Below are 51,762 nucleotides of genomic sequence, written 5' to 3'. Positions count from 1 at the left end.
TTTGCAAACACAGGCTTCACTCAAGTGGCACTAAAACGAAAAGAAAGGATGGTTGGGGAACAAGCTGTACAAAGAGAAGAGTCATTCTACCATGAGTGTAAAACAGAGATTTGTGTTTTGGGGATTCTAACACTTCAGCCAAACTAATATAAAGGCATTATTTTGAAAGGTTTCTAGAAGCTGATTTTGTTTCATTTTTAATTAACATTTTCAGGAACATCAGCAGCTCATTCATTCATTGTTTTGTTTCAGCACTGGAATTTTGTAGTCGTGGAAGCGTTCTTTGGTTTGAAGCCACCTTAAATTTGTAACGAGAGGGTCAGGCATTTCATACTTGGTTTCCAAAAAAAAAAAAGAAAGAAGAAGAAGAAGAAGAAGAAGAAGTAGAAGAAGAAGTAGCACTGAAGAGATCATCCTGGAACTTCTTCAAAGTTCACAGCTGCTGATAGGGAGCACCTCAGTTCTCAAATGAGGCAAGAATGAATAATCAAACCAGAACAGGTTTTCTTTGGTTGTTATAGACAAGTGCATCTTGAAGAATTGTTACACCTGCTTGTTTTGGCCAGGGTATGACAGAAGTTAAAATAAGCTGTTTGCTCCTACTGACTTTTTTTTTAACTTCTAAAAAATGATGTTTCTCTTTCTCACCCTTTTGCTTGTGGTTTTTAAAATGAGTATGATCGGTCTGTCAGTTCAGGAGCTGAGCATCTGTCCCAGAGGATACCAAATGGGGAAGGAAAATTCCTCTTGCCTTGGTGAGTGAAATGAGAACTTAAGATATCCTCAGAGGCTTATTGCATTTTAATTAGTATTTCTTTTCCATTTCTTTTATTTAACTGTGTCTGTTTTGATTTGGTAAATGCACAACATGTATTATAATAATCCAGCTAAATAATAGCAGGTGCTTCTAGTCTTTTTCCCATAGTCTTGTCAACAAAATAAAAGTGACCATGAGAAATACTTTAATAAGTGTTACCAGAATGAGCTGGAAAAATCAGGATTGAAGAAAATAGAAATATAGGGAACTCTAATTCTTTATTACTTTGTGGCGGTGGTCCAGATTTTTGCAGTCCAGATCTGATACAGACTCAATAAGATGTTAGAAACTGACTACTTAGTACTGATTATAAGTGCCGAACTAATACTACTAGATGTGACTTGAAGTAGCTGAATAATTATAGTGTAGCTGTTCAAAAATCCAAAGCATAATCTATGCTACAAAGATGCTTTGCTTTTTATTTATATTACTTTAAGTGTAGTTGCTTCTGTCAAGGTACCTGACCTGAGAAATATAATTTGGCAAAATGACTTCACTCTTACAGGTGTTTAGTCTTCTCCCAGAGACTGGAGTAGAGTTCTCAAGTTTCCTCAGGAAGATGGTATGGCTGTTAAACTAGCAACTTGCATAGCAGCTTCTCCACCTGGTATAGTTCTTGTAACCTCTCCAGCCTGGTTACTGGCCAGGCTACTTAAGCATTATGCTTGAGGATTATGGGAGCAGTAGTCACACACATCAAAGGCAACAAAACAAGAAGTTTTTATATGTCTAATGTGTATTTAGCTTCAGTCTTATGCACACTTAATTGGAAATAAATCCCATGAACCCTGTGGGACTTGCTCCTAGATTGCTTCAGTGGAAAGTGTCCTAAAATCAATGCATTTTCATCAGATGAATCATTATTGTAAAATGGTTGCAGTATGTTTTATTTGTCATTGTTATTGGGGGGTTTTCAGAGCCAGTGTCCAGTAGCCCCTCAGGTTTCTCTGTCTAAAGTTGGATTTCCATGACCATTTTGTTCATTATTCATTGAATTTCCTAAATTCTAAGGCCCTGTCAGCATTAGTCACAGAAACAATTCATCATTTACTCCAGTCCAGTACAGTGGATGCTACACAGTAGTGACATTAGATCATTGTTTCAGATGTTGTAGCAATCTCTGGCTGCTTAGTCACACACACTCCAAGTAATCACCTTGTGAGGCCTTTCAAACTTCCTCGGCTTTTTAAAAATAATTTTTATTAGAAATTTTCACAGAGATTAACATGAAATACTGTAAGATTAAAGAAAAGAAAAAGAAAAGTGTAAGGTGAGAAATTAGAAGAGTGATTAAAAAATACAAATAGAAGAAAGAAAAGATATATAAAGAAGCGACTATCTAATTTCTTTAGAGCAGTAACAAACTTATCCTTTTTTCTCCCGCATTAAAGTTATATCATAATTCTCTTCTTCCCATATTCAACCCTTTTTAATCAGCAGATCCATAAATCATCAATTCATTTTTTTCCATTTTCAGCAAAAAGTCCATAACAGATTTCCAGTCTTTAATAAAAGTACTTGTTGTCGTGTGTAACCTCCTCTTCTATTATTGCCAAAAGTTTGTAGTGTGATTTATTGCTGAAAACGAGAAACCAATGCCATTTATTACATATTACATAGCTCTACGGATGACTGGAGTTGGGTTATTGTTGGGTTTTTTTTGGTGGTATTACTATTACTATTACTATTACTACTATTACTATTACCATTACTATTATTATTATTCCTAGCTCTGTTTAGTTTCTGGAGGGGAACTTCCAGCACATCACTCAAATACCAAATAGAAGTTTCACCCTCAAATAGGTTAAGTTCCTATTGTAGAATGAGAGGTTTACACCCACATCATCCCCCCTGAATTGAGAAGCCCCTGATTACAATAGAATTAATTATAAGCAAAATAATAATAATAATAAAAAAAGGCAGAATGTGCCACAGGCAACTCCTTTTCCCAAGAATCCTAGAAATTCCATTTTGTCAAAGGTATCTTTCAAAGCTGTGCCAAATGTTTGCCCATTTTGAAGCTCCTGTGTTTATAAAGAAGAGAGACTGTGATTCACTTTGCGGTACACTAGTGAGTCTCCTTGCCTTCATGCCACGCATACTAATGTTTCACTTTCTGTAACCGGGACTTTGCTTTTATTCCTGGTAAATGTAGTTCCTTGTGTTTAAGGACTCTGAACTTTACTGCCTGCTTTGCAAAGACGTGATTCATTGCTTGGACTCATTCTCACAGGCTGTCTCTGCTGAAATGGCATAAAGAGGCTTTTGAGCAGAAGCTTATTCCTTCATTCACTGCGCCTGTCATGATTTTGTAGTTAGACTTTATTGGCAGCTGCAGCTGCTTCGCTTTAAGAATAAAAGAGAAGCAGGTGATGTTGTTAAAAATACCTTGTGTTAACATTTAACGATTTGGCTACTAAGAAATAGCTGCCCAACTCTGAAATAAGAAACAATGAGAAAACCATACTTTCTTATTGTCTGAAATGGATGTTTCCAGCTATGTCAGAAGAGATGATTTTCTTTTGGGATTCATCAATAGACAGTTGGAAAAGAGTCATGGAGCTTTGTTTCTGTACATGATAACTGCAGTGAGATTATGCACAAAGATGGAAAGACTCGACATTGCCCACAATGGAGGAATGGATGGTGAAGATGGCCAAAATGACATCTTTGATCAGAGAAAAGACATTTACCAAGTTTAATGCTGACCCTTATAGGCTTTTTGAGTGAAACAGAAACAAATGAATGTATGATATATGGTTTTGATGATTAGAAAAAAAATAGATTATAGAAAAAATGAAAGTCATGCTGTAACCATAGAGTAAGAAGTTAATTTGCATTTAGACATATAACTGCTATAAAAGAAAATTGAAAGTTACTTCTTTATATTTTCTTTCTTTTTTTCTGCACTTTTGGCTTTGTCCTTCCTTCCTTCCTTCCTTCCTTCCTTCCTTCCTTCCTTCCTTCCTTCCTTCCTTCCTTCCTTCCTTCCTTCCTTCCAAATACAGTGGTACCTCGGGATACGAACTTAATCCGTTCCGTGACTCTGGGCGTATCCCGAGTTGGTCGTAACCCGAAGGAAATTTCCCCATAGGGTTCAATGTAAATCCGGTTAATCCGTTCCGCCCTCCGAATTTGGTCGCACCCCAAAGCAAATTTTCCCATAAGGTTCAATGTAATTACCGTTAATCCGTTCTGGCGTCCGCGGACCACGCGTCAGGGGCGGGAAAACAGCTGGGCGCGGCGGAAAAATGCCCGGGCGCGGTGCGAAAACGGCTGGGCGCAGCGCGGCGCGGCGGAAAAATGGCCGCGGACCACGTGTCAGGGGCGGAAAAATGGCCGTACTCCGAGGCGGAGTTCGCACATCAAGGTAAATTTTTGCGGCCGGAGCTGGTCGTAACCCGAAAAGTTTGTTAGTAGAGGCGTTCATATCCCGAGGTACCACTGTATTAGTTTCTCTTAGTTTTTATCTTTCTGGTTTAAAATTTTAATAATAATAATAATAATAATAATAATAATAATAATAAGAAGAAGAAGAAGAAGAAGAAGAAGAAGAAGAAGAAGAAGAAGAGATGATTGTGGAGTTTGGGCATTTCCATCTGCAGAATGATTTGGAACCAACTTGTTCCTAGAAGGAGATCTGGTTTGGTCTCTGCATTGGATCGGGGCTACCCCTTAGACAGAATGAAGCTCTCACCTTGGGAAGTGGACCGGGATAGGTGGGGAAACAGGTCTAGTACCCATGCTGTGTCCTTCTAATCACCTGATCATACAACATGCATTACTGTGAAATGATTTTTTAGAGAGATGTATTATGAATATTGGAATAATATGAGAAATGCATAGGCATTTAAGGAATGTTTAAAATAAGTACTCTGCAACTTTGGTTCACAGGAAACTATTAAACAATAGATACAAACAATGTAAATTTTCCATCATAAACATGGCCAAAGCCATCTTGCTGGATCAGAGCACTTGCATAAAAAAGGATGGCTTTGCTCTGGAAAAATGTCTGAGCTCTATTTTAGACTTATGCTCAATTGCCATTCCCTGTTTTTTGCGCAAGGTGCCATGAAAGTAAAAATCTAAAATAATCACCAATGCTATTTTAACTAGAGGTGTTGAAATGCATAGTCACTAGTTAAGGCACTGACATCATTATCTGATATGTATGAAAACATTTGTAAACTTCAGATTTCTATTATGTTCTGATCTATAAATTACTATTTTTCAGATATAGATGAATGTCTGGAAGGTGGAATTCACATTTGTAGCCAAAATTGCTACAATGTTCCAGGATCCTTTATCTGCTCTTGTATGCCAGGCTATTCCTTGGGTGATGACAAGTGGTCTTGTCATGGAATCGGTAAGGTTAGTCTGTTGTTTTTGACCAGTTTATCATAAAGGCTGTTCATATAAAAGGAAACACTGCTTCCCTCCCTCCCCAAATTTGCATCCTTCATCTGAAATGTGAAGCTGGTGATATTTTGTATGTCTTTGGCACATCAGCACCCAAACTCTGGAAATTCTTTCCCAGGGAAATACGAATGGTCTTCTCCTTTATTTGGCTAGTTACACTGAATGCCATCTCTAAATATATTACTGATCCCTAGTTTTATAGTACAATTTTCCCCCATTGTCTTGCTTTGCTTTTTGTTCTTTACTTATTGTCCTTTTTAAGAAAAGTATTCAAAAGTATTTTCTGTGGAAGAGGGCATGTAAACACCTTTTCACATTGAAACCAGATCTCTCGACATGAGTGTGTCTGTCTGTCTAGGAAGCATATTGGCACCAGTGAATATGCAGTGCTGCTCCTCTCTCAACATTCTTTGAATGTGTGAAATCTTGCATATAAATGACTCAATTGTATCTTGCATTTAGCCAAAGAGCATTCCAGTTCAAATTTTGGATTCACTTTTACTTGAATAATCTAACTTATAAATGAGGAAAGAAATATTAAGGGGATAATTACATAGCGGATTTTAAAAACCATGAATATGGAACTCAGTTAATTGCAATAAAGTTGGTGTAAGATCTTAAGCTAAATAGCTAGAGAAAATGTATGAGAATGTAAAGAAAATAAGAACTCAAGCATAGAAAAGCCTGAAGAGCTGGGGTGTAGCAAAACAGAAGAGAGAGAAAGGGAAAGAAGAAAGGAAAGGCATTTGCAACATCCCCTCCTCCCCAGCACTGTGCCCCACTGAGACTTCACTCTATGTAGCTATAAGGGGAGTGGTGAACTTGGGGTGCAAGAGATTCTGACTGATAGCAGTGGACACAGAAAAACTGTAGGTATCATGCTTGAAGGCTGCCCAGGAGCATTGGCTGGGGGTGAATTGTGGTTTGGAGGGCAAAGAAGAAAAGCCAAGAGGAGAAGTTTGGAAGTCTAACCCAGAAGGAGGAGATGTCAGGAGAACTATTACATGGACTTTGTGCAAAGGCAATTACAGTACCAGTGAACATACAGTACTTGTCAAGGGAGAGAGGACACATGGATTATTTAACTATGGATGATGGTCTTAGAATGCACTGCACCTTTAAAGAGTTTATTCAGGGGTGGGTGTAAGGAACAAGACTGTAGTTGAGAGTAGACCTCCGCATAGAAGACTGGAGGACTCACCCCCACTATAGCTTAATGTTATGTTTCCATTATACCATGTTACGCTGTTCATGTGTCTGAATACTGTTTCCTAATTATATAAGTAAAAGCTGTAAGAAGTTCAGAACAAGAAGTGGAGTGTTTTTTATTAATGGATATCCCCAAAGGGGAGTGGGAATTGCCCTTAAGAGCCCCTTGCTTATGTGAGGTTTGGCAGCAGATTTGATAAATTCTATTTGTTTTATACTAGAAAGAAATTCCCCCATGGGGAATCAGCTTTTGACCTCAAGAGCAGGCTCTGTATTTCAGCAAGGCCTGCATGTTTATTGGGTATTAGATAGGGAGTTTTTTCATGGCACAATGTGCCAGCCCTGCTGAATAGTTTTGATGTGTTTCTGATTTGGAATGGAAAACATGAATGCATAAAACAAATTCTTTCTATTCAGCAAAATGCTTTGTACTAAGTTGCTGAATTTGGTATTTGTCATACTTTAAGTGGCTTGATCATGGGCAGAAGGAACCTGGCTTCAGAAATAATTGTTAGAATCTTGAAACTGATTAAGTTAACATAGAATAAAATTAGAGTATAAGCCATATATATATTCCTGACTTTGTCAACTCATTGTCAAATGATGGTGTATTAAGTCATTTCGTACATACAGTGGGGCCAACATTAAAATAGTTAGTTGACAGTGATTAAAAACACCATAATTTACTGAATCTTGCCTCAGATAGTAGATGTGGGGGTATATAAAAAGAAGGAAAATGAAGAGTTGGAAGAGGAAGTGGGGTAGCTAAAGTGGAAAAAGAAGGTTAAAAAGAATGTGAAGGATGGTACTAAATAGGTAGTACCAATGATACTTTTGTTGACGTTGCAGATTGCAGTGCCCTGCCTTATAAACTCTTTCTAACAGATGTGTCTAATCCCTAATTCTAGAAATCAGGAAATATTGATGGTTGAATTTTTCCGAGTTTGCAGATCCATGCAACAGTGACAACTTTATCAGCCAATGTTCAAATCATTAACTTTAATGAGATGTGATGGGTTTAGTTAGTCATTGCTGCTTTTCTAGGTTTCATGAGATAAAACTACCGTATTTTACAGCATGACTACATGAATTTAAAATATCTATACTATTTTTCCAATATACCAGATCTTTATACTACCCATTTTTAGAGGAAACAGTAGCAAGAAACAGTAGCATATACCCGATTTCATAATACCAATAGGAAGAAAAATGACTTTTCTCACAGAATTCATTTGGTCCTCTAAGGACTAGAGTACTGGAATGAAAATTTCCATGTATATACAACATAGTAACTCAGAGTCGATCACATGAGTAACTGGAAAAAAATTACAAACAATCCAGCTGTCAGATTCTGGAGACAAATTAATTTGTTGCACTTCAGCATGTGTTTATCACTTACACACAATGTCCAGATGTTTTAATAGTGCAAATAGGAGAAAATAGTATCCCATGATAAGCCTTGTTATAGCAGTCATAGTGGAAAATGGCAGCCACATTCCTCTTGAATAGTTATAAAACAAGACTAGCTGCAGGAGAAGATGAAGCAGAGAAAGAAGATTTGGTACTGAAAATATGGATGAACTTTCATTCTCAAAAAAGGTAAATTCAGCTGAGTATAGATTAGCCACATCATATGAATCAAATGTTTTGAACTGAGATTGCAGGTTTTAACATGCATATTTTAACCCTCACTTCTACTAATCCCAAATGGGTTCTATCTCTTTGCTATGTGTATGTGTGTGGATGATAGATGATAGATTGATGATAGATAGACAGAACATGCTCAGAGTGATACAGAACTGAACCCTTTATATGTTTACTCAGATTCAAAAGCCAGTGGTATCTGTGGAGTTAGCTCCCTGAGAAATGTATATAAAACTGTAGCTAAACTTTGATAAAGCATGTTTTAAATCAAGCCCTGAGTTATGGGTAATTACTTCTATTAATATAAAATGTTATGCCTTAACATTGAACATTTTATTTTATAGTACATACATTTGCATCTTTTGAATGGAATTGTTTGCTATATTTCATATTTTTGAAGGGTGCATTAAATCTTGAATTTGAGGGAATCTATAATGCAGAAAACAATAGTATAAAACCATTCGCTTTGAAGAACAGGCATTTTTTTTCACTCCCACCCCCCTTTAGATCCTATACCATTCCTAGTTTTCAGCCAAGGAACTGCCATCTATAGAATAGATATAGAAGGAACCAATCACCAAAGACTTGTAGCTGATGTTGGTTTATCAGCATTAATTGATTTCCATTATGAAGAAGAACATCTTTATTGGGTGGACAAGGAAAAACATCTTCTCCAACGTATACATTTGGATGGCTCAGATCAAGAGGTAATGAAATAATAATTTTCAAAATTCCTCCTGATAGTATATAAGAAGGGACATTTTTACCAAGAGAGTATCTCTGTGTTTTCTTGGAAATGCAGTGATATGGTGACACAGTTTGTCTTGGGGGTTGATGAAGTTAATGCAGTTTATATGGACTACCTCATGATTTTTCCCTATTATAAATATCCTATTTTAAACTTGAGGAAAGAAGAAGGAAGTTAGTGTCTATATTAGGGTTTTGCAAATTTTTCTTCAAGAACTTGGTGAAACTTCTGTGAGCGACCAAGGGCAAACAACAACCAAAAATGGTCACTCAAATGTGGCCAATTTTCTGTCTCTAGAGCAGTGTTTCTCACTCTTAGCAAGTTTAAGATGTGTGGATTTCAATTCCCAGAATTTCCCAGCCAGCATGGGAATTGATCCATACATCTTAAACTTGCTGATGTTGAGAAACACTGCATTAGAACTTTGCTTCTTGATCAGGGGTTCTGGGACTTTTTTTTTTTTTTTCTGTGATTCTGTGGCCTGAAAAAGTTTGAAACCTCCTGGTCTAGGTCACTAAGTAGTACATTTTACTAGTTCCTTTACTATGTATGATGTCATATGTAGTATACAGTATAACCTTTATTTTGCACATAATAGAGGCTCAGTTTTTAAAAATTTAATAGCCCATTTGTCATGCCTTAGTTAGGCTGCAATCCTGTGGTTCATGGAATTGTGTCCCAAGACTCCAAGTTAGATAAAGGGGAAAGAGATCCATGGACAGAGGCAGTCCCTCTTTTCAAGTTACCTTGCGGTGGGAATGGAAAGTTCCAACGGTGTCATTTCAGTGTGGCAATGACAAAACTAAACATTCTAGAGATGTTTAGTGGCTGAATCAAGGAAGTTTTGCATTCACCTGATTCTAAGTCCTTGGGCTCTCCAAATATATATTCACAATAGGAGTGTGTGGCAGGAGACGTGGGCCAGTGGGAGACAAAGACTGGAGAAAGATGAAAGATGGCCTGTGTTCTTGGATTTTGCATATCCCACCACCAAGAGTTGTCAGCCCAAAGCATGAAAGGTTTTATAAAAGTACAAAAAACAAACAACCCCTCAGATTTGCACTTCAGGAGTGATAGTTTATGTAGTCCTTGGGTTGGTTTTCCTTCTTCTGTTAAATTTAATAATAAATGCCTAAAGACATCTCCTTAAATTTTAATCCAAGGAAGCTTTCATCATAATGAACTGTACAACTCATTATCTAGTTAAGGTTCATGAGTTTCAATGCCTTAATAGTGATAGCCAAAGGATTGGTTGCCTTTTAGTATAACAATTTAGTTTTTGTGTGTGGATGTGCTTATGTTACAGACCATTTGCTCCATAAAAAAGGACGTTACTGGATTTGCAATAGATTGGATAAATCGAGGCATTTATTTGGCTCACTCCCAAATAATTGAGGCAATCAGCTTGGATGGAAACCATTCCCGAATCCTTATAAGGGACAATCACAATCCTACAAGTATTGCAGTTGATCCAAGTCAAAGGTATTTCCACCAGATATAGTCACTGCAGAAGCAAAACTCAAAGTTTAAATGGCATACAGTAATGGTTTGGAGAAAATGTGATGGGAAAATGAGCCCAATATTTCCCCTCTTCCCTTATATGTTCAGCTTAGTAAGTAAATGCCTGGTTTAATCAAACCATAATTTGCTTTTATATCTGTCATACAGTGATTTCAGGAAGCCTGTAATCTGAGGATTGCAGATATGTTTCTGCATATTGCAAGTACTGTAAACCACCTTGTATTTTGACAATAAGAAAGGTGCAGAAATATTTTTGGTAATTAATAATTAAGCCCTAGGATGAAAGCAAAATAAAGAATACTAGATAATGAATTAGTTAATAAAAGAATCTATGACCTTTTCAGTTGCTTGGATAATTGTAGAAGCAGTGATGATCATTGTTCTTATTGGCAGGTTTTTATTTTGGTCTACTGAAGGGACTTTTGATAGCATCTATCGAGCAGATCTGGATGGGAAAAAGAGATGGAGAGTTCTAAGGAGCACAGAAAAAATCAAAACCATTTCCCTGGACTTTATCAATGTGAAGCTGTTCTGGATACAGCATGATGCCATTAATGAAATTTCATATTTTGGAACCTGTGACTACAATGGTCATTTTATCCATCTATACAGACAAATGGGACGGTATGTTTATGGCTATACAGTAAAATGGCAAACAGTTAAAAAAAAAATCTATGGGTGTAGACTTTTGCCAAGGTGTTGAAGTGGATGAGTAGCTATCCCTCGTAATGTTGTTGCATTCATCCTCCTTCTTCTGAACCTTTTGCAGTTCTGTGTACATGGAAGTAGTAAGAACTCTGACAGTAATGCTGGTTAGTTTTATGGGAAGAAGCCTGTTCTGTTCCTAATATTTGTCACAGCACCTGAACCTCCAAACAGAAATTTTAATACTTTTAAGGTTCATGAGATGAAATTAAAATCAATGATTCATAAAAAAGCATTTTGACTGTACTGCTAAAGAGGTTTTTACGACACAATGAAATGGTAAAGAAGAGAGTCATGATCCCAACATACCATAATTTGTAGGCATTAGATAACAAGACTTTTGTCTGAAGGATTGTCCATATTCATATAGTACCCCTGATCAAGATACTACCTCCAGAGTTAACACAGAGTAAACCTCTGTGCAAAAGACTGTGTGATTACTAATGGCTTGGTCAAATGGGTTATCATCCCAGCCACCTCTGTCACTTTCTGCATTTAAAAAAAAAAAAACTTTTGGAAAAAAATCGGTGGTGGCTCAGGGATTGCAGGTGGAGTTGGAGGAGTATTGCCCATCCATGTTTCTTTTCACATTCTACACTTTCCATTGTGACATAGAGGCATGAAATGAGAAATGAATGGAGAGACAGAATTCCTAAAGCAGTCCTATGTTTTCAAGGCCACTCTAGAACTTTGTTTCTGTGCTGACAGAAGAGGGTAAATCTTCTTTTTATTCAAACAACATGATGACCAGGGAAAGTTTAGCTCTAAAAATCCCTTGGAGTATGATGAACTAAAACTAATTCCTTGTAAGCCTTGTGACTGGGTTTAGCTGTTTATGTGACACACTTACCGCATGTCCTTCAAAGAGGGCCAAAGTTAAGTATTGTATAAAGCTGCAAGGAGGGGGAAAAAAAAAACAGATTCCTTGCCAAAAGTGCATATTATCCAGAGTTAACTAAAAGACTCTATTCCTAAATATGAGAAAGTTAGCTCCGCTTTTGCTACTTTGAATTAAATGGGAAAAGTTACTTGTAAAATCCCACAGATTCCAAAGAAATGTTATACAAATATTTCTATTCTAAACCAGTGTTTCTCAACCTTGGCAACTTTAAGACGCATGGACTTCAACTCCCAGAATTCGCCAGCCAGCCATGCATCCATGGCTGTTCTCCAAGGCTGGCTGGGGAATTCTGGGAGTTGAAGTCCATGCGTCTTAAAGTTGCCAAGGCTGAGAAACACTGTTCTAAACTGTCATGCTATCCTGATAATGCGTCTTCCTTATCTTGAGCACGAGCAACTTAATAAACTGATGCAACTACTTGTTTTATTTCTCTACAGAAATCAAGCTTATGACATATTTCTCTTTGGTGACGATATGTACTATTCTGACTCAAGGACTGGAACTATTCGGAGAGCCAGTAAATACACTGGAAAGGATATTGTTGTAATTAACCTGCAACAACAATTTCCTCAACCTACTGAGATAGTGGTAGTACATCCATTAAAACAGATTGGCAAAAGGATGGATTCTAAAGGACTTGGTAATTTTACTTATCCCAATAAGGAAAGGTTTTGTTCCAAAATGTAATGTTTCTTACAGCAAACATAATTATTGTTTATTTTTCTGTAACAAAATTTCAAAACAAAAAGAGAATATAAAATATTAGAACGACAGTTACGCTAAATACTAAAATAATAAATATGGCAATAATTTAACAATTAAAAGTCTGGTAAAAGAGATGTGTCTTTACAGATTTTTAAATGTGGGGTGGGGTGGGGTGCTAAGCTCCTGAAGGTATGTCCACCCTGGGAGTAATGCTGGAGAAGATGGCCCTGTGGCAGCAGGGACATTTTCAGCAGGGATTCTCCTGCAGATCTTAACAACTTGACAGATGTATAATATGAAAAGCAGTCATTTAAGTAGTTTGGCATTATGGGTTTAAAGGTTGGTATTAAGAGTCTAAATTTGGATCAGTATTAGCAACCAGTGTAGAGTCTTCAATACTGGTATCAAATGGCCTCTTTACCCTGTACCAATTAGCTCAAATTGCTTACTTTACACCACCTACATTTTCTGACCAATTTTCAAGGGTAGCCCATGTTGACCATATTGCAGTAGATAGCGTATTTTGGCATCCAGTGCTGTCCCCTGCAGAAGACTTATAAATGGGGAGATGATAGGGCTTTGCCTGGGTGAATGCAAAGAAATTTAAGGTACTGTGGGTAGCATTGTTCAATCTTTACTTGTAAATAACAGATGAGTGGATTTTTATTTCTTTATTAGATTTATATCCCATCTTTTCTCCAGGAGTTAAAGGCAATGTATATAGGACTCTCATGACTTTTTTCAAAAGACAGCCTGTCATGTAGGTTGGGCTGAATGATACTCACTGTGCGTAGATGTAAGGAAGAGCACTGACATTAGGTGATGAGTTACTAATCTGTATTGGAGGCTAATGCAAACCATTGGCTTAAGTTTAGAAGTCAAGTCACTCACAGCCTAATCTGAGCTCAGCTGGTGCTTGTTAGGGAAAAGAAGCCTTTCAGTGTACATGTTTCTGTTGTGGGCCACGGGGAGACAATAATATTATAATTGCTGGCAGTGAAGGGGCAGGAGTCCTGAGTAAGTAAGTGAGTCTGTCTGACTGACTGAAAGCTGCATGAATATTATTTCACTGATATGAAATAACACACATGTACATGCTTGCTCTGGTATTTTCTCTTTATATGCTAACAGACTTTTAAGAATCAGGTTCCTGATTTAAACCAGATTACTTCCAGTACATCTCTCTGTTTTCCCTTCCAATTCTATTTCCATGCTATTAGTGCTGAGTTATTTCCCAGTGGCTGATTTTCCCCAGACTGTGATACAGCTGACCTTCTTACCTGCTTTCTCTTCTCTTTCCTTGAGTTCCACATATATTGTACAATATCATATAATGTTGAGATTTAATCATTTTCTGTGGTTTTTTCCCCCTTAATAATGTATTACCATTTAAAGCATACTATTTGTTGGCTGCAATCCATTGATTCTCTTTCCAGCAAAATAAACTGAAGAATAGAAATATGGAGGTCATGTTGTCCTCATCTCAAGCTTCTTTTTTCTTTTTTTCTCCTTCTAAGTGCCTCTTTGTAAAGCAGCTTTATAAGGAGCTTAGGTTTCCCAGTTCAGATGAACTCTTTAGTCTTTGCATTTGCCTTATTCAGTTTATCCGACCAGACTAATTAATCATACAAATGAGATTTACAAGGAGGCCTTACAGCAAGGGAAACCTCAGGATAAAATCATGTAAACTCTATGTCCTGCAGAGGCTAAATCATTATGTGCTAAGAATAAAAATGCACAATTGAACATTGTTATAACAAGGAAATTACAGCAGTTTTCACTTACAGTGCAGAAATAGTTTTAATGGTTAAATGTTTGCTTGACTCAAATTTGGGTTAATGCTTGCAAGCTTTTTTTCTTCCAACCTAGATTAGTGCTTTGTCTCTTGTTATGCTGGTCTATGACCATAATAAAGCTTTGATTTGATTTGTCTCTTGCAGGTCCTATTTTGGTGCCTCCCCCTCCCCTGGTTTTTTTTGTTTGTTTGTTTTTTGTTTTGCCTCTGCACATTACTTTGTCTTTGGGAGGACAAGGTAGAGCTGTCTTGTTATTCACAGACCCCAAACCACACTGTCTATGTGTTGTGAGATTAAGAAGTTTTTGTCAAGCTTTCAAGGACTCCACAGTTCAACCATGAGCTACATATATTCTCTTCTATTGGAGTAGCATGATTGATTATCCAGAAATAAGTATATATTACATGCAGATATTAGCAAAACTGTCCACTGTAATTACTCTGAATTGGGATAATGTTTAACAGTTTAATCTACAGTATATTATATTTTCTTGACTCTTTGGCATCAAGACAGAGAAATTGAAAACATACAAATCTGTCTTTGAAAATGTTTTGACCCAAATCTGGTTATTAACTAAACCTTTCCTTGTTTTGCTAATGAGCATGAATAATTAAGAATCAGAAACTAAAAGGACAGACCAGTACTTTAGTTAGAAAAGCATTTTTCATTCTGAATTGCAGTGACTGATCTTTGGAGGGTATAAGAATCATATGATGTCAATAGCTAAGCCAAGTTTCCTTCAATCTATCCAGAATTCACATATTGATCTAGTTTTTGTCTTTACATTGCAGAATATTTCTGTAGCATGGGTTCTTTATCTAATTCAAGATATCTGAAGTTGCCTATAACATTAATTACTGTTACTGCTGTTAAGAACTCACAAGCATATGTAACCTAATTGTTTATGTATTTTTAAATCCATCAGATGTCAATGAATGTGCATTATGGAATCATGGCTGTACTTTGGGCTGTGTGAATGTTCCTGGATCCTATTATTGCACATGCCCAGAAGGTTTTATTCTCTTGTCTGATAAGAAAACATGCTATGGTAAGTAGCACTGTACTACTTTTGCCAAACTTTTCAAATAATTTCTTCTGATGCTCCTGATGTGTATTTGACAGCCAAATTACTGATCTGTCAAATTGTCAAAATTCTATAGATGAGCTGCGGTTTGTCATCAAGTCATAGACGTCGCATTAATTTTCCATATATCAATAAAATATATATAATAGGATTCTCCTTCTTTTGGATCATCATACAGTGGGTAAAATAAGAAAGAATATGTTATCTATCTCATAAGCATAAGAGGAGAATTCATTGAACTTTGTGGACAAGAGACACAGTTTACCTGAATCCGCAGGGCCTATCACATATTGTAATAAAAAGCATGAAGAGAAGTTAGAACTCAGAATCCCTTTTTTCTGCATGCTTTATATTCATCTGAATCTTCGCACAGACCTTTCTTGCATTCAAAATGTTTGCAAGATAAAGGCAAGGCCAATAGGTACAATCTCTTTCTTTTCTCATGTATACATACATTTACTGAATGTGAACGTGTCTTCTTAATTGGGCTATTGTATATCTCTGTGTAATCTCAGACTTAAGTGAGCAATTTTTTGTCTGAAATCATTGCTATGTGAAAATCATTAAATTGTTTCTCATGAGGCAAGCTCTACTATCTTCTGCTTTCCTTTAACTAAGGACTAGCAGTTTTGAAGAGATGGGATCCTGACCCAGCAGGGATATGTGTGGAGGCATAAAAGGTAATGTCAAGGTGCTTTGCTGACTAGGGCACATGTTAAGGGCACTCTGCCCATTCTGCATATGGCACTCTACTGGCAGGGAAGCCTAGAGAAATGCAGAGCTTGTACCCCAGCCCACCATGACAGTTGCTAGGACTAGGTGTCTCATTCTGTCTAATAGTAAAGCCAGCCCTAGATACATATTCTCAGTCTTCAGAAATATATGTAATCATTGAAAGTAAAAATATAAATTTTTCCATTTTCAAGAAGAAGGAGAGTAATGTTTTTATTAAAAGGCCTACCTGGCAGCATTTAGACCGCATGAGTCTGTCAAGGGCAACTTATGCCCCTAGATCATTTCTTTCTCTTTTTTTGATAGAGTCTCTGGAGTGCTAGATAATGGGAATGCTATGGAGATGGAATATCTTGATTTCAGTAAACCACTTAATGAAGTTTTGTATGATATGTATTGTCGAAGGCTTTCATGGCCGGAATACGATGGCTGGTGTGGGTCTTAGCAGTTAGTCCTCAGCAGCCACTCGTCAACAACTCAATAGAAAAAACCCTGCCTAACCCCCAGGAAGTTACACACATATATCGATACCAAAACAAGCAGCCACTCGTTAACCCAACACCCACCCCCCACTTCAGGCACCCTCACTGATCTCTATAAATACCCACAACAGGGTCACATCATCCTGGGCACAGAGAGAACTGCTCCTGTCTGTGCTCCTGCCCTCTGAAGATGCCGGTCACAGATGCTGGCGAAACGTTAGGAAACAAAACTTCCAGAACATGGCCACACAGCCCGGAAGATCCACACCAGCCATTTTGTATGATAGCTCTGCTTGTGGAGGCAAGATTGTAAAATGTGTGTTGGAACTACTGCTACTATTGTTAGGTGGATCAGCACCAGCTTAAGCAGTCATAGTTACTGTTTCCATGCAAATGACTCCATTTAGGTCTGTGCCATTTAATATTCTAAAAATGACTTAGATAAAAATGCAAAGGGATTGCTGATGAAATCTGAAGATAAGAAAGGGTGCCACTATTGCAGATAAGTCAAGATTCAGAAATATCTTGACAGGCTGGAAGAACAGGTTGAAATTATTATATTCAAAGTCTGGCTTTAAGTATAAGAAACTAAAGTCAAAAGTATAAGATGGGGTGAGGCTAGCTTACTGTAGTACATTTAAAGAAGATCTAGATATCTTATTGGAGAATGTAGTTGCTAGAAAAGCTAATGCAAAACATAGTGTCAAGGTCACAGGAAATAAGAAACTTCCATTTTATTCTGCATTAGAATATCATGTTCAACTCCAAGCATCATCTTTTAAGAAAGATTGACAAATGAGTGCATCCAGAGAAAAGCGACTAAGACGAACAGCTGAAACAGCTGGAGAAAAAAGATTAAGGGAGACATGATCGCAGTAGTCCAATATCTGAAAGGCTATCATGCAGAAGACACAGCAGAGCCATTTGCTATTGCTTCAGAAGGGGAACTCAAATGAATGGAAATTGTGTAGAAGCAGATTTTTGCAAAATAGTAAGCGACTTTTTGTAATAGTAAGAGCTACTAATCAGTACAACAGACTGCATTGGAAAGGGAGCTTTCCTCTGATGGAATTCCTTAAGCCAGGGATGGGCAGTTCACAACAGCACCACTTTTTGCAGTCTGCAAATATTGGGAGTACAATTTCCTGCTAAAATCTCAATTAAGCCTTCAGTTACTCTTAGTACAGGTAAGCTGCAAAAAGGTTTACGTAGAGGACAAATTGCTCCCACCCATTTGTTTCATCTTGCAACATCATTACTCTGCCCTGGTGTTTTTCTCCTTACAAAAATTGGCCCCAGCGACTCATGATTTAAGCAGAAGCTGAACTGCTAACTGAGAATGATCTTAGCAGTGTATAGCATTGCAAATCTTGTACTGTGCAGAGGCTTTGATTAGATGATCTCTGAAACTCTTTCTATGGTTCCAGATTTTATACCTTTTAGTTCTATAAAAGTATATTTGTTTTGCCTGGTTTCCTATCAAAGATAGAAACTCGTTTTTTTGCCCCAGTTATGGATGTCAAAATAGTTATTTGGGGCATCTACTTATATTGTTTGGGAGAAATACATACTTCCCACTTCTTATTTTGGCCAAAACCTAGGGATCATTAGTAGAGAATATACTCTTAGATTCATTTATTTTCAGGGATGACTAGGAGAGAAACCATGAAGAGATAATACAATCTCTTGTGTAAATCAAAGTTGGGGTACTTTTGGCTGTTCACTCTTGCTGAATTACAGCTCCCAGAGTTCTACTTAGTAAGGCCAAAGCTGAAATATTCTGGGAATTGCAGGGCTGCAACATCTGGAGAGACTCTGGTTCCCCTCCCTGAGGTAGATAATACCAAATATAGATGAACCAATTCAAAATAAGTTCCTTATAGGCTCTCTTTTTAAACTATATGTTACAGTAAAGATATAACATATATCTGCCAGTGATTATATTTTCTTTCTTCAATCCATAAAGCTTTACATGAGGTATGAATATTAGAGACAAGTGAGGAAGAGGTTTTGATTTTAATTGTAGCCTGTTTACTTACCTGTGAGTAAAGAAAAAGTAGATAAACAGTTTGACTTACAGCATGTAAGGACCTGTAGACCATGCCTTGAACAATAGATCCTTTCCAATACTATAGTCAGTATCTGAGCCTCACAGCATCTTGAATAAAATTAAGAGAATATAGTTGGTTTTAATGCAGATTTGTAAGTGATCTTTCTATTGAGCAGTGAACAAAACAAGTCTTTTATGAATGAATGGGAGATGACACAGAACAACACAAGAATTATTTTACTTGCTTCCCTACTTGAATCAACCAATTCTATGAAAATAGTAGTCTAAAACCTAGTCTGTGACTTAATCAGAATTAAGTACTCTATAGTTAAGATGGTGCAATTAGAACTGTTTTCTTAGATAACAAGATGCTTTTTATTATGTTCTGTTGAAATGAATGGCTATCTACCATGGATTCCAGAAAACAGCTGTAGGAAACTCTAATTTGTTCCAGTCTGTGCCTGCAGATGTTTCCATATGGTACTTTGAATACTGGAAGAAAACAAATAGAAGCATGACATAAAGCACTGTAGGAAGATATCAAAAGTTACTCTTTTACCTGGCTTCGTAGCAGTAGAAATAGTTGATTTCGTATTGATTACATGGGATAAGAAATACAAAGCAGATTAGGTAAATATTTTTGCTAGTTAAAATTTGTCAGGATAAGGTTACGCAAGCTCACCAGGATTACAGAATTTGTCCATTACAGCCTGATGATAAATTCTGCATCTCTAAGAATTAAGATTGAAAAATGAAAGTGTGGTTGACTTATTCACCAAAGAGCGCTCATCCTCAAAATTACACCACTGCATTCTGGTTTCTGTTTACCCATCCCAGATATTCCATATCTTTTCACCACGCCCTAAATTTTGCTTCTGTTGCTCCACGGGATTCTAATATGGGGATGTATCAACTGCAGCTACCGGGATATATTGTGAAATATATTGTGAAACAGTTTGGTAGAAGATTATCTAGGGATATAGTGAGATGGACAAAAGCTGAGTTTTCTGAATCTCTTCATTATCAGTGCAAATAATGGATGGACATTTTCCCTTGGGCAAACTGCTGGATGAACGAGGGCATTATTCTTTTTTTCATGTAGTGCATGAAATTTAAATTTAAAATGCGCAATTTAAGCCTCCAGGCCTTGTGTGCTCCCCAGAGCCCATACAGTAATTGTGGCCAAATTGTAATTTTTGATGTGAGAGAAGTGGGAAATTATCCATATTGATTATTCTTAAAAATTAAATGGGAAGTTACCATGGTGAAAAGCAGAGGGCCAGCCTTCAAGCACAGTATTTCTTTCTAAGAATGCTTTTTGGCTGCACATGATGACAACGTGCAAAATATCTGAAAGTGGAGCTTCGCAAAATACGTTCGTGTGAACAAGGCACCTTTCTTCCAAAATCTTAAAACAACCATGTCCTTTACAAGGTTTGTGTGTTTCCTGTGAAAACTGTCCTCGTCTCCACATGCATTATGTACCCGGCCACTTGGCTTCACCGGCAGTATGTTAGCCCTGCGAGGTAGTCCAGAGAAGAAACACAGCCGGGAGTACAAGCAAGACTGAAAGTATTTCTCCCCTCCTTTCTTTTTACTCTCTGGAAAACTAGGGAGGGTCCCTTCTGAAATGTTTCCCATGCCATCCTCCGTTCTGTGGGCTGCGATATCTTTTGCATGCTGGTTGTCCAGTCTGTGGCTCTCCCTCCTGTCTCCCAAGGTCATTCCCACAGTCCCATGTTGCTTGTGCATATGCACACATGCACATACGTAGACAACCAGGGAGACCATTAGCAGCTGAGTAAGCTTTGTAAAGTAGCTGGCTACTATAATACTGCGAAGAGGGGTTTCATGTTTCCTAACGCACTTTGAGAAGTACTGCTTCCAAATGCTTTGCATCGCCCTAAAAATGATAAGAGAAGTGAAGTCCAATATTCTGTTCAAAAGTATGAGCAAAAAAAAAAAAAAAGCCAGAGAAAGCATCCTGGGAGGACAGAGGGAATGATGAGAAGCAACAGGTCAATTTGCTTCTGGTAAATGAGTCTTTTGTAACTGTCCATACCCAGAGTAGCAGCCTTTTGGTAGCAGTGCCTGTAAAATGCTCTCAAAATTCAAAGTATGCTCCCTAACCCAAATTGCTTGGGGATCCCATCCCAAGACTTCTAATTCAAATAACTTTGAGGGCTTTTTAAAAAAAAATTAAGTTTTTAACAATTTTTAAAGAAAGTTACACCAGTGGTTAGCAGTCAGGGAAACAAATGGAAGGGAAGGGGAGAATGCAACACTGAAAAGTTTTTCCATGATGTTTTTACTCATGGAATAAAATGAGTAAAATAAAATAAAATCTAATAACTTTATTAGTTATTTTTTTAACTTGGGATTGGTTTTTTTTGTATTCTGGAAATATTAACATTCTGTCAATTATCTTTTTCCGTCACATACACACACACATGCACACACCTTCTCTGGAGAAGCCTTTACCCAACTAGGTTCCTCTATTTGGCTTTAGAAATTGGAAATTCATTAATTAAAAACAACAACTATCAAGCTTGTCTGGAAGCAATACTTCTTGGCCCATGACATAAATACTGGAAGCAGTGGAGGAAAATAATTCTGTGTACTCTCAGAGATATAACACATAACAAGCAGCCTGTATTTAACTCTGCCTTATATTCCTCCAAGTTATTATTTCTATCAATTTTTAAAAACATTTCCTCTTTATTTTAACACATTGCAGAACTAATTTCCTGTACAAGCAGTTATATTCACTGTAGCTATGATTGTGGACAAACACCTGAAGGGCCTATTTGCTTTTGTCCTGAAGGATCAGTTCTCCAAGTAGATGGAAGAACATGTACAGGTAAATAAATATATTTGTTTTTCAGTGCTGATGCTGAAAATGTTGCTATTGATGACAATTGCTAGATGTTGAATCAGGTTAATATTTTATATCTGATAATTAACAGCATTTAACATTTGTATTGTACTTCAGCTTTCTCTAGCCTGGTGTCGAACCAACCTGGCACTGGAACTGTTAGATTAATTCCCATAATCCTGAGTTAAACTGGCTATGCTGTATAGGACTTGTAGAAGCACAACACATCTAGAAGAGTCCAAGACTGGAAAAACAAGAGTGTTTAAACCATTTCCTTTACATTATTTCAGTAAAAACAGCAGCTTGAACCTAGTTGCCATGGAGTGGGGGTGGGGGAATCAAAGACACAATATCTTTATTAGGCCAAGTGAAAATTAGGTCAAACTAAAATAGTTGCCGGCTTTCAAGAACTCTTGAATAGATAAGATGGCTAGAAGACAGAAAAAGAAGAAGGGAATGAAAAATGTGTGCTACAGAAATATTCTGCAATGTAAAGACATTAGTTTTTAGATGGAATAAGGGAGATCTTGAGATATACAGGTACAGAGTGTTAGTTGCTAGGAGTTCTCAGAAAGCCTTCTAAGAGACAGAAACAAACATTTTTATAAGCTATCCATTGTTTGGAATATAAATTCTACTATTAGGTATTTTAGTGTATCTGTACAGTAATGAACAGTAATGAAACTACTTCGTGAGATATTCAGATCTCATGATCGGTGAAAAATAGAAGAGATATCAAGCATGCTGTTGTAATATTAACAAAACAGGAGATAATTTAAGCTCCCACATTAGGTAGCAAAATTGGGAAGAATTATCTAAGGATGGGAAGGAACTATCTAATGCTGACTGAGAAATCTGGGAGTTGTGGTCAACTGAATCTGAAGGACACTAGGTTGGAGGAGGCTGGTCTAAATTGCACTGTTACAAATGTTTGAAATAATATATCCCTATTATCCATTACTGAACCATATCAATTTCTGCCCAAGACAGACAACTTAGGAAGTAAAATTCCTTTTCACGGGACTTGGAAGATTCTTCTGTTATTGATGTCCTGGTGGGACACAGTGAGGTAGAGAGGGTTCTTACTCCCACCTCTATCCACGCTGGTAATCCCTAAATAAATAACTACCAGCCATAGTCTAGCTAGAGATCATCTCTAAACGGTATTTATCATAGTGCTTAATGAAGCTTAGCAGAGTGTACCATGCTATTTCATGTCAATCTAAGAGCAGTGACTTTAGTTATAAAGATCAGCTTTTTAAAAGTGAATCTATTCTAGGTTGTACATCTCCTGATAATGGTGGATGTAGCCAGATCTGTACATCTCTGAGTCCAGCAACTTGGGAATGTGGTTGTTTTCCTGGCTATTATCTCCAGGAGGACAAAAGACATTGTGCTGCTTTAAGTAAGTATCATGATCTTTGTGTTCATCCTCACATCCTTCTAACTGAGGCATGGAAATGGCCTGCAAACTACTTTTAAAAGACATGTACTGGTGTCATTTAGGGTTTTCTCTCTTCTCTCACACAATTTTTGCCACATAAACAATCTGTGAATCTTCCTTGAAGATACATGGATGACATTGTCAGGGGCTAGGATCTTCCTGCCTCCTATTGGCCAGTTTAAGCTGATGCTGGCACAACCCTTCTATCAGTCACAGGACACTGATCCACGGACATTTTGGCAGGGGTTGCAGGATGGTCTAGACATGTGCTTTTTGTAGATGCATCTATCTGTGTAATGCTTGACTGGTGTTTCTGGTTGTTCTGAAATAAGCTGCTCCAGCACATGGTGCACTTTGCTAAAATGTATATAGCCCGATATAAGAATGAATGGAACTTAAAGAGATCTAGGTAAGATCTTCCTTATTTGCTCTTCTGTCAATATAAGTGGGGGCTGCTATACCCCATGGACACCCTTGATGAGACAGGATGAAAAGCATAGTTAAGCAAGAGAGCTCAGCTTAATGTGGGAAGCACTATTGAGTGACAAGTTGGGGTTTAATGGAAGACTGAAATTAATAGGTTTTTTTTTTTTTTGCTAAGGAGACATTTACACTTATATTTATATTCCATTTATATTTATTATGAAGTTCTATTTTTTTAACCAATTATTAAGAGCCATATTGTATATCTCCAGAGCAGGAAGCCCACCACAAGTAATTCTTCTCCTGGAAAACCAAAATGGAAGTTCAGTATGTAACAATATTCATCCACCTGTTTTGAAAGATATAAGCAACTGCCACAGTTGGCATATTCATTGGCAGGTTATAATCTTGGTTATTTATAATAATTTTGTAATTAATGTAATTTGTGATTAGTGCCAAGTAAGGATTTGAAATGAGAAGAAAAGAGGGAAAGCATATACCACAACTTGCTTCTTTTCATTAAAGGTTTTTATCTACAGACTGTTGAAGTAGAAGGGTTAACCTGCAACTACATTTGTTACAAACAGGACCCAAGCCTTTTCTGTTGTTTGCAAACAGTCAAGATATCCGTAGCATTGCTTTTGATGGGACAGAATACTCAAGTATCCTTGCCTGGCAGATGGGAGTAGTCTTAGCTCTGGACTATGACCCGGTGGAAAATAAGGTAAAGCTTTTTTTTTTTTTTTTAGAGAGAAAGGATTTCAGAATATTGCAAGGATCAATGCTCTTAAGCTTTTGCATTTTAACTGCTTAGTTCCTGGTACTCCATGATATGGATTTTTTTTCCTTTTATTTTTGTAAATGTGTCCTTTTATAAATTTTAATTGTATATTTATGTGTTGTGAGCCACCCAGAGTCCCTCACTGGGGGGAGATGGGCAGGGACAAGTTTAATTCATACATACATACATACATATGGATAAACTGCTCCTTATCACTACAGGTCTCAGAATGAGTGACGTGGGCTTCCTAAAACAACGAACACTTGTCAGCAGTTATATGCTAACATGAAATATCAGTCATATCTATACTTTCCACATTTGTTTTAAAGATACTAAATGATTCCCTCTATTGATATTCAGGCATGCCTTCGGTGGTTATGCACCTTGATTAAACCCTATCTGTGCTCATGAGGGGAGTTTGGAAGAAACACAAGTTTGGCAGAAGTACAAAACACAATCTTAACGTTGTAAATAGTTGAATTATTTTTGGCGCAAATAAATGTCATTAATGTGAAAAGTTGTGAGAAAAAGGAATTCTATCCCCGACTAAGAAGTGCAGTAATCATCTACAAGCCATCTGTTTCCTCATTACAGATATATTTTGCCCATACAGACCTGAAGTGGATAGAGAGATCTGATCTGGATGGCACCAATCGTGAAAAAGTTGTTTGTGACGCAAGTGAGAGACCAGAAGGGTTAGCGCTGGATTGGATTAATCGTAAATTGTTCTGGACTGACCCGGGGTACGCTTTTTGCATAGATACCGTGGGATACCTGCTGCTAGTAAAAAAGATGGTGGTAAATAAACAACTGGCCAAAAAAAGAGAGACTAATTGAAATCTCTCTGAAATGGCAGCATGCATTAGAGCTCTTAAGACTAGCCCCAGCAGAAAGACTGAGGGATAAAACAGTCTTGTAGAGACCCTTTGCTGAACAATATGCTAATCAGAAGCACTCACGTAAAGCAATTTCTTTATTGAACGGTGAATGTATATCCTTCTGAAAAAAGCAAGAATCCAAGGAACGGGAAAAAAGCACACACACAATCAATTGTGTCTTCAGTCTGAGGTGCCATTTTTTATTCACTTAACACAGTGTTGTCCAAACTTGGCCACTTTAAGATGAGTGGACTTCAACTCCCAGAATTCCCCAGCCAGCATGGCTGGCTGGGGAATTCTGGGAGTTGAAGTTCACTCATCTTAAAGTGGCCAAGTTTGGACAACACTGACTTAACAGGTCTCTCTTCCAGGTTTTCCACATACAAAGGGAACACTTTTTATTATATCAGCAAAGCCATCAAAAATAAATGCTGCTGTTTTTCCTAAGAAACAGAATAGCCATTGCTGTATTTGCATATAGTAATAATTGGTTTAGAGAGCCAGTTTGGTGTAGGGGTTAAGGCATCAGGCTAGGAACCAGGAGACTGGGAGTTCTAGTCCCACCTTAGGCACAAAGCCAGCTGGGTGACCTTGGGCCAGTCACTCTATCTCAGCCCTAGGAAAGAGGCAATGGCAAACCACTTCTGAAAAACCTTAACAAGAAAACTGCAGGGACTAGTCCAGGCAGTTGCCAGGAGCCAAAAACTGACTTGAAGGCACACACACAATAACTGGTGCTTTTCATGAAGTTACTGGTTTTATTCATAATTTATAGATGTGTGGTTGTTTCTATTCTTAGTCTTACTCAATTCTTACTCAGTTTACAATCCCTGTTAGTAGGAGAAGGCAGGACGGAGGGAAGGACATCTTTAACATATTTAATTAATATCATGGTGTGAGAGAATCAGCTGGAAGGAGGCAAGTGATGAAATAAAGTTACTGCAATAAGAAATCCCTATCTGTGTGTATACTTTGCAGGAAATCTAGCATTGAAAGTAGTAATCTAAATGGAATGCAGAGAAAAATAATCATCCAGGAGAAGGAGTCTTATCCTCAAGGAATTGCTGTTCATCCATTTACCAAGTAAGACATCAAGTCAAATTTGTGTCCAAACTGGTATTGGACTCCCATGAATAAAATATGTGAAACTATTCTTCAGATTCAAGATTTGGCACTTTTTCTTTTTTGCTGAGTGTATTGATCGCCATTTTTCCCAAGGATGTCACAAAAAACTTACCTATAAAGTTTCCTGTGCAGAGTTTTTGCAGCTACAGTTATTGAACATGCAGATCCAATGGCACTAACTCTTCAACATCTCATGAACTACTGACCACAAAGGATAAATAGAGTGTAGATAAAGAGTTAAGGATTTACTCTATGTTCCCTCTTTGTTCATCACTCTGCCTGCCCTTTGTTTAAGCGATTGGTCATCTGAGGTCATTTCCTTCTGCCTTTCTTCCTAGGCAGACATGCATAGAGCACATGCCCTTTGACTCTTCTCCAGCTAAGAAGTAGCTAGCTAGATGCCTGACTTTTTCCTATCCCCATATGGTATTTCCTGTAAATAAATCTCCTTTCTGTTGTAGTCATAAACCTAGCAGTTGTCCAATGACTTGTGCTTATTTTAATCATGGTTGAGGGATCAAAGATGGATTTTAAAATACAAAATGATTACCTATGAATATTGTTCATATATTACCCTGACCTATACAGATTTTTATGTATTCTTTGTACTGCAAGGTGAAAGCAATTTTTTAAAATGCAATGACTTATTCTGTTTTTCTTCAATAAAGGGAACTGTTTTGGACAGACCTAGGGATCAAGCCACATATTGAAAAGTCTACTTTGCAAGGCTCAGAGCGTGTCGTTATAGCAAATTCAGGCTTACTTTGGCCCAGTGGAATAACTATTGATTACTCTGATGACAAGTTGTACTGGTGTGATGCAAAAATGTCTGTTATTGAAACTGCAAATCTGGATGGTTCTAGTCGGCGAATACTTACACAGAATGATGTAGGTGAGGCTTTTGGATCGATAGTTTTCTGTCCAATAATGCACATATCAAAATGTCAATGAAAGAGTAACCTGAGGACCCCTAATTTTTTTTTTAACCACTTATCATGCAGTGCAGCTCCAGAAAATTGTTAGGGTCCCAGTGATGAAAGCAGCAAGTTCCTGCAAATATCCATGATAGTCAGCTCTATATTTGTTTGTTGGTCACCAATCCATATTGCATTACTTTTCTGGCCTGATTCCATCTTGCTCCAAGATGAGGTTCAGGTAGCCATGTGAAAATGAAGAAGCAGAAAGCAGTTTTTTTGAGTGGGAAGCAGGAAAGTGTTAAAGCAATTATATCTGGACTCTTGCTCTGCAGAGCAAATAGCATTAGGCCCCGTTGTTACACCTGGTCCCCATCCCAATGTATGTTTTGTTCTGACAAGTCAACAGGGCACCAGCTTAGGGAGAGAGCTTAACAAAGGGATTCTGTGTGTGTGTGTGTGTGTGTCTGTGTGTGTTGCCTCTGCTCTTTTTTGCTGACTTTCTTGAAGTTTTGTGTGTTATTTGCACAGAAATGTGAACAAATCTTGAAAAATGGAAGTATGCCCATGAAGGGAAGAAAGTATTTATAGAAAGTAGTACTTTTTTTTCCTGTTTAGTCCTACTGTTAATAGCTAAATATGACTGTAATGATCTTTATTGCAGCACTACTGCCATCTAGTGCCATTCCTGCCACTGATGGCACTGAAAGGATGCCTGTGTGGAGGACAGATCTTTTAAGGAGAATTGGTCTTGAGATTTAGTGTTGCTGTCCTTTGCTTTACGACCTGCAAAGGTCATAAATGCGAGAATTGGTTCAAAGTTACATTTTCATCACCGCCACAAATGCGAATGGTTGTTAAATGGAGACTACCTGTATCACTACTACTATCCTGATTTTGTGCTCTTAGGGCTTTCAGTTCTGCCAAAATCATCAGAAGTCATAAAACCCTAGAAGATTGGGACTTTTTAGATAAAAGTAAATAAATGACTGATAGACTGGCAGTACAAAAGAATGTTCTGGCCTACAAATAGCAATTTGTACTATTTAAAGTCAATTAAACATGAGCTAGAACCATTTTTCTAGTGGAACAAGTTGCCAGTGAGTTGACAGCTTTAAGCCTTGGACAGATTATTCTTGCCTAATGTTACTGATGACCACTAGGTGATACAAAGTCTCCATGTATTGTTGAACATTCCTACTTTTATCCACCAAAGTTGTAACAATGATGACATTTGCAGTCCAATACCATATGAAGGACCACATGTTCTTCCCTCTGCATCTAATACAGATTAATGAATGTGCTTTAGGCAAGAGTCAGATCTAGGAATTTAAAGGATTCTGCCTCTAATCTGCGATCTATGACAAGGAGGTGCAACTTCTAGCAGCTAACAGACTATGATGTGTAGGGTACATCTAAGGCTGTAGTCCCAAAGTGGACGGGGCTACGAGCCTTTAAGGGTTGTTCAGTGTCAGGCCCAGCCCAAGAACAATGGTGAAACAGTCCAGTTGAGTTCAGTTCCTTTATTTGCTTATACCATATAGACAGAGTCTTGCCAGACTAAATCTATTCTACTGCAACTAGTGGATATACCCCGGGAGATTCTAGGGAGTGGCTACCCTGAACCTCTTATATTTCCCATCTGCACCTCCAGACTGTGTTGTCTTTTGTCTCCTTTCCCTTCCCGGAATGCACCCCTTCCTTCTTGATAGCCTTGCTCTCTGCTTCTGTCCTCCACATCACCCTCCTCTTCGTAGATACATTCCATCACATCCAGGGGTTTTAAGGGATTAAATGTTGTTCCTTAGCTGCCCAACTTCAAAAGATGTCCCCTCTAAAAAAAGTCAGGTTTTGGTCTCATCTATTCTGGGGTGATGCTGAGACAATCCATGCAATCCCTGGATCACAGGTTTTTAATCTTGATCTGCAGTGTTCGGAATAGAAACGTATTGGGTGCATATTAATTGATGTTTTACTCATTGCATGTATACAGCGGAACTATCAATAATCTATATGCCTATTTTCTAGGCCACCCATATGGCATAACAGTTTTTGAGGACCACATTTGGTTATCTGACTGGACTAGGCCTTCATTACTGAGAATAGACAAAAAAAATGGCCTCAAGAAGGTACGCCTTGGAGGAAACATGCTGAGGCCCTCTTCACTGCTTGTGGTTCATCCTTTAGCCAAACCAGGTATACTTCAAGTGTGATGTACTTTAATCTTTTTCTGATTAGTTCTCTCTCAGGACTTATTAGAGGTTCCAACATGTCAGAAGCAATGCTGTAAATAGTGATAATAAAACTGAATTGTAATGGATTTGATTATGTAGCAAAACCTGCCCCAATAATCAATTAAAAATTTTTTTTAAAGAAAAATATTCTGATTGTCATGATTATTACAGAAATATGTATATATTAAGCAAAGTAATTCTTTGCAGCTATTACTGGTATATTTTGTCAGCGACAATATATTTCGTTTTTGTTTTAATTTGGCAGTTGAATATATTACAAGCTATCTACAGTTCTTCAGTTATTCTGAAGTAATGCAGGGCAGCGATGTATATCACCCTATTATTTTTACCCTTTCAGGCCGTATCTCTACATCCAAGGAAGATGTGTCAGGAAAGAAAATGTTTGCACTGGAAATATCCTTCCAGCGTCTTCTGAGTAACAGCGAATATGACAATAGCAGCAAGGATAACTGGGAGAAGCAACAGACACTGACTGCTGAAATTGTGGTGTCTAGTAAAGATTGCCTTTTCCTATTTCATAATGGCAGGAGGAGAGTCAGTGTCCTCAGTGACTGGCAAAATGGCTGACAGGGACTAAAGAAGCATTTCTGCAGTTTATGGGAATGGCTTTATGATCGTGTGCCGTTGGAGCATAAAAACGTGCCTTATACTAACTTAAAGTCCATATGATTCTAAAGTGGGTGGTTAAACAGTGTGCAGCAACTGGCCTCATGACAAATATTATTTCTTTATTTATTTTGCAACATTTGTAGCCTGCCTCAATCCAAATGGACTCTGGTCATGGTACAAAAAGTTTATAAAGAAAAAAGTACTAAATACTGGCTAGCAATATATTAAATTAATTTAAGGACTGAATGCCCACTGGAACAATACTGTTCTGTCTAATATGCAAAATGCAAATAGGAGAGAGGCTATCCATTCCTTGGAAGGAGAGGGAATTCCATAGAAAGGGGTCTGCCATTGAGAAGGCTTGTCCATGTTTCCTGCAAGTAGGGGGTAGATGGATATAGTTTGAAAAGCTAGCTTTAGTGAATTTGTTCATAGCAATTTGCTACTCTGTGTGCATAAATTATGGACAACTATAGAATGATGTATTTCTTTATCATTATTTTGTGCCACAGACCAGGACGACTGTACATCATTGGGTTGTGATCTCAATTCCCAATGCATTGCACATCAGAATGGTGCTATGTGTGAGTGCCAGAGAGGATTCATTATGGAAGGTCAACTGTGCTATGGTAATTTCATCTGGCAGATTACAGAATAATATTAATATGGAATATATTTGGTTTCATCTTGGGTTATCATTCTGAGATCACAAAGGTACCCATACTACCATGCCAGTGCCTTCAAGCCCTCGCCCCTACCCACCCTGCATACAAACATAGTAAGGAACACAGCAACTATAGATTAAGGTTTAAGCGTAGTGTGTGTTTTTTTTAATTTTAATATGCTTTCATGTTAGGTTTATCCTTTTATTTAGTTTGCTAAAAGAGAATAAATTATCCCTGACACTCAGGACAATCAACATTTGGAGGTCCAAGATCATATTCGAAACCAGTGTACAGTTGTTAGTAGTGTAGCAAGTTCAATAAACAAATACATTCATACACATAGTGAGTGTGGTTCATTAAAGCAGATCTGATTCATTATATTTATAACCTGCCTTCTCACCAGGAATTTAAGGCAGCCTACATGATTCTCCCCAACCTTATTTTATCTTCACAACCCTTCTGTGAAATAGGATTTAACTCAGGTGAAACTTCTTTCATGTATAGTCTCCCAGTTTTCAATACTTTTTATCCTGTAGATGTCGATGAATGCATTCTTAACAAAGAACGGTGCAATCAGAGCTGGTCAAGGTGTATCAACACTGAAGGAAGCTACTTCTGTGAGTGCCTTTTGGGTTATACTGAAGATGGGCTTCATTGTTCTGGTGAGTTATTGAGACGAAGGATGTTCCTCCAGTCATTCTGAATAATTTCTCCATCCTACATAGAGGGATTTTTATGGCAAACTTCTAAACTTGATTATTTATTTATTTATCTTACTTATTATATATATTTATCATATTTATATGCCGCCCATCTCACAGAAATGTGACTCTAGGCGGCATACAATAAAACCATAAAAAACAATAATTACAAAGATACTCTAAAATTAACACACACACACACACACACACACACACACTAAAAAGGATAGAGAGAACATAGATGTTACACACAGCGTAGCCACCTCATTAAATCCTCATTTCCATGAGATCCTCAAGCCGGTTGACATAACCAAGTTTTAAGGGACTTCCGGAAGGACATCAAGGAGGGGGGCAGTTTCACTTCACGGGGGGATGATGTTCCACATTATTTACTTTCCTTCAGTTTAGGAAGCAGTGTTGCCCTGAGACCTAGTATGGGAGATAGTAGCAAGATAATTAGTAGATTGCTAAATATTGCTAAATATGAAGATTCAAGAAATTACCTTAATGAGTCCATAATTCTTATACAAAATAGTTAAAAAAGAAAAGGTAACCTTCAGGCCATGGACTGCACGTGCCCCCCCAGGTTTTGTTTTTTAAAAAAAAATAATCACCAGAACCCCTCAAAATTACACAATCAAATTCAGTACAAGATTGTCAAATTACAGCAAAAAACAAAACAAGCAACCACAAAAACCAACCAATTCTGTTTTATAGATGGGGCAGTAAACAAGAGATGTTATTCCTGAGATGGGCTCAGTATCCTTATTTTATATTTAAAAACAGGCTGAAAATTCCAGAGATAGTAGTTCCAGAGATACTACATCACTGCAACAACCACAGCTGATTTGAGAATGTCAAAAAACCACAAGAAAGCAGTCCTTGGCACTGAAAAGACTATCTTCCCCTGTTAAAACTTGTACTTGCTGATGCTAGACTTGCAAACTGTAAGGTAGCTGGCATTATTTATCCCCTCCTTCTAGGCTTTCTGCATTCTAGGTGATGTTTAACATCCTCAGTTCATCAAGATGCAAAGCCTCTAGATGTCAGGAGAAGTTTTCTTCTTCTGTTATTTGGCAGTGTTAATGGAATGGATGGCCCAATAGAGATTTATTGGAAATCGTTACCCTGCCTATAAATGAAAGCAAGAATTGAGTCAGTCATAATACTCATCAAATAATTTTATGTTTGTTTAATAGTCATGAGATTCGAGTTGCTGACATTTCCAATCAGAGTTCATTTAAAACTATGTTCATAATCAGGCTCCCTGATCCGCATAGCTAGAATGTGAAGTCTGACATTAAATCATACATTTACTGTCCAAGAGTATTGCTTTCCAGTTCAGTATTGCAGAAGATAGGAAGACCAGCATTTTTAGCAATTTGCCAGCTTATCCCAAACAACTGTGCCAAGTCTGAAGCAGATAGATACATGTTTTTGCAAATTGGCAGCTAGGTTTTAAGGATGCACATTCCTTTCTCTCCCATCTCCAGTTACTTCCCCTTTCTTTCTCTTGCTGGTTTATTAAAATGAATAAACCTGCTTATTTTTCTTATATCCCATATTTTTGAAAAAATGGAAATGGTAACTGCACCAATATATCCTGATTTGTTGTCTTGCTGAAACAACAACTCAGGAGGAAAACTTTGGTCCTGTCTTGCCCTAAAAAGATGTTTTCTTTAGCATAGCAGAAGAGAGTAGGCCTCACTGGATCTGCTTTGTGGTTTCAAAGGCTCAGCATGGCTTCTTCAAGGCTCTCTACAGCCCTTAGCAGAAGTGTCTGCTGAGCTTGCAAATGCATGTCCAGAAGACATTGGAAAGGACTCAGAGCAGCCATGTCAAGTCTTTGAATAGCTACAGTTGCTTCTCACCAAGGCACCTTGTCAATAATTTGTTCAGCTGGAGAACAGATTGACAGAATAGCTTCTTGGGGAGCATTAGGAACATCTGAAAAAAATCACTTGCTAAGACAGATATGTCTTGGGACCAACAGCTGGTGCAGCTGTCATCTTTATTTTGCTTGTTGACTTTTACAGTTGTACTTTTTATCCTCTGTTGTTGCATTCTGTGCCATCAACTTCCACAGGAATTCCGAAACAAACAATATATCCTATGGAAATGTGGTTGATGTTAGTTGCTGTCCTTGATCAGCAACATTTTGATATGAAGTTCTCTTTCTGTGTTATTATATTGGATTGTTTTAGCTTATTTAGGGACGCGGTGGCACAGGGCTTAATGATGCTGGAGTTTGCTGGTCAGAAATGGTTGGCACTCCAGTGGTTCAGGCCCGGCTCCGCATGATGGGTGAGCTCCCGTCACTCATCCCAGCTTCTGCCAACCTAGCAGTTCGAAAGCAATTCCATCTGCTAGTAGATAAATAGGTACTCCCCTTTGGTGGGAGGAACCGGCAGCGCTGTGCGGGGAGCAGAAACCGGTGCTGGACCCAGTGTTGGATGCAACCAATGTGACTAGTGGGAAAAAAAGAGATCTATGGAGGAGGAGAAAGCCCGGATGTGCTGTGACTCCCTCGTGACCATTGCTGGCTATATAGTATAATGATTAATGTTAGATGTTAGATGTTAGAGATAATATTAATTATATATGTATGCTGTTGTTGTACCTGTGAGCCACCCAGAGTTCCCCATTGAGGGGAGATGGGCAGAGAATAAATCCAATGTATTATTATTATTATTAGTAGTAGTAGTTGTTGTTGTTGTATGAATAATAATCACATTAGTATTTTGGACTGTAATAATATTTTTATGTTTCAATAGATTGTATTTTAGAAAGAAATAAGTGACTTTATAAACCATGGTTATGAAGATACCTAGTTAAAGTTAACCAGGATTCATTTTTGTTTAACCTAGACCTAAAGAACTATGGGTCCCAATATATCTGATAGTGAGATCATTGCAACCCTCTTTAATGTCATGATATTTGTACTGAAACATTCCATCATCTCCAGCAGTAAAAGTTCTATTGAACTTTAACCACTTGCTTAAAGGAACAACTATATGTGAAATGAAAAATCTGGTAGTAGGATCTTCTGAGATTTTAAAAAGAAGTTAATAACAGTCAAATGTGTGGGTAGTCAGTTTGGATTGGGCCCTTAGCCCCTAGAAACGGAAATTAATCCTTTTCCCCAGTTGTGGTCCTGGCTACCAGCTTGGCTGGCTTCAGAAGAGGGTTGGATCAATTCATGGGTGTCATGGGGATCCATGGCTATTACCTTTGATGACAGTGTGACTACCTCTGAAGGCCATCTTCTGGTAGACTAGTGGGTGTCCTTGTGCAGTTAGTTGTCCATTGTGAGAATAGACTGCTGGACTAGATGGATGAGGAGTCCAATTCAGCAGGACACTGCTTATGTTCTTATGCTTTCCTAATTAAAGTGCTAGCTACACAGTGGAAGAAGATCAGACTATCATACTGTATATGAACTGGAATATTCTGTCATAGTAGGAGAAGAAAAAGGACCATAATTTACTAGTGATGCTGAGTTTTCTTTAGCTGCTCCTCAACTGTTATGGACCAAGTTCTCTCTCTCTCTCTCTCTCATTACACATATATCTTGCTTTTCTCTGAGACCTTAAGTGGCCTAGAATAGGCTGATAATGAATAACCAGTCCAAAATCGCTCAGTATGTAAGTGGGGACTTGCATTTCCCTTGCTGAAATATAACATCTTATACACTGCATCACACTGGCTCTCAAAGAGCATTATTAAGAAAATGATATTATGCAGTGACATAATATAACATAAAGACACAGGAAATTTCATATTTTGCATCCCAATTCTGTTGCATTGAGACTTGCTAAGTGGATGTTTCACTGTATCTGCTTTTATTCTTTCCAGCAGCTGATACTTGCTATTTTAAAAGTAGGAGAACTTACCCACCTATCAAGTCATTCAAACGTGGCCTTGGGACCCAGATACATTAAGCCCCTTCTTCCCAATTTGTTTCAGAATCTGTCATCACTCCTTCTATTGCAACCCAGGATGAATCTACATTATCTGAACAAGAAGGTCCTATGGATTGCCCGTCATCATACTGTTTCCATGAGGGAGTTTGCGTTTATTTTTCAGATCTGCAGACTTTTGCGTGCAAGTAAGTATTGAACTCCACTGTGCTTCCATAGTTATTAATTTGGTTAATAATGAAATAAAAGGCAGGTTATATAGTGTTGTGTGGCATGTGAAATGCATTTATTATATTTATATCCCATGTATGCTTAATGTAAACATAATCTATTTTCTCCACAAAGATAACCTTGTAAGGTAACTTGGGACAAGAGAAAATGACTCTAACTTACCCTGTGAGCTTTATGGTCAAGGAAGGAGCATAGTTTTCCCCAACTCTAGTTCTGAGCATTTAGCCTAAGCCACTTATAGATCTAAAAATATGTGAGGATATAATGTTTGGATGAGGTGCAGAATTGTTCATGTCTCCTCACCTCCCATGATCCCTGTGTGCACCAGCACCAGCTTTGGTGTTTTTGCACTGAACATTGGGGTGTCTGTAGGATATGGTCAAAAAAGTTAAGATGGCAGCCACAATGGTTCAATCGGTTGTTATGTGTGTAGTGTGTGTGATACACATAAAACCCAGGCGGAACTTCAATTGCACCATTGTGGCTGCCATCTTAACTTTTTTGACCATACTCTTCAGATATTTCTGATCGGGCAGGAAGGTGTGAGAGAGATTTTTAGCACATTCTGCAGAACCCTCCTAGAGTCTTCTTGCAGATATTCTCACTCCATTTGAGAAGATCCAAAGATGGAACAGGAAATGTATAAAACATCTTCAGCATACTATTTCAGTTAAGAAATTCCATATATTGTTCTTAGGTGCCACATATGTATGACAACCTGAGTTTGAGTTCTACCTTATTTTACACTTATTGTTCTTGGGTATACAATTCTACATTAGGTGGCAGTGTTTCATCATTCATCAACATGAAGATTTAATTCCATCATCAAATTGAGAGAAAAAAATTCTGTTCCCACTTTCCAGACCTATGAAGATGCTTTGCAGCTTACTTTAAAAATAAACATGCTTGTTATACTAATATTGTAGCATAGCATATAACATCTCACTATTATAGTTCAGAATGTATTATTAATTATTTAACTGTCCACGCACGTTTGTGGTCTCCTGATTCTATCATGCTGTTGAGTTAATCGTCCAGATCTCGGAGTGAGATGGGTCTGTAGAATTCAGTGAAAGTTAGAATTGCCTTTTTATTCATCGTGTGATCTCTACACAGTGCAATTCAGAGTAAAGTTGGATTCAGAGAATACCCTATAGAGGAGGAAGAAAAATGTTACTTTCAAACATTTACTTTATTTGTCTTTTAGTTCCCAAATAAGGAAAGTTAACATTATAAAATCTGGGCCTATTGACTGCAGCCAGGATAAAGGCAATGTTAAAGCTCTCCTTCACTGAAATATTTTTAGAAGTCATGTCCTTACATTTCCCAGTTGGATGCCTTCCATATGTCATGGGCTACAGCTCCCATAATTCCCACTTGTGCTAACTGGGACATGGAAATTGCAATCCAAATATATCAATGGGGGGCAGGAGGGTAACAGATTAAGGAAAAATGTACTATAGCCATACTTAATCCGGGTGCCCTCAAATGTATGGATCACAGTTCCCAGAATTCCTACAGTGGCTATTGTGAAAATTCTGCAGCTGAAGTCCAAGCTGAGCAAAGTAACATAAGCTGTCTGCAGGATCACGCTAGTGGCTCATCTAATCCTTCATTCTATACTGTGCAATGGCCAATCAGGTGCATACAGAAAAGTCATAAAGATGGAAACAAAGGTGATAGCATCCTCCGTTGTTACTCCTCATGCAGATGGTATTTAAGGTATGTTGCTTAGAATTTTGGAGATAGTAAATAGCCCTCAAAACTAGCAGCCATGGTAGCTTGATCTTTTCTGAATTTGTCCAAGACTCTTTAAAACTAAATGTGATGGCAGAAAAGAATCACAGTTTAATTCTACAATAAGTTATTTATTTTTTCAATCCTGAATGTCCGCATGTTTACTTTTAACAAATGACCCATTCTATCATTGTGAGGTGACGTACTTTTATCAGGTTACCTTTGGCCCTCAAAGGAGAGTGCTGTAGCCCTCTGATCAAGTTGGTTGTCCTTTCTGCACCTTTCCACTGCTGCTTTTTCTCATGTGGTGACCAGAAATTACAATTTCCCATAAGGACTGCACAGTACTGAGTGAAATCAGCCACTCCTGATCATTGGCATTGCCTTTTCTGTTGGTTTGCTCATCAACAGCTGTGTGAAAGGCTACCTGGGAGAGCGCTGTCAGTTTAGTGAATTGGAGTGGTGGGAACAGCAACGTGTGATGCGCATAAAGAAACAAAACATTGTGACTGCTGCTTTCCTGGCCGTGCTGTTCTTGGTCCTCCTCCTGGGAGTGGGTGCCTTCTACTTTTACAGGTAGAATTTATTTCCTGTTTATGATAATCCATTAGTATGTTGCTTGTGATCATTATAAATTCTTTCATACATTGTATACCCAACAAGAGAGATTTATTTTCTCATTCATTTAACATTCATGGACATCAATGGTCATAATATATATATTTACAGTAATAAGGGTGATGAGGCTGTTTTAATTGATGGCTGCGTGTCCTACCCTGCCTGCCTTTTAAAAATTTCTAGCAATATGTTTCCGGAATTTAAATGAGCAACTTTGGAAGGTTGAATTTCAGCTGTCATATAATATTTGCAGACATGTAGCCCTAAAGCCCATTTCCCGAGGCATCTGTTGGAGGCAAATGATGATAGCAGCATTGCACTATGTGAGGCAAACTCTGCCTCTTTTGTACATGTGTCATGATGTTGTATGCATATAGAGCTCGTGTCGTGATGGTACAACCCTGCTTTTGTAATTTTGATGGAAGTCCTGGATTCTGCAGGTGCTTCTGCATATTGGACACCTGAGACTCCAGCCAATGGATTTTTAAAGAATAGCATAGGCGTAGGATGCAAGAAACTGTGGACAATTATGAAAAGCCAATATGGTTATAGTGGTTATTGTGTTGGCTTGGACTGAGGAGATTGTGGTTTCCACTTGAATCGTGGAAATGAACTTACCTGTTATTCTCAGGATAAAATTAGAGGAAAGCCCCTAAACTGTCAGAAAAAAAAAATAACCCCCCCCCCAAAAAAAAGAAAGGGAAGGGAGGGGAAGGGGAAGGGGAAGGGGAAGGGAAAGGGAAAGGGAAGAAAGGGAAAGGGAAAGGGAAAGGGAAAGGAAAGGAAAGGGAAAGGGAAAGGGAAAGGGAAAGGGAAAGGGAAAGGGGAAAGGAAGGGAAAGGAAAGGACCCAAGTGGAAGATGGCCTCACTGGGGATTCCTTCAAAATTGACTGCACAATACATGCTGTGGTAACTGCACTCCATCTAAAAGTGCCCTGTTATTCTCGTTCCCTAATTGTTGTTATTTTCTTAAAAGTGTAACAACAGGATGGATTTACCTTGGCAATTAAAAGTCATGCAATGATTGTATGTTATTTACATTGGGAACAACAGAGCTTCTACACAGAAAATTATTTTCCCAATGTTTCAAATTCATGTCAGAAAGTGGGTGAATGTGTCATGCTTTTCAGAAACACATGGTATGAAAAGGGTGACCTAGAACGAAACTGGAATCAGAAATCCACCTGGCTATGTTTATACATTAATGATGTACGTAATCTTATCTGCCTATGTGCCATTCTCAAAATATGAGATCAGCCCCTCTTCTTAGAAACAAAGAGAGTTCCATCATGTCCTACAACTATACAAATGAAATATTTACATTTATTATCAAAACTATTTGAATCCCACTATTCAGGCTAACAATTTTCCTGGCAATTTACAAGCAATATAAACAATGGTAAATAAAAATATAACTTCTAGGATTCTTCTTGAAATAGAGTTGGTAATAATGATCCTCTTGGATGTGAGCAGGGGAAAAGGCCTGTCTTCCTCTCCCTCTTTTCAGGCATCTTCCCACTGTGCAGCTGACAATAATGGGAAAGAGAATATCCAGCTGAGCAGATCTCGGTGATGGTTGTTCCTGGGCTTTCTCTGGCTCTTAATTTATATCAAGTAAGAATACACTGAAGACATAGCATCACTGTGCACTCGTCCTCACCTGCTGAAAAAATAAGCAATCAGGGCTGCAGACCTAATTTCTCAGAAGTGATAGCATCAAAAGCTTTGGCTCAGGGTTAATTAACAAGGCCAAATTTTAATCCCCTGCTTTACGTGCCCTGCTTATTCAGCTGTACAATCCCTAGCTACCCCGTATTCTAGTTTCTCTGCCTTCTTGGACTCACACAGCTCATGTTGACTCTGTTAGCTGAGAAAGTTTAATCTCAGTCAAACTGATGTCTACAGAATCCTTCACTGAAGCTGAATAATATACTTTGGGGCACTGAAGAACTTGTTTCTTGAGAGCTCTGAAAATTTGTGAATTTTCTTCCTGAGTGTGTATTAAAACATTGCATGTGCTTCCTAGTTGGTGGCATACAAACAACAGTAGGTTGGCTTTTAATATATTGTTGGTTCTAGATTAGATATCATAGTATTCTTGTAATAGCGTGAACATGCTTGGGTTACAACTGGGCGTTGAGTGTGCTTGTGGTTTCTTGGTACCAGTAGTAGGGCTTGCTGCATGTGGCAGAGGCAGAGGCACAGGTAAAGCTTAATAACCTTGTCTACACCCTCTCTATATTATTAAAAAGCATTATGTAAAAGTCTCATTTGATGGAACCCACAATTGATGCTGAAAGTGAATATCTATGGGCCTGTCTGGTGGAATCTATGGAAGATTGTGTCTTAGAATGCATTGTTTTTCTTAGTGTTTATTCCACACAGTTGCAGGATTTGCTTATGTTTGCATTGTGCTCACCTAGTTTTTACAGGAAAACTATCAGTGTATGATGTGACAAAGGGTTTATTTATCAGCTGGCTTGTTACAGAATCTGACACTGATTAGAGCCGAGAGGGCATGACTGGCCCGAAATTATCCAGCTGGCTTCTACTTCTAAGGGAGAATTAGATCCTGGATCTCCCTGCTCCTTGTCCAGTACCTTAACCACTGCAGAACCACCACTCTCACAAAAACATGACTGATTTGATTGTTTATGATGAAAAATTGAGAAAGTCAGTGAAGAATACTAGAAATAATCAATTGTAATGGACAATTATTTGATGTTGTCAAGAATAGATCTTGGAAAAATGGATAGGGGAAAAAGGAAAAGTGAAAGAAATATGAGCGATAATAGAATAATTGCAGGAATGGAAAGCATGAATAAATACCTTTATGAAAATATATTGGAGAAATTAAACTTGCAACATTATGAATGGAAAGTGAGAAAAGAGGATGTAAAAGCTGCTTGGAGCATAGTGAAAGAAGTTTTGTAGGACAGTGCCACAGTAATCTGTGGAGATGTATTGAAAGGAATGTTGAATTGAAAGAAGTTATGAATAAGAAAAAATGCATTATCATATGTAACTGCAAAAAGTTAGGATAAGTGTAAGTCTTTGTACTATGAATAGAAAGAGAAGTAGGGCTAGGGTTAATTTATATAGAGAGCTGAATAACATATAGAGATGTACGTATAGAGAAAAAGATGGATTAATCAAAGACAGCAAGGAAAATCAAGATTAAAAGAGGCAGAGACAGTACACAGCAATTTTGATGGAAATAAAAGTTGTTTTGGAAATGGGTGAAGAAGGCTAAACAAGGAACCTCTAAAAGAGAAAATGCATTTAAAAATAAAGTGAATGTAAGAAAGGAATTCTATTGTATGTTTGTTGATTTGGAGAAAGCATACAATAAGGTGAATAGGTATGGAGCTTCCACAGTGCTGCGGTTCAAAAAAGCCAAGTTAGTTGGAAAGAGTTGTTGAGATCCTCAAAATGCAATATATGAAATGGTGTATAGACATGGTGAAAGCCATGATGGGTTTGGAAGGATAGAAAGAGTGCCAGATTTTTAATTTTTATATCAAGGACTACTAAACCAAATTTGGCAGAGTCCTCATCTGTCCAAAACACAGTCGCCTCACATACAAAGCCATGATAGTCTGAGAAGCTCCCTGATGTGCATGAGAAAGGGACTTTGATATTAGATGTAGTTGTCCATTGCTTTTGTTCTAATGTAGAACATGCCCAACATTTATACTGTTTATCTGAAAGCAGTACTGTTTTAATTTACATTTAGTTGGAGTCAGAATGCTACACTAAATGTTGATTGCAGTTTGTTGAGTCCTCAGTTCAGCTGAATGGTCCATATGAATCAAGTATTTGAAACATAGGGTCACCCAAACTGGTGAAATTGTATGAAAATGATCATGATCATGATCATGATCATCATCATCATCACCATCCCCACAATAATAAAAATACCTTGAACATTTAAAATTTAGGAACCCTGATTCATTCCACTATTTCTGTATCTCCACTTCTATAAACACTTATTATTATTATTAATTTGTTTTGCCCTGATTCACTTTTCTCTTTTACCAAATGGTTTTGATCAACGTAACTGTTTATCTTAAAAGCAAGTTTTCAATTACATGCTCCACTGGGTTTGTATTACCGCTATCAGTAGGCTAGCTAGATCAAAATTGAATCACTGATCTAAATCCCCCTTTAACTGGAGCCCAGAAGCCAATATTTGAATTGGGATTGCTATTTCATTTTTACTCATACTCTGCTGTATTTTAAGACGTATTGATTATGTTTTGGAAGCAGGTCAGTAAAAGGCCTTCCCTTCATCCATAAAACATGAACTCATATTGCTCCTTAAGAAGCTTGTAGAACTAAGAAAATACACTCACAAAAACAAAAAGAACGTGGCCTGCTGGGATAAGGCTTATAAAACACAAACTGTCTTCCTACTGCTGCTATATTCATCTACTAAGAAGCCTTACTAATGGGATCTACAAATAAACTAATGCTTTCTTCTTCAGGGTGCTACCCAGAGGGCCATATTGCAGCTTATATAATGCCATTCTCCTTCTTGAAGTATGCCTATTCTACACCTTGGTGGGGAGGAGTGTTTGTGTGTGGCGGGGGGTACTTCAGCAAAACATGGAGTTCTCTCAAGTCTACTTATATATGGGCGGTGCCTTTGGTTACATACCACCCAGTTATGTGTGGATGGTGTCTGGAACTATGGTACTCCCACTTAGACAATGAATTTGCTTTCAGAAAATGTTAACTTTTGAAAGGTGAAATTCTTCCTCAGTGTTGTATGCAAAAGTAACATAATTAACACAGTCCATTATTAGTGTCCAAAGTGCTTTACTTATTATTTAAGCAATTTTATGACAATAATGTAAAATGGAGTGGCTGGTTCCAGATATGCTGGAATACCTCTCACATCTGATCAGTAATACTTTAGCAATAGGAACAGCAACATGGATTTTTCCAGCTTAAATGAAGCTGAAATGATGAAAGCTTAGAACAGGGAAGAGTGGGCTGGAATGTGAAACAATGATGAGCTTGGTTCAGTTTTGGAATGTAACTAAACTTTGCTCAATAGCACCTTTGTCTTTAAATACAAGTGGAGATCATTTGCACTTGAGGGTCTAATAAAAGTTAAGGCATATCTGGAGAGTTTGAGGTCTGTCCATTTTTATTGTGGAGGTGAATACTGATTATCCTGAAGAGCTGAAGCTGTGGGAAAGTGACTTCAATAAACTAAATCAAATGGATCTCATTCCAGAGAAAACTAACAAACATCCAAAGAAATTGAGACTCAAATTAATTGTGGGTGAAGCCATGTGCACATTGTTTTAGGCTAAGGGTTGCACTCTGCCTTTGAGTAGCATGCCACAGGCTTGCACATCCATTACTTACACAAAATGGGTGTGACCATGGCAAAAGTAAATGTGGGTTAGGGATAGATTGTCATGGAGAAAATCTATCTATGTGGTCACTAGGAGTCAAAAACGACTTGCTGGCACATAATCAATCAATCAATCACTCAATCATGTATTTAATATTTTTCAGTTTCTGACATGTTAGTTAAAATTAAGTGCAACAATTGGGGACCACATATATCCCAGGGATCTTGGTGATGCACACCTGGAGGAGCATTTCCAGATAGATTCAATGAAACTTAAACTGTTTTTCTTGAATAAGGGCCACTGGCATTTCATCCTTTCCCTATGCAAGTGAAGTAAACAAGTTTTAAGTTTCATGTATTTATGAAAGGAAAACTGATGTTCCCTATATCTGAGGACTGTAAGTTAGGGAAGACTGAACTCGATCTCTCCATCTCTCTGTCTCGGTGTCCATCTCATTATCCCTAGCTATGGCCAATAGTGTAGCCGCCTCCTTCTTCTCCAACAGGTATGTTCCAAAGCCATTGAACTACAATTCCAATAATTGCCATCTAGCAGGCCGTGCCATTTGGGTATAAATATTGCTTCTTTTGGAGGGCATAGTATGGGGAAGACTGAAATAATAGTTCCAGTCTCAACTGTTAAAGATCAGTGTTACACTGCACTAGTTTGATAGGAATGGAATGGAATTCAGCTAGCTAAACAAATGGATACTTGAACTATATTTTATAGCCATAATATTTTTGTCCAAAGAGAGGTTTATTTCCTTGATCTTTTTTTTTTTTTTTTACAGGAGACAAAGGTTTTCCAAGAGGGAACCCTATGTGGAAGACAGAAGAGACATAAGCTGCAGCAGCACTCATACTAGCCCTAAAAGTGAGAACATGAAGCTGCCAACTATTCAGCCCTTGGTAATTCTATAGTAACATAGAGTGGTGCAAAACAAAAGAAAGATCAAAGGGTAGCAGGGATCCACTTGAGATTATCCATCAAATACTTCTTATATTAAATATATTAAATAACCACTGGGAGGGCTATCAAATATTTTTCTATGAACCCACAGTTCTTCTTAGCTCATTGCTATGTGATCCTTCAAAGTTCACAGCTGCCTGAATGCATTGCAAGCAAGAGACAGTGTTATTGTTAGCTCTGCACAAACAGTTGGAGGGATGTTCTAAATTAAGGAATGCCAACATGATGACATGACTGATTCACACTGCAAAGATGAAAATGCACTTTGTTTCTTAGAGACCACTGCTGGCTTGCTCCTCTTTCCATGGTGAGGGGCCTAGCGATGCTTAATGAAGTACAGAATCACAATCCAAGGTTTTGCAGGCTACCTAGGACGTTGGAGGTGAAATGCCTTTGGATGTATTTGGGCAGCTGAGCAGTGAAAGAAAGGAATGAGAAACTGGATCTCATGATATCATTCATTGAACTTCACATGGACAGCAATTTTATTCCATCCAAAATAATAAATGGAACAATGCAGAATTAATCATTTAAGGAAGTTATGTTTTCCATTTGCATTTTTCCTGCTTATTACAAGATTAAGTGAAAAAAACCAGCATGTAAACTTCTAAAACAAGAAAGGAGCATTAGAACCACAGCTATCCTTCTATTTGAGACTTTGTTCTAAATAAAGATGCCCTTAGCAGCAGTTGTGCTACAATTAATCCCAGCTTCTAGTATAATTTTCATTGAGTATTAATGTTTATTAGGTATCTAAATATTGGATTGAGTCAATTAAATCAAATCTTATTTAATCTTCTATAACATTCTTTTCACTGTTGATTTTTCTCCTCTTGATTGCTTTTGTTGATAGTGTAGGGATCAGTTTCATGAAGTTATCAACAACAGTTAATAGAATCCATATTTATTTATTTGGTTTATATCTTGCCCTTCCGCTTTGGTGAGTACTTAAAGTAGCTAACAAAATGTAATAAAGTAAATATAAAAACTACAAATACAGATTTAAAATTACAATAAAGTAAATGCTACAATCATCTAAAAATAAAAGCTTGGTGAAAGAGATAGACCTGTGGAATTCTTGGTGCTCTCTGAGCTCGGCTGCTTGCTTGCAGACGTTTCATTACCCCTGTAAGTAACATCATCACTGCAAGTGAGTGTGGGATTTTGCTGCCTGTTTATATATAGTAGCTTGTTCTGCCAGTTTTGGTGGGGGTGTGGTTTCCTCCTTGGTGGTTCCTTGTTTAGAGTATTGTTTTGTCTGGTATTGATCCTTGCTTATTTGACTGTTGGCTGATGGAGGGAATGTGTTCTAGTCTTTTTGTTTCCTTCATAGGTTTTTTTTTAATTGTCTCTTTTGAATGGTGTGTAAATATGTTTTACCTCTATGTGCCTATTGGTGGCTGATTTGTCTGAATGCCAAGCTTTCAAGAATTCCCTAATATTTTTGGATCTGGATCCATTCATTCATTCATTTTATCTGGCCATCAAGTCACATAGAATTCTAACTCTCAATCATTAAAACAAAATTTTTCAAAATTAGGTTAGAAAAACAAATATATCAAACCAGGGTAATAATAATTTAACACAAGATATATAAGATGGTCTCACCAATGCTCTGTTTCAATGCTGGGGGGAAGAGCCAGGTCTTTAATGTTCCATGAAAAGCCAACAGGGTTGGGGTTGCTCTAATCACAAGGGATATGTTTTTCTATAGGGCAGATGCTGTGACAGAGAAGAAATGCTTCCTGCATTCCATAAGATGACACTGTTTAATTGAAGGGAACCAGAGTATGCCTACCCTGTCTGATCTTGTAGGGCAGATAAATAATTGGAGAGAACCAGCACCTTGACTTGTGCCTGGTTGATTTTCAGCTCCTTCAATGGATTGTTAGCTTCAAAGACACTAGAAAGTGACTCTCTGCCTTATCCCTCTCCTGCAAGAATCATTCAATGATTGGAGATAGGAATTAAGGGTTCATTAGGTAACCTTACAGTTTTTGAAAATATGGAAAACATGCTGGACAACCATTTATGCCATGGATGTCCAGAAGTGTCAGAAGGGTATTAGATAAACCCACTGTGAATATATTCATCTATTTGTATTCATCAAGGCCTCCTTGATAAACTTAAGCAACTGGATACCAGAGAGAAGAGTTTGTGATTAATGACTCATTTGACTTACCATCTGAATTATTTTATTACATGCATAAATAATAATTTTGGCTTGAGGTCATAAACTTTGAGTAGCATGCCAGTTTGCATTACAAAATTTGGAAGACAAAGAAATGGATGAGTCCAGCATAACAATCAAATGCATTTTAATTTAAATTAATTAAAATACAGTAAATATGACTACTACTTGTTCATTTAATACTTTTTAATTGAAAGAAACCCTTTGAAATTGACTTGTGCTGTGTGGCACATTTCTTATTAAATTCACTATGAATTGGTGACCAGGTTACAAGTTTGACAATTTTAATGGAGTTGCTGTTGCTAAATTCTTATGGAGCACTCCAGTAAGTGAAGCAATTCCATTAAATGCTCAATACGTGCTTACTAAGCCCAAATCTATAAATTATCAGATTTTACTTGGTGGCCAATGCACATATATAGTGAAAACTATTTGTGTAAAATAGTTCACTTAACTGATCTCTTTGCACTTCATTTTAACTAATAACCATATAACTGATCATATGATATTGATTATAAAACTAAAGTCATTCCTACCTCCTGGCCCAACTGGGAATGTTCAAGACTGAAATGGGAGGAGGCATTTATAACCTAGCAATTGATTGAATTAGTTTGCTGAGGCTAACACTAGAATTCTGATTATAGTTATTTATAAGGCAAAATGTAGATAGGAAAAAAGTATCCCAAAGGAGCCTATTGAATAAAATAACTTTCTTCAACAAAAGCCTACCTTAAAACATAGAAGAAAATCAATTTTGAAATTGATTTTTTTTAAAATAGAACTGGTTTGTATATATTGTCAGCCTAAGGTTGCTTGTACAGAAATGAAGGAGATTTTTTAAATCATTGTATAATTAGTTCCAGGTTATAATTCAACATAAAATTAAAGCTAACTGTGTAAGCAATCCTTATGCTTTGTAGGACGTTGTTTAATCTCTGGTTGAATTATTCAGTTTGCTAATTTTGTTAGTTTTACTAGGCACACAGTATTAGTCAGTTAGATGGATCAGTTACAGTGGCAATAAGTGCACTGTTGGAAGACCTGAAAGATCAGGTTAGAGACAGGGAAGTTATTTTTAAGTAAAACATGTTCATTATTTTACATAAAAACTTTAAAATACTGTGGATACCCAATATAATTTTTAAAAGCCTTCTAAGTTTATGGCTATTTTGATATATTGCTATCTTCAGAACATCTCTGGACAAGGAGAGGATAGGAGATCGCCCACATGTGCTCTGGTTGGTTGTTTCTCATGAAAAGACTGCAGGACTGCAGGGGCGTGAAGAACTACTAAATTTATCTGTACTTGTAATGGAGGTTGGAAATAACTTCTTTATATATTTCTTTTTCTTTTTCTTTTTTTCTTTTTTTCTTTTTTCTTTCTTTCTTTCTTTCTTTCTTTCTTTCTTTCTTTCTTTCTTTCTTTCTTTCTTCCTTCCTTCCTTCCTTCCTTCCTTCCTTCCTTCCTTTCTTTCTTTTTCTTCTTTTTTCTTGTGCTTTTTCTCTTCTCCTTCTTTAAGTTTAGTTTGTATTAGTTTTTACTATTGTGTCAAAATCCTTAATAAAAATTATATACAAAAAAAAGAGGGAGAGAGAAGAGCACCTTACTCTTCCCTACTACCCTCAGTTACAGGCAGAAAACAGCATTATTACAATAGCCATAAGAACAGCCTTGTATGGGATCAAATTCTTTAAACAATTGCTTCTAATGAAAGGTAGATTCCCATGAATATACATAACACACTACAATGTTTAATCAGAGTGCAGGAAAGGTTACAGCCAACAGTTGGAAGATCAACTTTTGAAAGAAGAGATTTAAAATGTGAAGCTTTTATTCTTTCCACATGTATCTTTAAAATATTGATATATTTCAGGTTCCAACTATATTGTTTAATTTCTATATTCCTTGTGATATTTACTATAATGTTTTCCCATTGGCTACTCAGCTTAATGTAGAAGGATGTACGAGAGAAACTAAACTTTTCTCTAGATAATGTTTCATACATTATTTCAGAACAGAAAAAAGATCTCAGCCTTCTTTTGTGTGACATCCTTTCAGATGTAGGAAGAGTGCTATCACTTTCCCCTCAATTTTCTCTCTTAAAGGTTAAACAGATCCTGTTGATTAAGCTCTTTTCTAAGTATTTAATTTCTAGTCCTGCAACCGGTCTAAATTTGTCTGAATTCATCTTAATGCATGGTGCCCAGACTTGAAGTGGATATATTGTGCCTTCAAGAGAGCGTTGACCCCATGGCAATTTCCTGGAAAAGTCCCTGCAGTTTTCTTGGCAAGATTTTGGAAGTGTTTGCCATTGCCTGCTTCCTAGGGCTGAGAGAGAGGGGCTGGCTCAATGTCACCCAGGTGGCTTCGTGCCTAAAGTGGGACTAGAACTCATGGTCTCCTGGTTTCTAGCCTGATACCTTAACCACTACACCAAACTGGCTCTCAGTGTTATAATTACTTCCTGGGATTTATACACTACATTACTATTGATGTTGCCTAAAATGGTACTGGCATTTTTTACAGTTCTATCACATTCAATTACTATTCATTTTCCCCCATAAATATTATTACCAGGCGAAGCACTGCCCCACCACATCCTGCTCTACCCAGGTGGAATTAGACTTAATTCTCACTGAATTTCATCATACATTCCCAATTATTTTAATACTAAACTCTATAGGTAATCCCCATTGATCCTCATGGCCACCATACCTTTTAGTGGTATATGAGATAAACAATATATTTCTCCAAGCTTATTTCTGCTGAACGGAAACAATGCTTAGAATAACCCTGGGAGAATGAAAATTTTGATAATGCTAAGCTAAATACAGATCTCAGTTCTGTTAATGTATAGGAAGGTTTAAAATGAGTACTTGCATTCATGTTTTGCTTCCTAGATGTTTTGCTCACACTAATGGGGATATAAAAGAACAGCTTGCCATGCTGATGTTTTAGTACTCTGAATTTATTTACAGTGAAACCTTGTTTTAACAGACTAGATGGGATGTGGGATCCCACCTAGTCTGTTTAATGGATGAATGGATTATTCATTCATTAAAGACAAAAATACATGCCTGCAGCAGTTTACATTGTTTGCAGAATGACATCACTTTGCAAATGACATAAAATTAGATCATTTATAATGTTTGCAGAATGATGAAAATTGCCACAGAAACTTGGTCTGCTGTGTGACTAGTCTATTATTCTACTAAATCAGGGTTTCACTGCACTGAAACATTCCGGAAGCTTTTGCCTATAGAAAAAGTGAACTGAAGTGTGAATTCCTTCTTCTGAAATCTGTAGAAATATACTACTGTACGTATCATAGAAGAAGCTCAGGCTGCTCTATTTGTATGCTTTTCAGGGCCAAAATGCAAGGCTGCTTTGCTGATTTATTTCTCATGGTAATAAAAATAAATGTAAATATTCTTACAAGCCCTTGGTCCTGCTGCATTATGCATAACTCTTACTCTCTCAGGACATGGCTATTGTTTAGTCATTTCCATTTGATTTTCCCACTTTATGTTGCGAACATCTGACAAAAATTATCTGTTTTTATTTCATTGACTTTCATAATTTTGCTGCTTAAGTGAGATACCCAACACTGTAATAATCCCATTTTGGCTTTACATTTACCACTTGAGGTGAGAACACTGAGAAACTTCAGTTGAATTCTGTGGCAAACTCTCTTAAATTTTTGAAATAGGATTTTCTCTTTAGGGGAACAGAAGAAGACACTAAAAATTCCTAACCCCAAAGAGTTTGACAAGAAAACCTTTTCTCTTGCTATCATGTAGGTATTTAAAGGTAATTATATACTCCTTACATATTTAGGTTCATACACCACACTGGACGAATACTGTATGTTGTTATATCAAACATACAGTAATGAAAGTAGTTTCATTAACCACTGATTAGCATGTTGTGTTATGCTGCATCAAACATCATCTGCTATTCTATGACTACTATTTTAGAATTGCATTAATAAGATATCTACAGGTATAAAAAGCAGGTGAAATTTGTATCTTGAAAAGCTTCAGTTATGGATTTCTACACCTCAAGGTGATGTTAAAAACACAGACGTAGGCCAGACTTTGTTTGCTTCCTTCCTTTCTTTTTCCCCTTGGTCAGTTTCATTATTTTTATTGGGTGAATAAAGAGAAAAAATAAGATATTGTTCTGAATGTATCAAGAAAGCAGAGGTTGTTATTTTCACATTCATGTGTCTGATCCTGATCAAGAGTGCCAATTAAGATGTTATATGGAAGTAAAGAACTATCTACTAAAAATTGTTAATGTAAGTATTACAGTGAATTTTTTTTTTAATTCTTCCAAGAAACCAGAAATCTTTCCGCCCTTTTCTACATTTTAATACCACCAGAGGGCGTGCACTCTTAAATGATGCCCAAGTCCTTCTGGATGGAAAGTTAGTTTTATACTTAACAGTACAGTATCAAAGAAAATAAAGAGTTTAGTGATACTATAATAAATTCTAGCATCTCTTGGTCTTCATGACAAGACTCTGCTGCAGCGGATTGAAATCAAGGAGATACCAAAGTGACAACCTGTTTCAGAATTCTAGTTGTCCCCCTATCTCCAAGGCTTTATCCTTCTCTATCATGCAAAAATAAAAAACAAAAAGAGGAGAAGTGATGCTTTAAAGACTTAGAATTGCATCCTACGTTTTCTTCTATGTATGGAACAGAGTCTGCAGAATAAGGTTTGGCCATCTCCTCCTTCCTTTTGTGGATCCCCTCTACTTTTGGAAGGACTCTGGGACAGGAGAGAGTGAAAGACTGAAAAGGTTCATGTGTAATGTTTAGCCATAGTTTGCATTAAATGTGGTTGGTTAAAGAAGCCATCACAGCTGGGTTCATAATAAATTGTACGCACCATAAACCACAGTTTAAAATCGTAATGGCTAATTTTACTAATTGCAATAAGGCGAAATGTATGTTTCAATTTGGCTTAGTACGCTTTGTGAACCCAAATATACAGCTCTTCTATCGGCAGGTTGTTCCCCTAAATTTCAGTTTTAGCTGTGAAAAGAAAGTCATTCCACCTAAGCTAGTTAGAATCCAAGCCATTACGTACAAGTCTTCCCCTGTCATTCTAAACTGATTGTAATTATCTATAAAACTCCATTCATTGGCTTTCAAAAACCTTATTGGTTCACTTCTCTAATTCATTCTGCCATATCACTCTCTATACCTGCAGTGAAACAGCTTCTCTTCCGATC

At 37.4% G+C, this 51,762-nt stretch overlaps 1 protein-coding gene across 1 annotated transcript; it reads left to right on the top strand.

Moving 5' to 3' along the window:
* Positions 1-418: 418 nt before the first annotated feature.
* On the top strand, positions 419-45,304 carry EGF (epidermal growth factor). Its single transcript, XM_088133268.1, has 20 exons — positions 419-755; positions 5,052-5,183; positions 8,597-8,796; positions 10,144-10,319; positions 10,752-10,982; positions 12,402-12,604; positions 15,391-15,513; positions 21,551-21,673; positions 22,968-23,093; positions 24,143-24,279; positions 24,931-25,079; positions 26,193-26,297; positions 27,008-27,231; positions 29,282-29,449; positions 29,846-30,001; positions 30,630-30,746; positions 31,319-31,444; positions 35,450-35,591; positions 37,783-37,947; positions 44,150-45,304. The coding sequence occupies exons 1-20, from the start codon at positions 629-631 to the stop codon at positions 44,277-44,279; spliced, it is 3,060 nt and encodes a 1,019-aa protein (XP_087989394.1). The 5' UTR covers positions 419-628; the 3' UTR covers positions 44,280-45,304.
* The last annotated feature ends 6,458 nt before the right edge of the window (positions 45,305-51,762 follow it).

This window comes from Python bivittatus, unplaced genomic scaffold (assembly GCF_059951505.1).
Source record: "Python bivittatus isolate LINGU-HERP-01145 unplaced genomic scaffold, Pbiv_v1 ctg000070_np1212, whole genome shotgun sequence".
NCBI classification, from domain to species: domain Eukaryota; kingdom Metazoa; phylum Chordata; class Lepidosauria; order Squamata; family Pythonidae; genus Python; species Python bivittatus.
This window is presented reverse-complemented; position numbering and strand designations above follow the sequence as displayed.

Coding starts and splice junctions, on each gene's coding strand:
- EGF (XM_088133268.1), top strand. CDS start 629: ATGATGTTTCTCTTTCTCACCCTTTTGCTTGTGGTTTTTAAAATGAGT. Junction 23,094..24,142: donor AAGACATTGTGCTGCTTTAA/GTAAGTATCATG, acceptor TGTTACAAACAG/GACCCAAGCCTTTTCTGTTG. Junction 37,948..44,149: donor GGTGCCTTCTACTTTTACAG/GTAGAATTTATT, acceptor TTTTTTTTACAG/GAGACAAAGGTTTTCCAAGA.